The 72089-nt window shown below is 44.8% G+C and overlaps 2 protein-coding genes and 1 pseudogene across 5 annotated transcripts; 1 reads left to right on the forward strand and 2 right to left on the reverse strand.

Annotated features, from left to right (window-relative positions):
* The first annotated feature begins 340 nt into the window (after positions 1 to 340).
* LOC136458990 (GDSL esterase/lipase At4g10955-like) lies at positions 341 to 3266 on the forward strand (annotated as a pseudogene).
* A 5474-nt stretch (positions 3267 to 8740) lies between these two features.
* LOC136458991 (uncharacterized) lies at positions 8741 to 9410 on the reverse strand. Its single transcript, XM_066458892.1, has one exon. It carries the CDS (start codon positions 9348 to 9350, stop codon positions 8961 to 8963), a length of 390 nt encoding a protein of 129 aa, XP_066314989.1. The 5' UTR covers positions 9351 to 9410; the 3' UTR covers positions 8741 to 8960.
* Positions 9411 to 21691: 12281 nt separating this feature from the next.
* On the reverse strand, positions 21692 to 29821 carry LOC136458992 (tobamovirus multiplication protein 1-like). Of its 4 annotated transcripts, XM_066458893.1 has the most exons (13): positions 29523 to 29821; positions 28432 to 28482; positions 27179 to 27212; positions 26206 to 26292; positions 26024 to 26075; positions 25327 to 25501; positions 25050 to 25145; positions 24203 to 24263; positions 23786 to 23850; positions 23302 to 23376; positions 23132 to 23207; positions 22318 to 22481; positions 21692 to 22210 (listed from the first exon to the last, which is right to left on the reverse strand). In XM_066458893.1, the coding sequence occupies exons 1-13, from the start codon at positions 29649 to 29651 to the stop codon at positions 22187 to 22189; spliced, it is 1089 nt and encodes a 362-aa protein (XP_066314990.1). In that variant the 5' UTR covers positions 29652 to 29821; the 3' UTR covers positions 21692 to 22186. The 4 variants fall into 4 exon arrangements, 3 of the variants coding, with proteins under 3 accessions (XP_066314990.1, XP_066314991.1, XP_066314992.1); XR_010760116.1 differs by lacking the exon at positions 23786 to 23850; XM_066458894.1 differs by lacking the exon at positions 25050 to 25145.
* Between the last annotated feature and the right edge of the window lie 42268 nt (positions 29822 to 72089).

A 72089-nucleotide genomic window follows, 5' to 3' on the forward strand; every position in this document is an offset into this window, starting at 1 on the left:
TCATTCTAGCTCTGTACTGCTCCCTTCGATATAAATTATAAGACATTTTGACTTTTCTAAATATACATCGTGTCTAGATAGATACATAGTAAAAACATTGTATCTAGAAATACCAAAACGTCATGTACATATAGATATAGTATATATTTAGGAAAACCAAAATATTTTATAATTTAAAACTGAGGGAGTACTATTTTTCAATAAAAAAAGAAAATTCTTAAACCACGGCCGGAAATGAGAACGGAAAGGGAAAAGATCAACAACCTTTCAACGAGGAAGGGCATACTCATTGCCAACGCGCTCAAGCCACACAACCCCAGTTGCGGCTCCCCTTCCAAACATGACCGTTGGGGCGCTGTGCCGCTGTCCTCTTCCTGAGATCCCAAGTACCCCACCGCCGCGCTCTCCCACCTGGCACCCGAGAATCCTCGCGCTCGCGCACTCGACATTCCTCGCCCCCACGCCGTTTCGACCGTTGCCGACCCCCCCTTGCGCGCACGCGCTCTGCATCTCGCCATCCCCACCACGCGCCGCGAACACGGGCCCGGGCAGGGGCGGCGGCGTATGGCCTGCGCCACGACGATGCCGAACGACTTGCCCCCCGCACCAGCTCCAGCGGCGGGGGAGGTGAAGGCGCTTGGGGAGGACGAGGAGCTGGTGGTGGAGGTGGAGGGAGGAGGGTGCGGCGGAGGCGCCGTGGTGGTGGCCGCGGCGGAGGCGGAGGCGGAGGGTCACCCCTACGATTTCCACGTGTCCGGGCCGCGCAACCTGCCGCCGCCCAACTGGAAGGAGATAATCAGATCGAGCTGGTAAGCGATCGCGCTTCCCGTGTCTTTGAAATCATGTACTCCTACATTGTTTTCATTCCTGAATGAAGATTGGATGGCCGGATCCGGATGGCGGGTTATTTGTATATATGTGGTTTCGTTCAAGCTGCGGGCTTCTAGGTTTCAGTTGGATCAGGGGCCATCGCTTGGTCTTGCAGCTGGCACCTTTTTTTTCGGGCATTCCCTTGGTTTTTGATCGGGAGGGGATAAACGAATGCTGGCGCCGATTGCGCGATTCCCCTTCCCTGCTCGCGGTTGAATGAGAATGGAAGGTTCTTCAATCTGGCATGCGGCAAAATCGATTACCTTTTTCAGCTAGCGACATTGTGATTTTGCAGTATCCCGTTGCATGGTAGATGATCCAGAGATAAAACAGGGGATTGGGTAACATTTACTTTGAAGGAACCATCCATTGTGAATTTTACTAGTTTCTATGTAGTGTCTACATAACAAGTATAGAAACTATCCCAAGTGGCTGCACTTTTTACAGGGCCCAATAAATATTCTGGTGATTAGCCACCGTTTGCAGTCCAGCAAACAATTTTTCGAGAGTTGAGTTTTGTGGAATTTTTCCATTTTGTGCTTAGTGTGCAGTTTTTGGAGTAACAGAATTGTTTACTATTCCTGCAAGCAAGGTTAACTTATGGTTGATTGGAAGAAACAAAGGCACTGCTCCTGCCTTCTCTTGGAGGAAAACAGAAAACAAGAAAGCAGTGAGCAGTGGCTGAAGTTTTGCTGTAGCCTTCTTGGAGGAAATCAGAAAACAAGAAAGCAAGGAACAATGGTTCAAGTTTCCTGAAACTAACGTGTTCTGTGCGTGGGTCCATGGGGGTACAAAACACGTTTTCTGTGCACACGCTTTTATTGTATAACAGTCTGTGTCCAGCTATGGTTTCCATGGCAATTTACAGAATTCTTTCTGCTCTTACTTCACCATTAACTCTATGCGCAATTCCAGATATGGTTTCCATAGCAATTCCAGCTATGGTTTCCATGGCAAACCTTTTTGTCCATGCAATAGGCCTCAGTGGCCAAATGGGTTGTTTTTGAAAATTTAGTTGACGAGAGTTATTTTAAAATATTAATCAAAAATAAAATCTTGGTATGGGGAAGGCAGCTTCTGGCAAGCCTTATGTCAATGCCAAAGAATCCATTTGAAATCTGTACTAGACTTTATGCCATTGTATGATTTGTATCCCATAGGCCATGATGCACCTTTGCCCCCTAAACATTCTTTCTTGCTGTAATTGATTTGCAGGAAGGATCCAAATTACAAAAGGATGGTAATGGCCTGCTTCATTCAAGCAGTCTACCTGCTTGAACTGGACAGGCAGGACCAGAAAGGTCAAGAGGATGGCCTCGCTCCAAAATGGTGGAAACCCTTCAAGTACAAGGTCACACAGACATTGGTGGATGAGAGAGATGGTTCCATCTATGGCTCCATGCTGGAGTGGGATCGTTCTTCTGCCTTATCTGACTTTATCCTCATAAGACCAAGCGGGGCCCCAAGGGCTGTGTTAGCTCTCAGAGGAACCCTCCTGCAGAAGCCAACTATGAAGAGAGACCTGCAGGATGACCTTCGTTTCTTGGTATGGGAGAGCCTCAAAGGTTCAGTGAGATTTGTTGGTGCTTTAGCAGCACTAAAATCAGCAGTTGAGAAGTTTGGCAGCGCCAATGTTTGTGTTGCTGGGCACTCCTTGGGAGCTGGCTTTGCACTTGAAGTCTGCAAAGAGCTTGCCAAACAAGGAGTTTTTGTGGAGTGTCATCTTTTCAATCCACCTTCTGTTTCACTGGCCATGGGTGTAAGGAGCATGAGTGAGAAGGCCAGCTACCTGTGGAAGAAAGTCAAAGGAAGTCTGCCATTGAAGGAAGAAACAGCACCACCACTTGAGACTGCTAAGGCAGAGGCAAGTGACAAGAAGAGATTGCGCACCGAGAAGAAATGGGTGCCACATTTGTATGTCAACAAGAGTGATTACATCTGCTGCCACTACAACGCTCCCTCTTGCTCGTCCACAACAACAGATGGTGCTTCTGATGAACAGCAACAACAACGCAAGGCAAGTGAGATTGCTGGTGATGTGGTCGCAAAGCTCTTTGTGACATCAAAAGGCCCGCAGAAGTTCCTTGAGGCGCATGGGCTACAGCAATGGTGGTCAGATGGCATGGAGCTGCAGCTGGCTCTCTATGACAGCAAGCTCATAAACAGGCAGCTGAAATCCATCTACACAACAACAACAATGCCATCTCCTGCCAAGTCCTAGACACGGCTTAAGCCGTTGCATCGGTCATTAGAAATACTCTTTCTAATAATTGTGTGTTACTTTATCAACTGAGAATGTTGTATTACTCCAGTGGTGCCCGAAAACAGTCAAATAATTTGGTTAAAGGGACAATGTATGAACAGTTTCGGCGAAGGTGTGCTTGGATGTCTCACCGTGTTGCCTGGCCTCGCTCTATAAAGCTAGCCTCGCCAGCCGAGGCGAGCCGGATTGGCTCTCTTTAGCAAGGAGAAATATTGAAAGTAATGGATAACAAGACAGCAAGTAAAGGAACCAAACACCATGAACTTTGATCAACCAGGCAAAGTGAGCACCCGCGAGGAATCCAAACGTGCCGTCGAGGCAACAATATTTTTCTCTCACACCAAATTAGCCAGCAGTACTTCTGACTTATAATCCACGATCGTTTCATTATTTTCAACTCAAATGTTGGTTCTAGCATAGGCACATTCACTGTCAGATTTGGTTCTAGGTTTCTAGCTGTCATGACTGCACATGCTTAAATGTGGCCACCAATGTTCAAAAAAGACGCTAGGCGATGATCCATAACCTAGAGCCTAGGCGGGCCTAAGCGAGCCTAGGCATTTTTCTAGGTGTTTTAACTTTAATTAATACACATTCATATACTTAAATAAAATAAGAAATATGAGACATGTAGACATAAAGTTGGAAGAAAGGCCCATCAAAAGAGCCCAGCCCATCTTATCCATACTCCTCCCAGCCCCTTCCATCCTTTTCTTATAAAAAAAGAAAGAAAAGAAAAAGGCCCTTCCATCAGCATGAACCAGCTTATCCTTATCCATCCGCATCTCCTTCGAGCCGCAAACGCCCAACTCTGCCCTTCTCCGTCGCCGCCCGGCTCTGCTTCTTTCTCCACAGCGGCCAACCTCCTCCCTTCCGCAGCACGTGCCTGCACGCGCCTGCCGCCGCCGCCCGCACGCGTCCGAAGCTCCTCCTCTATCACCGGCGACCTCCGCCAGGTGCTCCTCCTCCCCCACTAGTGCCGCAGACGAGCTGGCGCCGCCTAGGGGTCCGCCTAGGCCAGGCGGGACCCCCGAGCCTCATGCCTAGTCGCGCCTAGGCGGACGCCTAATGTCGCCTTTTTGAACATTGGTGGCCACTAAAGTAGTGTGATCAGATTTTAATAGCGTTGGTACAGTGAACTGAAAATTTGTTAGCTTGCTCCTCGGTTTGTTTGAGTTAATACACCATGAAAAAATGAAGGTACATGAACTGAAAATAACTTGTGCAACTCTGTAACTGTAAGCTATATATGCCTATATGTAAGGTCCGAGCGTTTATAAGAATCTAAGCTCGGACAAATTGTTACTCGGTAGAACACTGGACTGGTAAATACAAACACAAATGCAAACACGCCCAGGAGAGCCAAACCCCCCCCCCCCCCCCCCCCCCCCCCCCCCCCCCGAAAAATAGAGGTACACAAACTGAAAATAACTTGTGCAACCCTGTAACTGTAAGCTATATATGCCTATTATATGTAAGGTTTGAGGGTTTATAAGAATGTAAGCTGCGTACAAACTGTTACTCGGTAGAACACTAGACAGGTAAATACAGGCATACAACACAACTGCAAACACACCCGGGAAAGAGAAAAAACTACTCCTTAGAACACACCTAAGAAAGCAAAAGGAAAAAACACAGCCAGGAAAGAAAAAAAAAACACTCCGTAGAACACACCGAAGAAAGCAAAAGGGAAAAAAAAGGACAAACGACTCCGTAGGGATCGAACCCAAAATATCGGTTCCGTAGACCAGCGGCTTATCCATTGGGCCACGGAGTCGTTGTGTGATGCTCGTCTGATTTTTTACTTGAAGCATGTAACTTTTTTATTAATGATAGATGGAACTTCAACTTTTAGTAGGTTTATTTATACCAATATATTTTATTTTTTTTCAAAAAAATCATACCCCGAAGATTTTTTTTTTAAAAAAGGATCTTCATTCATCCATACTCTAGTGGTCATGGTGTTGAGCTTCAGGTCAGCACATGCTCTCTTTGATGTTAAGCTGTCAGTGAGGGAGCTGCTTGCCGCTGGGACCACGCCATTTACCGCCGCCCGGTGACCGTGCTACAGCCTTGTGCCGCTGGACCTGGATTTATATGTGCGTTCGTTTCGTTCTCGTCCTTGCAACGACCATGACTCCATGAGGGGGAGGGTTGCGTCACCTTGCTGCGTTGCGGTGCTTTTACTAATCGTATTTGGTATAGCTTGACTTGTTTTCGACTCAGGACATAAATGCCGTTTTCCCCTCTCTACTAAGGCCCGTTTAGTTGCCAAAAAATTTTGCATAGTAACTATCACATCGAATCTTGCGGCACATGCATGAAGTACTAAATGTAGACGAAAAAAAAACTAATTACACAGTTGGTCGAGAAATCGCGAGACGAAACTTTTGAACCTAATTAGTCCATAATTAGACACTAATTACCAAATACAAACGAAATGCTACAGTGAGCCAAAATCCAAAAAAAAATTTTGATCTAAACGCACCCTAACTCGCGTATGTACTCCGCCGTTCCCTTTCTCTGCGAAGCTGAAGCTGCTGGTCACTGTCTTCAGTTCTTCACTCTCCAGAGTTAAGAGACTAATCAAGTAATCATTGCATTTTGATGTTACGTTACCATGGCCCATGGGTCAAGTGAATCAAAAGTTTGCAGCGATCATCGCAGGCTGCAGAGTGCTTTGGATCCAGCCTCGGCGCGCGTGCCGGCCGGTAGTTGCACCTGAAAATTCCCTCTGAAGCGACGGAAAATCTGCGGAGAGGCCAGCCCTGACGAGAAGGAAGCTTCTGCCTTTTGCGGCGGGAGAGGGCAACCGCCGCCCAACTGGGGAGGCCTCAAATCGCTCAGCTTTGCCTCGCTTTTGGTATGGAGCCCAGTCTTTAGCGGCTGAAACTTGTGTAGCACCTATCAACCTGCATATTACCAAAGGGAAAATTGGTCTCATAGCATTGAAAGATCACCGTATCCGAAAAATACCATCAAAACTTTGCCGCTCCGTAAAATACCACTGAAACAGCGCAACGTCACCTGGATATAGCATTCTGTCATGTTTGGAACAAACGCCGTCGCCTCCGTCGAGCTCCTCACCTCGGACCCTGCTGACGAGCACTCCAGCGCCGACGCCGTACGCCGCCGGAGCCGCGCTCGCGGCTCACCGAAGCCACCTCCGCCGGAGCTGCGCCGCACCAGCTCGCGATTCCGCCCGCAGCAGCGACGCCGGAGCTTGCCGCCATGGGCACCAGGGCCTGCCAGTGCCCGCGGCTGCCACCCTGCTTATACGTAGCACAGTGCCATGCATGCGCGTATGTATACGTTCAAGCTAACAAGTGCACCTCGACGTGCAGGCAAAGGAGCTAGCAAGCTAACAAGTATGTATACGTTCAATCAAAGAAGCTAGCAACCATTTGCACCGGCTTATACGTAGCACAGTGCCATGCATGCGCGTAAATGCGCCTCGACGTGTAAATGGAAAACAGCTAGCAGGTGCCAGTCATGATAAGTATGAAACTGGCTGTAGGACGCGTGCGTACGCCGGTCCATGGTTTGTATATTTCTGCAAAGGCGTACATCAACAGGATGGTGTAGCCTGGCGCGACTCGATCGGTACGTGATCTGGCCGGAATATCCTAAAACCCTCGGTATATACGGCTAGCATGTACGGGATTTCCAGGCGACGTATGTCTATCGGCTGCAAATCGTTGAGTCAGATAGATATATGTGCGTATATATCTTGTTCCTTCAAATTATTCAATAGCACTCCATCTTGCTAGGCCCGCATGTCATGCGCTGCATAGGAGAGATGCTAGTTGATCCCGGTGTTTGGATGGAATACAATCGCCATGTACACGTCCACGCAGCCAGCAAATATCTCAACTGGCCTTCTTGAAACTTGATCACGAAGGATAATTATCACGTGGAGATAAGTACGCAAGCTGCCAGCGCCGGATATCTCGCTCTGCTAACGAACTCCGGCGGCGCGTGCTTGTGGCCCAACAGGCCAGCTGCTACCCTAATTGCCTGCCTATATAAAGGAGCCTCAGGACCCCCTGGGAGAGGCTAATCGCACTTTCCACCCACAAAGCAACTAGCGCCGCCAGGCTCTCCTGCCGCAAGCGCGTATTCGCAACCCGCCAACACCGACGTCCGGCCGCGAGGGAGCCCATCGGCGATCAGGCGTCTTCATCCAGAAGGCCGCCCGTTCGTGGAAACTGGCAGGCCCTGGTGCCCATGGCGGCAAGCTCCGGCGTCTGGCTGCTGCGGCGCAGCTCCGGCGGAGGTGGCTTCGGTGAGCCGCGATCGCGGCTCCGGCGGCGTACGGCGTCGGCGCTGGAGTGCTCGTCAGCAGCGTCCGAGGCAAGGACACAGGCGCCGGGCGAGCTCCCTGGTACGAGGCCCTACGCCGCCGCCGGTGACTCCCTACACTGTCCTCATCCTCATCGGCTACTATTTCCAAACGGAGGCGACGGCGTTTGTTCCAAACGTGACAGAATGCTATATCCAGGTGATGTTGCGTTGTTTCAGTGGTATTTTACGGAGCGGCAAATTTTTGATGGTATTTTTCGGATACGGTGATCTTTCAATGCTATGAGACCAATTTTCCCATTACCAAATGGCCTTGCTCTTGCAGGAAGCAACCGCCGTGTAGTGTGTAGGGGCAAAGCCAATGAGGAGTTAGCGACAACGAATTAAGGAAGAACCCTATATACAAGACAACAAACAAAGAGCTTCCATCGGCATTCCATGGCTGTTAGGAACACAAGGATCGCAGGAAAAAAAATTGTGTAGACAATGTAATGATGAATTGTGACGACTTTCATCAAGCAAAAAGAAAGAAAGAAAATCTAGCGTTCCACTTCCAACACGCCCTGATTTGCCGGGAAGCATTTCAATGAGGCCTTATTTAGATTGCAAGTTTTTTTACTCTCTCTTCATCACATCAAATCTTTGGACACATGCATGGAGTAATAAATGTAGATAAAAAAATAACTAATTATACAGTTTGATTGTAAATTACGAGACGAATCTTTTGAGCCTAGTTAGGTCATGATTGGACAATAATTATCAAATACAAACAAAAATGCTACAGTATCAAATACTGATTTCTAACCTCAATCTAAACCAGGCCTGAATCTGAGAAATGTTGCCGGTACTTAACCAGGCAGGCACATTGAAAGAAAATAAATTTAATATGGCCCTACCTAAGATCAAGACCAATAAATTCCGTCCACTTTTGCCTTTTGTCCTGTATTGCATGGTCCTTCCATGAGTAGTTTGATCTGCACCACCCATTGGTCGTTTCCTTTTCTTTCTTTGGCAAGTTAGCGCTGACGATTAGTAACTGCCAGCCGATCAATCAAACAATAATATCCAGATGAGTTAACAGACCACTATCCTCGCGTTTCAGATTAGGCAGAAAAGATATATAGTGCCTGCATAATTGTTTCTCTGCCGTAATCTTGAATTCAGAAATCAAGGACATTTGAAAGATTGGGCAGAAAATGGCTCCGATCCCTACAATACCTGAATTCTGATTGAAATTTCTTACCAATGCTGCAATGCAAGAGATGAGATTCAGTCATTCAGGGATGGTACATTGCCCTATGTGCATTTGGCAAAACTCCACTCGTGTTATCTCGAAAGCTATGTACAAATTACTAAATATGTGTGGGGTATTGATGAGGCCATTACAACACCAATATCACCATCACCTGCAGGGAGGCGCTAGAAAGAGAAGGAAATAAAAGCTTGGAGAAAAACAATTAAAGAGAAACAAAAAAAAAAAAATCGGAAGGGGATCGACGAGGGGGAGAGAAGAACGTCGATCGGGTCAATTGCCGCTCGGCTTATCCGCCGCATTGGCGGCGGCGACGGGGGCGGCGAGCGCGGGGCTGCGCCCGTCGTCGAAGTTCTTGGCGTAGCTGGCAGCGTCGTAGCCGAACGTGATGGGCCTGCCCGTGGCCGCCGTCGGGGAGCTGCAGATGCACCTGGTCTCCTGCGCCAGCCGCCTGAGCAGCTTCCGCCACGCGCGTTGCCCGCACCACCCGACGTCGCGCGATAGGACGTGCTGGGCGCGGCGGACCACGGCGGCCGCGCCGCGGTGCTTGCCTGAACGCGGATACGGGGCAACAACGGAGGAAGGGGACGAGGAGGAGGCCATGCAGCCGGGCAGGTTGACGGAGTGGGGTGGCGCGGACAGGTCAGTGGTGCTCACGCCCATGGCTTGCTGCAGTGCCGCGAGGGAGACAGGGACAGGGGGAGTGTGGTTGCATAGACCGGCGGTTATATGGAATGTTTGAGATCTAGAATTATGGATTATGTATAATAATACTATCAAGCCGAGGAAATAGTAGATGTTTATGTGAGCTATAGGAGGCCACGTGGAAGAGTAAATGGTGGTTGTGCTGTGGTGGTTACAATACTTGCATAGGTGCATGTAAAGGGGAAGGCGTGGTTCACACTTTGAGATGAGAAAATAGGGGGTCTGCGAGCATGGGATCGAGAAATACAGGGTCCCTTTCGTCGCCCTCTCTCTCTTGGGTCTATTTGATCCCCTCTTCTAAAAAAAATTAGAGCACTTCTCAGTTTTTATAAGGTGGGCTAAACTTTAGAGCCAAATTAAAACCACATGTTGGAGACTTTAGCCACTAGCTTAGAGGTCTAAATTTTAGAGTGGATCCAAACATATCCTTAGATGTATAGTTGGCCGGAGAAAGCCCTGCTCGTAGACAATAGGTTGTGGCAGGGTCTGCCGCGCCACCGATCTTGGCGCGACAGTGACGCGCCATAGCCCACGGCGCGGCAGGAGCAGATAAATAACGCCCGCGAGACGCCCCCCTCCCGCCTGACTGTGAGCCGCCCGACCTCCCTGCCCGCAGCGCCGCCGCCGCTGCGCCCGCCGCGCCTGCACGCCAACCGTCGCATCTGCTGCGCCACGCACGCCGAAGTGACACGGGCGCCCTCACTCCAGTTCAACCCTCGCTGAGGTGAAATTTGGTGCATATTTCTTCATAATCAAAACCCCCGTACCTTCACTACCCCTTTATATTAATCGTTAGCCATTAGATCGAGAGATTCTTTTAAAATATACTTTAGCTGTTAATTTATCTTACATTGTATTATTATTAATATACTTTAATTGTTAATTTTCTTACAATGTATTATTAATTATAGCGAAAATAAATGTCTAATTAAAAGGCACGTGGAATATAAATCTGTTTATGTGTTTTTTGTATACTAGACATACATATATATATATATATATATATATATATATATATATATATATATATATATATAGCGACAAATTTGATTGGTTGAGTTTTTATGATTTAAATTGTTATATGCTTGTTTTCTTACATGAAAATATTAATCCAAATGATCATTTTACTCAAACATATATTGAAAGCACTATAACCTCTAAAATCATGCACAACATCGTCGATATCGTACTGCTATGAATCCATCGTAGCATTGTGCGAAAAAAGTAGACAACTTATATTTTTAGACATATTAGTATAGAGTATAAGACTGAGTATGACACACATGATAGTTTTCAATCAATTCATCTTATACTGGGCTACTCATCCCTAAGTTAAAATTATAATGAGCTACTCTAGTAGATAAAGACAAGCTATTGTAATAATTTAATAAGAAACACAAGTGGACAGCAGGTCCTTATATAGAAGTTGCTTCTTTTCCTAGTGAAGTTGTTTAATATGTCTGTTAATGTTACTTTGAATTTATATATGTGTTTTCATATTGTGTTCGTATTGCATAACAAGTAGTTCAAATTTTGTAATGCTACATAATATTAATTTAAATATTGTTAATTTGAATACTCTAACCCTTTGTTTATCAATTTGTAATAGGATGGTCCCTCACATACAGCACCCGTTGTACCTTCTTCTTGAGGTGGAGTACGACGACCAGTACCGAGCACACATCTTGAGTGACACCGATGCACAGGTGGCCTTGCCTCCTTTGCCGCACGCACATCAGGGCGCGCCAGTGGGATGAGCGTTACGCGCTGTATATACGGCGTGCCGGCTTGCTCGAGCTTGTCCGTGTTGTCAACTACGGTCTTCCACCCCTAGACCCAGCACTACTTACTACAGTTGTAGACAGGTGCGAGTGCCTTCTTTGTACGTAAACATTTTTATAACAAATTTGAGGCAACTAACAGTCGTTCTATTCTTATAACAGATGGAGGCCTGAGACCCACACGTTCCACCTACCTTGCGACGAGATGACCTTGACCATGCAGGACGTGAAGGCTATCTTTGGCCTTTGGTTGGGGGGAATTCCAGTGACAAGTATAGTTGACAACGATCACTAGAGGGAGCTGGTGGCTCAGTTCACTGGCTTTGTTCCACCGAACGACGAGGTTTTCAAAAAAAATAAGTGAGCAATTCAAGCCTATTTAATACTTGCATTGTTTTCCTGCAGCCATCAGGTCTCATTTTATTTGGTGAATTTCAGGAAAAATTTCGGTGTTTCGTCGTTCTAGATCACAGAGCACTTTGATTACTTGAAACCATAGGCTGATGAGGCTCAGATTGACAGGTTTGCTAGAGTGTGGCTTTGGCACTTCTTTGGTGCTTTCCTCTTTCCAGACGCCTCGGGCAACACCATCAGCTAGATCTTCCTTGACATACTACGTCAGCCGTGGAAGAACATAGCGGCTTACAGCTGGGGCAGCGCAGTTCTGGCATAGACGTATCGACAGCTATGCATTGCCTGTCGTCGTACCTCAGGGTATGCGAACCTTGGGGGTTGCTCCTACCTACTCCAAGTTTGGTGTTGGGAACGATGGCCCGTTGAGAGGCCCCTTAATACTGGTTTACCGGTAAGTATTTTGGTTCACTATATTCTTCAAGACAATTACATATGATGAAATTATTAATGGCTAACTCATTATCATATTCAATGCAGCAATGGAACGGATAGGATACACTCCTGTCGGTGTTTCGGACCGGGGGGTCCTCAACCAACCAGTGAATTTGAACTGTGTGCCCCTAATCTCAGATGGTGATGCAAAGAGGCACAAGATTTATACTAGTTCGGGCAATCGATGCCCTACGTCCAGTTTGAGAGATCGATCTTGTATTCCTTGCACCGAAGTGCTTATAGTAGGGGGTTACAAGCTAGGGGAGAGAGGGAGCTAATCCCAGGTCTCGGCAAGGTGTCGTGTGGGTCATCTGAGACGTTGCTCTCAAGCGGCTGGGATGTGTGCGTGTGTGTGTATGTTACAAGGTGTTCTTCCCCCCCTCTAAGTGGCCCAAGTCCTCTCCTTTTATAGTTGAAGGGAGGACGAGGACAGTACATGTGTTAACTATGCAGCATCGTGCAAATAGGGGCGGCATGTCCGAGCCCTGTGGCCTGTTCCTGTGGCGGCGTGGTCGTCGGAGTGGTCCGTCCTTATAGCACTAGGGCGGCGTGCCAGTCCCATCTGATCCTATGCGTCGTGAGAGCCTTGGGACTGCCTCAGAGTGGGCGCGGCGGTGGACGTGCAAGCCGCTGTGGACGGACTGTGCGCGAGGCCGAGGCTTGGTCGGTGCCGAGGCTGCACCATAGTGGGGGGTCTCGGTGGGTACAAACCCTGAGATAGTCGAGACCTTGGTGCATAGTGCCGAGGCCCTGAGTGGGCGGCTGATCTGGTGCGCCGGCTTGGAGGCGGTGATAACCCGGGCCGAGTTGTCCATGTCATGTTGTTTTCGAGGCAGGGATCGCGGGGCATAGTGCAGTGTGGGCGCTGATCGTGGGCACAGCGTCAGAACACAGTGGCCGGTAATCCCCGCCATGCCCTGTCCCAGCCGGTATGGCGTTGAAGCGACCTTAGGTCCCGTCGGCCATTCTGTGGCGTCGAGCCATCGTCCGGCTGAGATTGCGGGAGTGGTTGAAGTATTAATGAGACATGACGTGCTGTCGGGAAGACCGGCCGAGGCGGGGGCATCGGACTATGGATAAGCTGGTCTCGCGTGATACGGAGAATGAGGCCTCGCACGAGACGGAGAGCGGAGCCTCGCGCGAGACGGAGAATGCACCCCCTACCAAGGCCTTCCGTGGAGAGCCTCACGTGAGGCGGAGATTGTGTTCCCTGTCGAGGCCTCCCGTGGAGAGCCTCGCGCAAGGCGGAGATTACGTCAGGACATCGAGACCTCCTGCGCGAGGCTCAACGCGAGATGGAGGGCTCGGTGGGCCCGGTCATGGCGGGTGAGGGGCCCACGGCTTACCTTCTAGCTTTGTTTTCGATGGGACTTAAGCGACCCCTTTGATGTTCGTTCGGGGTACCCCGTTCTAAGGTACCCGACAGTAGCCCCCGAGCCTTTGGGGGAGTGCGTGCACTCTCCCTAAGGGTTTGCCGAGGCTTGGTTCATACCCGCTCCCGTAGGAATTGGGTTTTATTTTTTGAGGTTCCGGTGGGTGCGTGTAAGTGCACCCACCGGGTGTAGCCCCCAAGACCCTAGAGGAGTGGATTTACTCCTCTAGGGGCTTTTTTTCCTATTGAGTGAGGAGTTTATTGCGTTTGCCGGGCCTCTGAGTGCGAGTTCAGGTCATTGGGCTTCGACAAGGTTGTAGGAAGAGCCCCCGAGCCTCTGCACGAAGCGAGAGGACGATCAGGAGTTCCCCTGGCTTTTTGTACGACCCTCGGACCTCCCTGCCGGTCTCAGACACGATTTACGTCGTGGCAGAGGACGATGAGAAGGCCGAGGAGGAGGTGATGAAGCTTGGTGGAGGCGGCTGAGGCCCCTGGCATGTCGCTGGCCCGGCTGTTCAAAGAGGAGGTGGCTCCTCCTACGCCGTCTGTCGACACTGGTGACCTCGTATTCTGACCTGGGCCAAAGGGGTCATCTAATAGATTAGGACGTATATCATTGTACCATAACGTTTGTGGCCGTCGAGGCCTTTTTAGTACTTGTGTATATATGCATCTTAATCATTTTCTATTATGTTTCCCAGCCCTTGCTCTCTGCTCTGTTTCTGAACATATCACTTGTAAAAAACTTCCTCGGAGCCCAAGCTGCCCCTCTGGCAAAAGGTGGTGAGGGAGTTGCCATAGCCCAGAGGCATAGGCAGTCTCATGGCTCGGCCGACCTTTTGGCCTCGAGGCATACTTTCGGCCCTTAGGTTTTTTACAATTGATTTGTCAGAGTACGCGAGAGAGTTCGGCGTAGGAAATTTTTTGAAAAGACGACTAAAAAACGGTGCCCCTGTCTCATTTTTAGACAAGTCCTTTGCAAAAACTTCCTTGGAGCCTAAGCTGCCCCTCGGGTGAAAGGTGGTGAGGGAGTTGCTGTAGCCTAGAGGGGTAGGCTGTCTCACGGCTCAGCCGACCTTTTGGCCTCGTGGCAAACTTTTGGTCCTTAGGTTTTTGCAAGCGATTTGTCAGAGTTCGAGACAGAGTTTGGGATTTGGGGGGGAGGTTCCCCCCTAGCTCCCGAGGGAGGCTCGGTTCTGCAGAGGCAGAGTCAAGTTTCCCCCCCCCCAGCATTATCGTAACGCCAAACCCATACCGATGGGCTCGGGGGGTTCCTCGAAAATTTAGAACAATTAAAGAACACTTCTTTATTGTATTTCGAGGAAAATTGTATGACGCTTGGGAATTTAAGGGTAGAAGCGACGTATCTGTTCTATGTTCCAAGTGTTGGTGAGGATTTCGCCCTTCTCATAGGCTAGCTTGTAGGTTTTGTGCTTTAGTACTTGGGCGGGCCACCAACTTCCAAGTCATCGATGAGGTCACTGGCCTTCCTGGACTTGTCCTTGATGTTGTCCACGCCGACCTCGACGGTTCGCCTGATGTGCTCGCCCAAGACCTAGGTGGTGCACCACTGGTACGTGGCCCCTACATTTCTGAGACTGAATGGCATAGTCACATAGCAGTACATGTCGAATGGGGTGATGAAAGAAATCAGCTCCTCAGGAGGTGGCGAGGCAGAGCTTGATGGCAGGACGTCGCTCAGCGCCACCGACGTCTTTCCCCTGCCTAGGCTTAAGCTAGATAGGTCCCCAACCAGGGACTCTGTACCAACAGCCGGGCATGGGATGCCGACGGGGCGTCGCCGCATGCCACCGGCGTTTCGCCCATGTCCAGGCTCAGGCAAGTCAGGTCCCCAACCAGGGACCTTGTGCCAATAGCTGGACATGGGGTGCTGGCAGAACGCGGTGCGCCACCATGAGCTCGCGCGGTGTCGGGGTGGTCCTGCCCGCATTGCGCCTGGCGAGCATGACGAGAGCGGTGGCTTGGGAGCCGCCCGCGCCTGGGATGCTGGTGCGTGATGTCATCATCGGTTGACGGGGCTCTGGGTGGGAGGAGTACCATGTCGTACTTGTATCCTAGAGACATGAACTCTAGGCCCTCGAACCAAATCATTACGCTGAGATGTAGTAGTCGTATGGGGTCTGCCATCCGGAACTTGTTGGGATGATTAAGCTTACATGCAGTATACCCCTACCTAGCGCGCCAACTATCGGTGTTTTGGACCGGGGGGTCCTCAACCAACCAGTGAATTTGAACTACGTGCCCCTAATCCTGGATGGTGATGCAAAGAGGCACAAGATTTATACTAGTTCGGGCAATCGATGCCCTACGTCTAGTTTGAGAGATCGATCTTATATTCCTTGCACCGAAGTGCTTGTAGTAGGGGGTTACAAGCTAGGGGAGAGAGGGAGCTAATCTCAGGTCTCGACAAGGTGTCGTGTGGGCCGTCTGAGACGTTGCTCTCAGGCGGCTGGGATGTGTGCGTGTGTGTGTATGTTACAAGGTGTTCTTCCCCCCTCTAAGTGGCCTAAGTCCTCACCTTTTATAGTTGAAGGGAGGACGAGGACAGTACATGTGTTAACTATATGGCATCGTGCAAACAGGGGCGGCATGTTCGAGCCTTGTGGCCCGTTTCTGTGGCGGCGTGGTCGTCGGAGTGGTCCGTCCTTGGAGCACTAGGGCGGTATGCCAGTCCCATTCGATCCTATGCGTTGTGAGAGCCCTAGGACTGCCTCGGAGTGGGCGCGGCGGTGGACGTGCAAGCCGCTGTGGACGGACTGTGCACGAGGCCAAGGCTTGGTCGGTGCCAAGGCTACACCGTAGTGGGGGGTCTCGGTGGGTACAAACCCCGAGATAGTCGAGACCTTGGTGCACAGTGTCGAGGCCCCGAGTTGGCGACTGATCTGGTGCGCCGGCTTGGAGGCGGTGATAACCCGGGCCGAGTTGTCCATGTCGCGTTGTTTTCGAGGCGGGGATCGTGGGGCACAGTGCAGTGTGGGCACTGATCGTGGGCACAGCGTCAGAACACAGTGGCCGGTAATCCCCGCCGTGCCCTGTCCCAGCCGGTATGGCGTTGAAGCGACCTCAGGTCCCGTCGGCCATTCTGTGGCGTCGAGCCATTGTTCGGCTGAGATTGCGGGAGTGGTTGAAGTATTAATGAGACATGACGTGCTGTCGGGAAGACCGGCCGAGGCAGGGGCGTCGGACTATGGATAAGCTGGTCTCGCGTGATACAGAGAATGAGGCCTCACGCGAGATGGAGAGCGGAGCCTCGTGCGAGACGGAGAATACACCCCCTGCTGAGGCCTTCCATGGAGAGCCTCACGCGAGGCGGAGATTGTGTTCCCTACCGAGGACTCCCGTGGAGAGCCTCGCGCGAGGCGGAGATTGCGTCAGGACGCCGAGACCTCCTGCGCGAGGCTCAAGGCGAGGCGGAGGGCTCGGTGGGCCCAGTCGTGGCGGGTGAGGGGCCCATGGCTTACCTTCTAGCTTTGTTTTCGATGGGACTTAAGCGACCCCTTTGATGTTCGTTCGGGGTACCCCGTTCTAAGGTACCCGACAACTCCATATAGCTCTGTATGCCTAGACGGAAGCAGAGTTAGTTAGAGGGAATGCGAGGCGCAAGTACAGGGAGTACACGGACGGTCTCGACGTCCTAACACAGCACCAGGTTACGCTCTCTTTACTATCATACATGTGTCTTGTTTGATATACACTATATCACAACCTAACTCAATTACGAAATGTTCAGGTGCATTGGTGTCCATGGGATGCTCTGGAGCTCGAGTACTATCTCAGTCCTGTCACTAGGGATGAGTTAGACGAATATCGCTGCAATGTCCATCTTATTTTCTTCCACGTGGTCGAGATTCACTTGCCCATCAGGGTTTGCAGGCAGTTTGAAAGAATGACAGCTACCCACCACCGCTTTACTTCACCAACCAAGAATTGCACGGGTGCGTTATCAATTAATAACAAAGCTATAATTCAGAGGTGTGTGTGTGGTACAACTAACATCGTTTTGTTGCGGGTATGACCACAGGAAGAGGTACAAGACCAAGGATTGGCGCGTGACACACAACACGTACATCCACTTGTGGCAGAATAGGGAACGATAGCCGGTCCATGCGGGTCCCCCACATGACCAACACACCTTCGACGAGTACCTGCGGTGGCTTCATAGGTCTACGAGGACACATATCAAGCCCTCGTACACTGAGGAGGCGATTAACGAGGACTTAGAGGAAGATGTGATCGAAGATGTGTACGACGTTGCCACTAGGGAGGACACACAGCTATAGAGAGACCCGCTTCAAAGATACATGGTAAGATACTCGAATGATACAATTTGTTATCTATTTGGTATTAAGTATGTGTACTAAAACTGTCCAACCGCGTTTCTACACCCAGGCGACACAATTGTCAAGGATGTCCAACGAAGCAGCGTTTCGGCTTCACGAGTCTAGAGGGCAGGGGCCAGGTGTTCTCAAGGCTTTTATGGAGGTAAACATAAACTTGTCCGTTATGAAAATGTTTCTTTAGTGTATATGCGTTTGGGAAATGCACTAACTTTAATATCTATTTATGCAGAAGGTGAAGCGGAGCTATAGGAAGCTAGCTCAAAAGCTGAGCTGCATAGACACTCCTTGGGTGGAACCGGCAGTCCCAGCTCGATCGGGTGGCACGTCTTCTGGCTCTTTGAGGACATCAGTCGGCTCTTCTCAGCCGGTGACAGGTGCCACTTCCGTAGTGCGTACACCACAACATCATAGCGCTGGGAAGGACCCTACAAACGAGGACGACGACGATGACCCCCCGGGCTTCCACGGACAGCACGACTAGTGGGACGATTGGCCGCAGGACGAGATCGGCATGTCTCAGCTAGATGGTGCCCCGCTTGGTACCCAAAGAGCCTCACAGGTAGTAACAAAGGTAGTTTCTTTAAATACGTAGGCTCCATGAACTAACGATCATAAAGATTATAAGTAATCATGCATATCATATACTTGCAGGGTACGAGTCGTACGCACCAACAACGCGACCACACCGACTTGGCTACACTCCCAATGTGTTACCAACAAATTCGAAGAGACAGAGGCGTCCGAGGGATCCTTACACTTCTAGGTCTTAGTTTGTTAGGTCGAAGGAATATTGTCGTCCGAAACTTGCAGGCTTAGTTGGTTATGTCATGTCGAACTTATGTCGAACCAATAAAAATATTATGTGGCAGCTTATCAACTTGCGCACAGACTTTATTTATTTGCTTCATATTCGTTTCAATGCATCGCGGCAGCACTGCCGCGCGAGATTAACTAGCAACTAGTTCGAGAACCGGCAGTCCTGGCGTATCTCGCCGCTGGTGGCCGGCGTCTTGACCCCGATCCTCCCGAGCTTGGTCTTCGCCGCCACGAAATCGTCGAAGAAGGCATCCTGGTTGGACGCACAGTAGTCGACCGTGCTGCGCGACCTCATGTCGGACTAGCCTAGAGCACCTGCTCAGAGCCCACCGGCGAGGGGTCGAGGAAGGCGAAGGCGTTGGGGTCAGAGCTACAAGTGCTGTTCAGCTACGACGTGAAGCTGGGGTCCATGGTCGCGTCGCTATCGATCCTCACCGATAGCAGTCGATCTTCTGCATGCGTCCAGGTCCTGCCGCACTGTGGGCTATGGCGCGTCGCTGCTGCGCCAAGATCGGTGGCGCGGCAGACCCTGCCACGTCACCGGTCAGCGCTTTGGTCGTCGCCACATCAGCCTCCCGCCGCGCCACCATGCATGACGCGGCACAGGCGTTTCGCTGCGCCATGGCAATAGGCGCGGCCAAAAGTGTTAGTTTTGAAAAAAAAACAGTGTTAGATTTAAAATTAGTTTATAAAAAGTGTTAAAAATATAAAAAATCACCACGGCACGCTTGAACAGTGGCATACTTGAACAGTCAAGCATGTGACATTGTCCCCTGTGGCATGATAGACCTAGGCGCACCCTACGATGGTGTGCCCGAGTGGTCGCGGTCGACGACATTGCCAGTGGCGGCGTGACTGGCTCATCGGATGAGCCCGGCGGCGTCAATGCCCAAGTGGTTATGGCTGACGACATTGCTGGCATTGAAATGATTGACTCGGGTGAACCTAACAACGGTGTGCCCCGAGTGGTCGTGGTTGGTGCTGTTGCCGGTGGAGACATGCTTGAGTGGTCCAGCCAGGGACGATGGCGGCGATGTCGTGACTGACTGTAGTTATCGAAGTAGTATAGGATAAAATGTGAGGACAAAAAGATTAGTGGGCACTTATGCGGTATTCTGAATAAGATAAAATATACAAAGGCATATTTCCCTTTGTGAGATTGTTATGCACTTTGCCTACTAGATCACAGCCCCATGCCTGAGGAGCTAACATTAGGCTATGACCAGTGTAGCGTTGGGTTCATAGCATAACCCATTGTCGCGAGCAAAACTTATTACGCAAAACATGTGTCACAAAAGTAGGTAAATCATATTTTAAGTTTATTGTTTTCTCTTATTGATGATCGCTTTTTCCGTTGTTCATTGTTCATTGTGTGGCATTCGTTGTCGACTAGACCATAGTCTTGAAACCTAAGGGTTGGCCCGTAGAGTTTTGGTGTAAGCCGTCGTCGTGAACAAGCTTCACGCTTAGAACATAGAGAGAATTCCTTATTTGACACTGGAAAAATGAGTCGTTCCTTTCTTGGCCCTGAAATTTTCTTCGTTCCCTATTTGACACTCACTTCAACTTTCGTTCCTAATTTGACACTGCCGTCAAATCCGTTAGCTAACGGTGTTAACTGACCGTTAAAAAGACGTTTTTGCCCCTAGAAAAAAAACGGCGAAGCAAATTTGAGAGGAAAAAAAAACCTGCGCCCGCCTCTAATGCATGCGCCCAGCTACAAAAAAAAAAGGCGCAGGTTTTTTTTCCTCTCAAATTTGCTTCGCCGCTTTTTTTTCTAGGGGCAAAAACGTCTTTTTAACGGCCAGTTAACACCGTTAGCTAACAGATTTGACGGTAGTGTCAAATTAGGAACGAAAGTTGAAGTGAGTGTCAAATAGGGAACGAAGAAAATTTCAGGGCCAAGAAAGGAACGACTCATTTTTCCAGTGTCAAATAAGGAATTCTCTCTAGAACATATGTCATGGGGTACTTAAATCATAGAGGGAAAACCAACAAAGCACCAGAGTGCACCTGTTAGGTGTAGCCAACTTAACTGCTAAGGCGGTGCCAACTTAGTAGAAAGTTAAAGAATTATATACATGAAAAATCATTTCTACTCCCATGTGTATGTGTGTGTATACATAAAACAGTTATGGAAGTGACTTATCTGATATAAGGAGATGCTTGGCGACATTGTAAGTGGCAATGTACCCTAGTGATTGTCGAGAGACACCGAGTGACACCACAGTACAGCTAGGGACGTTGTGGGAACATCAAGTGTCGCCATAAACCATGACAGGATGCTGAGTGCTATGGCAAGCTACGGAGCACCACCGCGGGATGCCAATAGCGACGGTGTGGCCAAGTGATTGTCAAGAGGCACTGACACTACAATTTAGCCAGGAATGTTGTGGGAACATCGTGTGTCGCCATAGACCACGGAAGGGCACCTGAGTGCCACAGTGAGCTAGAGAGCACCAACACGGGATGTTGAGAGCGACATGTGCCCGTGATTGTCAAGAGGCACTAAGTGACACCACAATATAGCAGTATTGCAATTTGGCTTATGCTAATTTGTTGTGAGAAAAAATACTGTTCATTCGCTAAAAAGTCCTTATAAAGTGTGCTGCACAAGAGAGCCTGTCGGAACAGTGTCGCCTGGACCACGGCAGTACACCAAGAGCTACGACCAGCTGCGGAACACCACTGCGCCGAGTGACGCCACACGACACCAAGTCAATGTCGCGGGACAGCAAGTCACGGCCTCACGGGACGCTGAATGCTGTAGGACAGCAAGAGACGCTGTGAACATCGAGTCACGCGGCGGGTTCAAAGGGAGTACTAAATAATTTCTGTACTCCCTATATTCAAAATTATAATACATTTTTGTTTTTTAGATTTTTTTTACTATACATCTAGACACAGTATATATCTAAAGACATAAAAAAAAAACCATAAATCTAAAAGAGCCAAAACGCCTTATAATTTGAAATGGATGATCCAAATATGAACTGCTAAATAGCTTCCCATCGTATGTAACAATACTGATCTACGTATTCTCAATGTGAAGGGGATCTCTTCTGACTGCTGAGGAGTGAAGGAAGTAAAAATACATAACACAAAGCAGCAGGATTCGCCCATTTTACAGCTAGTCAGAGTATGTTACAATTTTCATTATAAAAAAAGGAGTATGTTACAATTTCTCAGTGACTCATAGTGTCTGCAGGTAATTAAGATCTGTTGAACACACGGCCCTTCTATGGTGAATTAGATGAAGCACTAAATAAAACAAGGTACATGTAACCAAAGGGAAGAGTATGGTAAATCTAAAAGGGGGCACTAACTGCCAAAGCTATTTACATTTGTTAATTCTTCAAACATTACCCCAACCTCAGTTCTAACGCATCAGCTCATAACGTGCACCTTTGGCCGAGAGCTTAGAAGTATGGTACAGCCACGACTAATTCCGTCACCTATCCAATGTTGCCTTCAAGTAGGAATTACAGATTCATCTTGTACCCAACAGTTATCACAATGCCAGCAGACGCCAGTGCGACCCAGACGTGTTGGTAAGTCCCAGGCTCCCAGCACACTAAGCAGAATAAAAAGTATCACTGTCGATGGTTTGTCTTCAGGTTAAATTGGGCTTGACTTGAGGGCCTACATAGAGAGATTTTTATATATCTAGCAGATCCTGATGCAGTGCCATCAGTGCTTGAGGAGCATATTCAGCCCTAGAATTGATAAGTTCACTTGAGCTGGTGTACCTTGTTTGAGGATGTGACAGCTGTCCTCCACTGTGGATCCTGCGTAGTTGATGGTCTTTCCCTGAACAAAGTAACCACCCTCGATTCTGTGGGCCTTTCAACTACCTGCCGATGAGGCATCTCTCTCATGATCCATAGCACAAATCCTGATGGCACTGACGAGCCTACAATCAATATACACCAATGATCCAGTAAATCAGCACAATTAGAACAGAGAAAACTCAAGAGGTAGTCTAGTCTAGATCTTTAATGTGCACTTGTGTTAAACTCATCTGTGAGGAATAAGCAGGTAAACAAGCTAACATACACCATGGTTTCTACTTTCTACTTTTCATTTAAAAGAATTCTTCATTGCACTTCGACATGCGCAGCGCAAGTGCACCGAGTACAAATTTTCTAGATCTATTCACAACAATAATTTGCACCTAGAGACCAAGCAGCATGTCATTTGCTTCGTAAAACTACAGCCTGGCAATAAGCTGCAAAGACATGGACAGAGATTCACATAAACCCAGACACACAAAGGAAAGTGAATTGTAATGTCCTTACAGAAAACTAGTGCCAACACCAAATCACATGAATGCTTGCAGGTGGTACTGTGGGAATATGGATGCAAGGAAAAAAGGCACACACCATCTGGTCTAGAAGCATATGCACATACGCCTGATGGCAAAATGCATAGAAAACAACGCTTAATACCAAAAACACCCACTTTTGAGTATAAATGGCAATGGAAACACAAATTGCATTAGTAAAAGACTGTAGATGAGACAACAGGTGTGCTATTTCTAGGCATAAAGGAAAATAAAGATACCTATGAAGTAATATATAAACAAAATAACAGCATTGTTGATGATGTCCACATCTGTCGAGTACCAATACAAAAGCACCTGCAACAAAAAATATGGAAAATTGTAAGTCACTTAAAAATGGACTAAGAACTCATGGATTTACATTGACTATATTGTAAAAAAATGAACTTACTGGAACATTGGTCACAAGTGCAAGTATAGCAGAAGACGAGAAACAAATCAGTGAGACAGCAGCTAAACTGGCAACCTGTACGAAAGGATTGTCAATTTGAATAGAGTAGCATGAGCATTCATGTTTTCATAATATTATATCTGTACGTTTTTCATGAGCTCCTGCCAATAAATAGCAAAGACGCTTCAACACATTTATGTTTTTTTCTTCAAGGGAAATCAATCGGCATAATGCTTTCCCCGTTGCAGAGATCATACAGAATAGAATTCCTTCAGCAATGCATGCTTTTTAAGTTATAACTATTCACGAAAGACTGATTGAAATCTAGGTTCAAACATTCACAAGAAAATTCTAAGTTTAAACATTTTTAAACAATACTCATATGTCAAAAATGAGACCCAAAGGAACAAAATGCTGTATTTTTATCTAAATTCAAAAGTACAAAATGCAAGCCACAATAAGAATGGTTCTGGGCCAGATATACCTTCCACTTTTCAGTGGATACAGTTTCAGAACGAACTTTGCTCATCTTCGAGAATAACACTGCACCTACATGACCATAGGACCAAAAAGAAAATCTGAGCAAAATAAAAGCTATAATACTGAAGCTTCACTCTCAAATTAATGATGTGCATGAGTGCAATGCAACTGTGGCTAGTGGTGGATGAATGGCAGATAATTTCGTAATTTTGTCAAGGAATAAGATAGAAACAAACAAGCATTTGCAACTAGAGTAAAACTTAAATCTACTAGGCTAACACACATGAATAAGTGGAATGCAACTTCCGTTCACAACAAGGGAGTGCATACAATTAGAAGGTGTATAATATTTAAAATTCCCGACTAATATATAGGACATAATAATGGCATACCATACACATCAACAATATTGAATGCTTACCGTAACATGCCAGAGCACCACCAAGAACAATAACTACTACTGAAAATACATCCAAATAAACCTGCAAAATAAAATGTTGGTTGACATCTGTATCTGTAAAGCAATAAATTTGCAAACGAAAAAGCTAATGAAAAATCATTACTTGAATTCGTGACAATTGTAAAGTTATAAACAAGCGCATAGCAAAAATGTGTGTATACTTGACAAAGATAAGATACACAAGTCAACATTCATTTCCCAGAAAATATAGAGGACAGTGTTGAATAGAGATCCCATAGTTATAGGCTTATAGCATGAATGCATGATAAATATTACAAAGAACATTTAGGCATTCTCAGTTTTATTCTGAAGAATATCTCATTATTGCCTGCATTCCCCAGAAGCGCGTAGGTTTATTAATGCATTAGTTTGAAAAGAAAATTGAAATTTTGCTCTGTGCCTTCTTAATTTAATAAAATGCCATCCAGAAGTCCAAAGAAATTTGGCCAAAAATGTCATGATACAACGTGCAGACAACAGCATAAAGGTGCAGTTTGGGCTCTACAATAGATATTTCCCAATGAAGTAATGATACAGAAAAGTTTCAAAATTCTTCTGAGATGCATACGCTAACAATTCTTGAGTTGACTAAAAAGCAGAAAATCAAGACGCAACATGAACAGAGGTGTGAATGCATGGGCAGATAGGCAATAGAACAAGAAATACTCCCTCTGTTCCAAATTACAAGACGTTTTGGCTTTTTAGATACGCAGCTTTTCTTTCTTCTATGCAGTACAACAATATGAACGTTGACTAAAGATATCTGATATAAACCCAGCACAATGTGATGTGGTTAAATTCTTTGTACCCTTTTCAGTAGAGAAGAATCAATAGGATTTTCTCCTCTGCCAACCCATATGAGGATTGCAAAGGCGAACATAACAACAAATGACAGTACAAGCACCTGCAGGGAAAAATGTATAGCTAAGAATTAGCTTTGGTAAATCTAGAAGCACCAAATGATTAAAGACAACAAACAAAATTTTCTCCATGAAACTAAGGCATGCATAAATAAGTAGCGAACCAAGTAAAAGGTAGATCTGAGGTATGCAATCAGTAACTCATAATGATGGGGGGAAACTTGCCAAAATCACAATTTTTTGCCGGCTTCCAAGTTGTATTCCTGGGCAACACCTCTGACGGATATTAACAGGACGAATGCCAGGTTTCACTTTTGTTCTGTCTAGTAAAGCTTCATGGTGACTCTGACTCCTTCCGTCTTCTTCGTCTTCATCATTTGTCTGATGACACAGGTCAACCCTGTAAGATCATGATTTTGAGAAATATAAAGCTAACTAGCTAAATAAAAAGGCATTTACAAGTCAAGAGAAACCCCCAAAATTGATAACCAACCCATCATAGCAAAGTTTTGACCATTGAGAGAAAGCAAGGAAAACCTAAAAGGGTCTGAGGCTCTGAGCTATATTATAAGCATAGCAGCCTCTGTTTCAAAGGTGTCGCAGCACACCTTGGAGGTACACTGTTTTGTTTTGTTTTTCTTTCAGATGGTTCAGCTGGAAAGCACATAGGGCAAGCTTCAGCAATAAAAGATACTGACTAGACAGGGGCAACTAGGAGGGAACAGGGAAGCGAGGATTAAAGTGGTACATATTACAACAGTCCTACGCTTCCACCTTTCGAAGAGACACATCAACATAGAGCATGCATGCACTGGGACCCCAAAGGTCATCTTTATGATTTGCACCTTCAATCTTAACAAAGCTACACGCATATCAATTAATCATGCATACTAGATACTAAAATAAATGTTCAGCAAATTACCAGAATGACAGTAGCAACAGGAAAGAGGCAAGAAGCAATATCTGTGGACTAGCTGCACAATAATGAGAAAGGATAATTCTTAGACATGATCAGGGAATAATGGACAAGAAAAGAACTTGTAACAGAAGAGAACAATGAAAGAACTACAGTAAATGTAAATCCATACTCTCTGGACAACATACCCATGAGAACAAATCCACATCCATGTACCCAGCAAATCCATCTCTGACAAGTAGCAATGATGGTAGACACGAAATACACTAGGAACACTATCACAGGAAAAAAGAAAATTACTTGAGTTAGTAGTGACGATGGTATACATGAAAATATGCCAGGAACACTGACATAAGATAAAAAGGGGGGAAGTGTTTGTATTTGTTCTGCTTCATTTCTAGATCTACTATGAGTACTTCATATTGAAAATTTGTTACTGAAAACGCTCTGTGGGAACTAGAAACTGTGACAACTCTACTCAAGGACACTCTGAGTGACTGCAAGTAGTAGGATGTATAAAATAAACCGTGTTTGTCTAAGAAGTTAAAAGTCAGTTCAAATACAATTCAACGTTGATTGAGAGTCATCGATAATCAGGTTATTTTGCATGTACCACACCTACTTAAAGAAAGGTATAAAAAAGCTGCAAGATACATGAGAAAGGCAAAAAAAAAAGTGGAAATTAGCATACATTCGATACTAGGTTCTACATAGCTATGTTCTTATGCACATATTTCCTGAATGTTGTAGCAGTTACATTCCGTTAAAAAAAAGGGTACTTCTATTGTAACTTGATAGCCTAGCCTAGTAATTGAATGGCATTAACCAAAACTTGAATAGTAATTAACCAAACAAAGACAATCACTAAATATGAGTACGCAGAAATTCCCAATGTACAACAAAAGGGCATACCCAGTGCAGAGAGCTCCCGCTCTGTGCGGGGTCTGGGGAAGGGTGTTAGTGGCAAGCCTTACCCTCGCCTGTGCAATGCGAGGAGACCGCGACTCGAACCCGGGACCTTCTAGTCACAGGCGGTAAGACTGTACCGCTTGCACCAGGCCCGCCCTTCCCCCAGTGTACAACAAAGGCAAACAATAAAGAAACCTTAGGTACAAAAGATGAGAGAAACAAAAGAGTTTATCAGACTAATGTGTGTCTCACCTATGTTTGATAGGCCAATCATTAAATGGAATATCTGCAAGAGATTAGGCATATATCATTTAAGGATATGGCAACCGAACTCATAGGTCAAAGGGAAACAAATGGCAAGAAATGATTTAGCATGATTTATATCATAATAATTTAACTACAACCCAAGTATTGATGTAAATATGCCATATTGCAAGGAACTTTTTGGTTGTGGCTTTCAAAGCAGACTTGAACTATACAATGTTACTGTCAGTTGATAGCATAAAGCGATAATGCGATATTCACATCATTATACTTTAACTGTGACATGCTTATAGGTCAGCGTTGCTAAAAAAAAGGGCGTATCCAGTGCAGAGAGCTCCCGCTCTGTGCGGGGTCTGGGGAAGGGTGTCAGTGGCAAGTCTTACCCTCGCCTGTGCAATGCGAGGAGACCGTGATTCGAACCCAGGACCTTCCGGTCACAGGCGGTAAGACTCTACCGCTTGCACCAGGCCCGCCCTTTTGGTCAGCGTTACTAAACCTAAAATACCTTTTGGTTAACATTTCCAAAATTTAGTCTCCATAATGCAGAGAACAGTTGGACTTAAATGAAACTAAACCTCTTGCTATGGGATAAAAGAGGCTAATGGAAATTTGATTTCAAAGCTAATAACATCAAATGATTCACCTAAGCCACATCCAAAGTTCAAGGGACAAATAAGAACCTATCTGTGTTGATAGAGACATTATTCGGTACAACTGCAGCTTAAAACAGCATACCAGAAAGATGGGCAGATAGGGAAACAATGGGTATGTTTGGATCATTGGTGCAGGGGCGAAGGATAGATAAGACTAACTTGGGCCATGGCCACCCGTAGGTTCTTAAATTTTTCTTATTGAAGATACAATAATCTAAGATTCATGCATCATTAGTGGCCCCCTAATTCATTGATGGCCCACCTTATGATGTTGTTCAAGCTCTGCATTGGCGCGTCTTGCCTAGCTAGGCCAGGTCAAACTAGCTCATATTGGAAAAGCCTCCAAAAGCAAGGATTCTTGTTTGGTTGCTTAGAGCTGCAGCATGCCAAAGCACAAGATCTTTCATATAACAACTCATTTGTAGACGATGGAGAACCAATTCGGTTCGCCTGGCTGAGCAAGCCGTTTCTTGCCGATGTAGGCTAGCTAGTCTTCAACCAATACCAAATGCATGTCTTTGCTAGGCAAGGCTAGGCTACACATTGCCTGAGATGCAAACACACCCAGCACTCAGAAACTTTGGATACCTTTTGCCGAGTCCATCCTTGTAGCTGGTTGTGCCTGTGAATCCTTGCTAGCTGCATGTTACAAACAAAGTGATCGTCAATAACTTATTTGAGAGGAAGATATTAAATAAACAATTTAAGTTGATGTGCATGGCAACTGGTCAAAAATAGCAATCACTATACATGCATTGATACATAGAGTAATGCTGGGTACGGTGTGTGCAGAATGTGTGCAGAATAGTACACATTTCAACAGAAAAAAGCTCCCACATCCAGTAACACCAAAGCAAAACTCTGGTGGGCAAGTATCATGTCGGAATCTCTAGATGAACAAAACCTCTTACTGAAACAAGCAAAATTATCAGGAAACTAGCATAGATGCCACGTGCTCATCCAGTCATCCACTACTTATCCCAATCCACCATCCAACACATCCACATCATCAATGTTTTCAAGTCGTCCGATTAATCGCGATTACTTGTCCTAATCGGTTCCTAGTGTTCGATTAGGAGGTCCGACTTGATTAGCTCGACTAGAAAGCTGGTCGTCCGATTAGTCGACGAGAAATCGCGATTAGTCGTCCGACTGGACAGGGACGACCAGTTTGGTTACTCTGTTTTTGGGCCTGTTTAACTGGGCGGACATGTGGGCTACTGGGCTTGCAGTTTGGCCTGTTAGGGCATGTTGCTAATTATGGTCTTCTTTGGTATTTTAGGCTTCCAGCAGCAAGCCAGCAAAGAAATGAAGTTTGGGACACGAATATGGACCTCTGGACATGGCAGAAAAGAGAAGAAAACAACTCCCACAAGTAAGTCACCAGCTAAACACTAATGTAGTCTTGATGCTTGCTTTATTGTGTATGCTATATAGTATATATAGGTATATATATAGTAGGTATATATGTCCTGATATATAGGACGACCAGGGGTCGACTAGGCTCGACTAATCGGCCTGGTCGACGACTAATCACGATTAGTCTCTTGGTCGGTTCTATGGCAGACTAGGTTCTACTGGACGACTTGAAAACATTGCACATCATTCCTCTACTTCGTAGCTCCGCCATTAATTTCAAGGGGAACGAAAACACGTGGCATCAGATCGAATCAACCCACCTGCACGAAGGCCGCGGTCGCAATGGCACCGTCCAGGACAGCCAGCGCGCCCTCAGCCGCTACAATCGGCAGGGGCAGGCAGCCCCCGCCATCCCCGGCGGCGGCAGGGAAGGGCCCGTAGCGGCCCATGCCGGCGGGCGGGCGAGGGGCAGCAGCGAGGAGGAGGATTAGGGGCCGGACAGGCGTCGCATCTCGCGGCCAGTCGGGAGGCCCGGAGAGGTAGGGTTTGATGCAGCCTCCGGGCGGGAGCGGAAGCGGAGGCCGTAGGAGAGGGCGGGGGCGGGGGCGGGGGCGGGGGCGGAGCCGCGGAGGCCGAGGCTGGGAATTGACTAGAGACGGGAGACTGGGCATTTGGGCAGACAACACCTGTTGGATTGGAAACTATTGGAAAGAGCGAGACGACGGCTCGATCTGGTGGGGACTGTACACGGGCTCACAATACCGTCACGCCAGCAAGCATGGAGCTGTCACTCCTCGTACTCATGTTTTGTGTGCCGCACCGCATCAATCTCTCTCTTATCTCTCGACTATGGTTTTTTTATTAAACCTCTCGTCTAGTAAAGTTACAGTATCTACTTACACATCCATACAAAACCACATGATATAACATGTAACTACACATGGAGAAGAAGATTGTATCTTTTTAGAGATTATCGAAACCATCGTAAATCCATAGATGACGAGAGCATCACATTTTCTCAGTGGCTCCGTGCGGGAGAGGTGGTAGACTTCTATTTTAGAGCAAGTTTCAATGAGATGCGAGCTATGCTAGAAATCGAATCTAAGCCTGTGACCACGGCCACCGCTAGCCGCACAAACTTTAGTTCAATCTCCTCTCTCAGCTATGTAGATCAGTCTCTCTTAGCTATTTAGATCAGTAGATATGACATATCGGTCTCTCAACTATGTAGATTTTAAAATATATTAAACTGTAATAAAAACAACTCCGAGGTATGAACCAAGAACGAATATACACTTAAGACCAATAGGTCCATGGCCTAGGCATGGCCCAAAACCTCTTTTATACACCTTGTAAAATCTCTATGGCCCATCCACGCTACTATTCATGTTCCTAGTCCACGTGTCATTATATAGATGGTAGGAGAGAAAATATCCAACCACTACCTTGAGCGCTTCCTCGACTCTTCCCGTCCTCCACTTCTTTGTTTCTCTGGTTTCCTTTGTCTCTCTTATAACCTCTTCATGATGTCTAGTGGAGCCGCTGTTGTGACGTGCCCTAGGGCTGGTTGCCGTCAACTATGCCACCGAAAACAAGGTGTTGGTGGCCTCACTTGCATCATCGCTGCCACCATTACATGCCCTAGGACTAGCTTGTTGGTCCGATTTGGTAGTTGCTTGTTCGATTCGGTACACTTATAGTTCGAGCTCATAAGTGTATCTTTTTTTTTGTGGAATGTACCTTGATTTGTTTATTGCAGGTACTTGATTTGGTGTACTCGGCTAGTCAGTCAATATGAGATTCAAGTATGTGCATGCATTCTTCTAAGTTAGGATTCGAGATGTTCACTTGTATAAACATCTATAAGGATATGATATACATGCACGTGTTAATTTGGTAGGTACTTGTGAGCGGATTTTTACATGTTTTTGAAAAAACCCTCTTAATTTATTTGATGGGCATTTATTACCCTCTCCATTCTAAATTATAAAATATTAGAATATTTTAAGTACATAGTTTTTACTATACACTTAGATATATTTACTACATCTAGATATAGTAAAATCAATGTGCAATAGAATTTAAATCGTGCGGAGGGAGTGCTGGTGCTCCCCCAAAGGCCCAAACCCGTCTTCATGCAGGGGAAACGGGCATCGAATAAGCAGACATTGGTTTGGTTCACGGTTCACCACACCACACGCGCTGCGGCGCTGGGGCCTCTAAACCGGACGAAGCAGTGTCCTCCAAAATTCCCCGAACCAAATCACTCTCACCGTCTCAGCAGCAACCAGCACACATTTCTCTTTGGCAGATCGAAGGAAGGAGAAGATGGGTGGCGGCATGGAGGTGCACAAAAACCGGTGGATCGAAGATTGGAACGCCGGCCGCGAGAACCTCGAGTTCAACTTCCGCTGGACCCGCCGCAGCCTCGCCGTCGTCGGCCTCTTCGGCCTCGCTGTCCCCATCCTCGTCTACAAGGGCATCGTCCGCGAATTCGTAATCCACTATAGCCCTTATTGCCGTTCCGCTGTCCCTTTCTCCTTTGCCCAAACCCTAAGATCGATTTTCTGTTTGTGCCTGCTGGGTTGGATGCAGCATATGCAGGACGAGGATGCCGGCCGGCCGTACAGGAAGTTCCTGTAAGCGGCGTCCCGGGCTGCAGGAGACGTCGATCCCTCGACCGGGCTGCGAGGAGGGGAGTTTCCATTCGGTTTGTGCCGGTACTGTTTGTCTGAATCTGATGGAGCATTTTGGAATGCTGAACTGTTGTGTTGGATCCAAATGAATAAGGTGTAATGACTCGTCTCTTCAATTACTGAAATTCGACATGTTTGAATTGATTTGGTCACTTTTTATGGTAAAATAGCAGCGTTATCATGTACTGTTTATTACTTTATGCGAGCGATGTTATAGGATATTCATGGAGTGGAAGTTCAGTTATTCAGTTTACTCCTGGATTGGAGTGTGCGGTTTGCTTTGTTTTGCCTTCCTTAGATGTTATATTGCAAATATAGTGGCAGGATAACCTCAGATTCAAACTAAATATGTTGTAAATGTTCGGTAGCAGTGTCAAGTTAGATCATGATGTAGCAGTGTCAAGTTAGATTATGATAGTGCCTTGGCGGTTTTGGCTGATGCTTAAGTTCATCATTACCTAGATGAAGATCTGGCTTTGTTTGCCAAAATGGGTTGGCAGATTCACAGGGTTTGTGACTTGTCTCTCAAGGGGCAGCAGTTTCATCCATTAATTGAGATTAGTTGGATAGCAGGAGATATGTTGAAAAGGATAATTCTTTGAAGTCAATAGAACCTAAGATTTATAGTTTTGAGCAGATTGGTGCTGTGCATGTCATGTCTGCAATTGTGCTTTGCTGCTCAAAACCGTTGTGGTTTGGTACTTAGGTTCTCAACAGCCCTAAATTGATAAATCTTGAGTACAATATAATTGCTAGGCAGTGTACTTGAAATCTGAATTTTTTCATCTCTTTTTTGCTCATTAGTTACAATGCCCTTTATTTTTGGCTTCAAACCCATTGCTTTGCACTCTTGACATGTCATGTACTTGTGTGTGATTAAATACGTTCAGACTTGTTCGCGCAGTATTATAGCTAGTTGGATCTGGCATCTTATTTGCAGCATCTCACTTGTTTCTCAACCGTTGTAATCATACTCTGGCCACTGCAACGATGCTGCATGACATTTCTTGGGTGTTTTCATTAGTTGTTTTGCGAATGAGATTTTTTTTCCTTTACACCTATCTGGAATCAGTAGTGTAGAAGTGTTGTTTAGGCCCCGTTTGGTGGACCTCTGGCTAGCTCCTCCATGCACTGTAGCAAGAAGACATTTTTATCTCTTTTATCAAAATGAACTAGGAGCCGGTGAAGCCACTATTTTTTTGCTTCATCAGCATCGGTTTCATGCACCGTGGCAAGGAGTCAGAGCCATGCCAAACAAAGCCTAAAAGATATGTTTAGGCTTTATAAGTTGTTTAAAGCTCAGTCACTCATTGAAACTGGTATATGTAATATTAGATGGTTTTTGGTATCCTATCAACGTACCTTTGTTACGCTTTTCCGATGGAAACATACTGTATGTTTGTTAACCTCTATAGGTTTGCTATGATACGGTGATTTGGATTTGGATCTTGATCCATAGAAATTATCTGAGCCTAGTCACTTCCAGCAACAAGCTGGAGTTTTGTAGTTTTTAAGCACATTCTGACCATTATTTCCGTCTAATATGGAACTGTTCATCAATATATGGGTGCTCTCGCTGCAGCTGTTTGCAGCTGCAAAACAAACAAACTGAGCTGTACTGTAGTTATGACTGCAAGCAGCTGCAGGCGCAGCAAAAAATATCACAACTGATCAGGCTGACCATTTTCTATTACTTTCCTTAATTACATGGGTTTCCCTTGCATTTGTTTTCTTGGATTTGCTGAAACTGGGTATAACCTTGTTTCATTTCTTGCCACCAGAGTACATGGATTACCTTTTGGCGTTTGTCGTCAAGCTTGACTTTGGTGAAGCTTTTGTGCCAAAGCACATCCAGTGCCACTAGTGTGCTAGTAACCTAGTGACTACGACTTGGCCTTCCAGTTAAATGATGACTATTTTGGACCATAACATATTATTCCAGTTTTTTCAAGTGTGGATCTGGAAGTTTTTTTTTTTCATTACTTATAAGTAGCTATCATTTAACTACTCTTGCTTAAGGTAGCTTCTTACATCACCTGGCATTTTGTTATTGATTTCTGAAACCAATTTAAGAAACAAAACTACTTATCTGATTTGCTGCACACAGTTGCATGTGCTTTTGAGCAGATAATTGTTCATCAGCATCATAACACAGCACTAAGAACTACCACGTGTCAGTTTCTATTTTTGTCTAAGCTATGTTTATTAGTATTAGTTTATAATTGGCCAATTTAGGCAGCTTCTTAAATTTTCATCGACAGTTATAATGAAATTATTGCCAATTTTGGATCAAGAAGAAAGCATGATCTCAGACTAGTACAATCTGTGTAAGATCAGTTAGACTTTCATGTTATTGCGTGTTACTCATGTTATTTCCGGTCCAGAAAAACATGTTTAGGATAAAAAAAACAAGAAGGAAGGATTCGACAGAGATGACTCCAATATTTGTACCCACAACTTTGGATCAAGAAGGAAGGATTCGACAGACATGTCTTCGGGCCTGTTTGCTTTGAACCCTCCCAGGCAGAGCTCACGCCAGGCAGAGATCCTGATCCCAGGACGCCTGGGAGAAGCTCCTGCGCCAGGCAACTTTGCCAGACCACAAAGCAAGCAGGCCCTTCACCTTACCTGGCTCACTTCCACCTCCATCACCATCACCTTCACCTCATGGTGCAAACATCATCTTCAGTCCCAACTACTTCAACCCTTCCTCTTCAGCTTGTCTAATAGGCACATGGATTGGATCAAAATTGCTTTGATTACATTAAGGCTTTGTTCGCTTCTCTTATAATCCGTTTTTTTTAGCTTGTTTTTCCAGCTGGAACAATATTTTTCTCTCACGACAAATCAGCCGGAACAATGTTTCGGCTTGTTTTTTCAGTGAAGCGAACGAGGCCTAAAAGGGGTTTGAATTGAACGAATCAATTCTGAAAAGAATCTGACAACGCTGAGGCTTGATTCAACATGGCAGCTAGCTTGCTGTAGAACTGATGCTAGGAAATTCAAAATTGAGCTTGATCGATGTGGAGCTGTTTTGTTGGAACATCTATTGAACTTAGCTTTGCTGATATGCAGCCTCCTCTTGAAACATTAGCGTTCACCGCCTCTCCATTCTCAAACTTTACTCTGTTTTGCACCTCACGCCTGCCAGGCTGCCATACGTGTGGTTTTTGTTCAATTGTTCTTTTATGTCACGTGGTGGGAAGTTCAAGCTACAGCCGACGACCTGGTAGATGGTAGTGCAAGTGGGGTGATAAAAGAGGAATCCTATCAAAGGCCTGTTCGCTTGAATTTATCCGTCGGCTTATCAGAATCTACAGTATTTTTCTCACAACAAAACAGCTTCAGTTGACTTATCAGCCGACTTTAATACTAGCCGACTTTATCGGGCCTGTTTGCTTTCATTGGATTTTGTTACTTGATCTTCCAGAATTTTCAATAGTATTGAGGAATAATATGAAATATCTGCATAATATTCAGTACTACTGTACTAGTGCTTCGTTATCCTATTCCCAGTGTTAGAAGTGAATATAAACGAACAAGATTTGGGAGAATTGTTGCTTTCATTGATCTTGGAAATATATTTATATAAGTGGAGAGTTGTCACGAAGAGACACGACTGTTCCAAAAAAACATGTCCTTTAGAACTAAAATTAACTGTCTAATCATATCCACTAATCATATGCTTGATGGATGAGATCACTCGTGAAGAGACGTCTGTTCGTCTGTAGACGTCCGTTCGTGTATAGGTGTTATTTCACAACACTCTCCCTTGATCGAATCTTTCTTAAGATCAATGCAGCTGTAAGCTGAAATTCCTCGAAAAAACCCTATGGAAAAAATCTGAGGAATATATGATATGCCATAAAAACTTCTTTAAACTTTATTGGAAAATAAGGAGAAAATAGCATATTTATTTGTGATTTAAATAAACCACTATGTTATTGGTATCCCATTAAAAACCTCAATGAGGAAAAATATTGGAGATGCGACATAAAGATAACTCCCTAAAACCTTTCAGGAAAAATATGAGGCGCAATATAAAGTGATATGCCGCTAAAACTCCTGTAAAAATCCAGTGAAAAATTAGGAGAAAATGCGATGACATATTATTGATATTGCCTTTTGGATAACTCACATGAAAAACCTTTTTAGGGAAAAACCATGAATGAGTTGTGAGGGCAATATGTGTGAAAGGATCAAGATGCCCAAGAGGGAGGGTGAATTGGGCTAATTCTAAATTTCTTTGCAATAATTAAATCATACGGTTAGCCCAATTAACCCTTTGTGCCTAGAAAGTGTTTTCAATGTTCTACCGCACAAAAAGTCTTGCAACCTAAGTTCTAATCCTACTCTAACATGACAATTCTATGAATGTAAAGACAAGTATTGAATTGCTCAAAGTAAATGCTCAAAGTAAAGAAAGAAGCAGGAATGCGACGATGTTTTGCTGAGGTATCGGAGAGTTGCCACTCCCCACTAGTTCTCGTTGGAGCACCCGCATAAGGGTGTAGCTCCCCCTTGATCCGTGCAAGGATCAAGTGCTCTCTACGGGTTGATTCTTTAACACTCCGTCATGGTGAATCACCCACAACCTCTCACAACTTGAGTTGGGTCATCCACAAGCTCCGCCGGATGATCACCAAACTCTCAATCACCACCAAACCGTCTAGGTGATGGCGATCACCAAGAGTAACAAGCACGAACTCTCACTTGACCATGGCAAGCCTAATGAGAAGGGTGGATGCACACTTTGCTACTCTTGATCTCACTAATGAGGGCTCTCTTTGGGATTCTCAAATCTCAATCACCTCACTAGGACCTTGCTCTTCTTGGCACTCACAAAGGTGTTTCTCAGCTGTTGGAATGAGCAAAAGTACCTCCACACATAAATGGAGGAAGTATTTATAACATGGGATGAAAAATGAACCGTTATGTGCCTCTGCGGGGTGACTAGATGCTTCAGTCATGTTGACCAGACGCTCCGGTCAGTTCACCCCGAACTCCAGTGATCAAGTGGTGATCGGACACTGGACAGCGTCTGGTCGTGATTTACCCTCTTTGAAACCTTACTAGAGTCGACCGGACGTTGACCCTCAGCGCCCAGTCACTCACCTCTCAGCGTTCGGTCACTTTCAGACGACTTCACCTTGATCAAATGAACTACCCGGACTCTACGCTAGCGTCCGGTCACATCAAAGCCAGTGTCCGGTCAGTATTTGACCATCCATTCACTTCTAACTCTCGATCATACGTGAATGAAGTTTGCTCCAATGGATCTAAGGGCTATTTTGGAGCTACCTAGTGCTAGATTTAGCAAGTGTGCACCACACCTAACTCACTAGACTCACCTAGGTCAAGCTACCCGTCCATACCCCCCTTAATAGTACGGCCAAAAAAAAACAAAGTCCTAAACTACTCTAAGTGTCTCTTCAACATCAAACGACACTTAGAACTAGTCCATCCTTAACTTTGTTGTTCATTCTTTGAAAACCAAAACGTTTTCTATCGTAGGGGCATGACCACTATGATTGCCCAATCGATCTCCATTACCGTGACCTAACTTAATTGCCTCTGCAAAACACACGTTAGTCACAGTAATCACGTATTATCATTAATCACCAAAATCCAACTAGGGGCCTAGATGCTTTTAATCTCTCCCTTTTTGGTGATTGATGACAATACCACCTCGAGTATGTGAAAGAGTTGATGTTTTTAACATGCTTGGTTCATATAAGCTTTAGATAATAAGAACAAAAGAGTTAGACAAGCTTATATGACCCAAGCCAACATGATGTACTCAAAAGATATAAAATAAGCATGAGTACAAGTAATAAAGCTCATTTGCATCGGAGTAAAACACAGAAGCAAAGCAAATGAGCATAAAACAAGTGATATGACATATAAATAATTCAAAGTAGAGAGCACACATGTCATATATCATGATCACGTAGATATCACTATCACATAAATATAGTTTGATACATAAAAATAAATACACGAATGCATAATAGTGTATCACACATAAAGAGCCAAATATAATAGATAAGCTAAAAGATAAACTAAGCTCCCCTAGATATGCCACTTCCCCTAAAACTGACATACTCGATCCCTCTTCCCCTTTGACGTCAAACACCAAAACCTAAGGGTCGGTCAGCGGGACTGCAGCGAACAAGTCGGGCGCTGTGGTACGAAGAGCGAGCTAAAACTGTGTGCCATCATCATCTGACCCTGAGCTCTGAGCTATCTGACCCTCTGTAGCTGAAAGCGATGCTGAAACGGTCTGGGTCGGATCAGGGACTGGAGCGGCCATAGACTGTGTAGGTATCACTAAAATAGACGGCTCTAATGATGCAATAGAAGAAGGAAGTGTCTCTATAGTCCCGATAATAGGTGCAACTATAGAAGGACCTAGGACATGCAAATATGGCGGAGTAGACTGCCCTGTTAAGTCACTAAAAGTTGCTCCAAGACTCCTGGAGACTGAGGTATCTGACACTATCAGCGAGGAAGTCTGAGTCGATGTGAAGCCCGTCTGAAGAGGTATGAACTACGGGGCTAACACTAACGAGGCAAACCACTGGGACACTTGCTCTATAGGTGAAGCAAACTATGCTGGTGGTTGTCCCTGGCTTTGAAGCCCACTAGGCTGTAAAGCTGGAGTCATAGAAGTGGTGGCAGGCTGACCAAGCTGGGGTGAAGGCTGTGGCAGTGGAACACCAATAGCTGTCACAACATGCTGCATAAAACCCAAGTAGCTACTGCTACATGAGGAGCTGCTGCTGATGCATGGCCTGCTACTACTGCTGTATGGCCTACTGCTATCGCTGAAACTCATCCTGCCAAGTCTGAAACTGTGCAAAAGTAGCGGCGGTCTCCTGAGCCTGGCGAGCCTGATCCTGCCTCATCCTCTCAAGTATGGCAATTAGAGCGGAGTCTATCTGCGGTGCTGGTGGAGCTAAACTGGAGCTACCGGCCTCATGGTCATGTCGTCGAGGAGGCATCTAAGGGATTTTGTGGTAGTCCTCATCTGAGTTGTCGTTGGGGTCAGTCTCAACTATCCCCTCCTACTGAGCATCAAGCTCCTCCTCCTCTATAGCTGCTATGCCCCTAATAGTATCATCCTGCTAGGCTGCAGTCTCTAGCACCTCTGGACAATAGTACGGCTAGCTAGATGCACTTGGTGTACTATAGCAGATCATCTGAGTCAGATTGTATGCAGAGAATTCTGTAGTGGCACCACTGTACTCTGCTAGCATCTCAGATGGCCTCACTGTAACTGCCCTATGAATAAGAAATATGATCCAATGAGCATAGGGCAACTAACAATGACCTATGAACCCCTCAGCAACAGTATCCTCCATCTCTGGTAGAAGGAGATCCCAAATATCAAACATAGTCTGCTGCATTAGAGTTTAGAAGCCATAGCTGTATGCGAGTCGAGCCCTCGCGATACCCCATCCTCGAAAGCAGTGTCCTCCTCATAATAGCATCAAGTACTTTAGCAGTAGGAGTAAGATCACTAGGTGTCCTGCTCGACCCCTCGCCAAAAGGCTCTGTGAAGCACTGGCGGACTAGATCTGTAGGGGGCACAAGACTGCCATGAGGGTGTCTGGGAGACGCTGTCTATCCATAGCAAACCTCATGTAGCCGGACGGGCTCCACCTAAAGCCTGAGAATCTCTCTGACCCTAGTGCTCGTCAGCCTATAATCTCTGCCTCTGAATACAAAGTGTATAAATCTGTGCTGTGGGTCAATCAAGAGTGAAGCATAGAACTGACGGACCTAAGATGGAACATATAAGCCTATCTGTCCAAGTAAATCTGTGAGCCCTGGCAGGTAAGATAGGTAAGGGTGAATATGCTCTCCAGCTGCCGCTACAATGGCCTCAATGTTGCACACCCTCTGAGATCTGAATACTGCCCCACTATTAAGATATGCATTATAAAAATCTTCCCACAGAGGTGTGTAGAAACCCTCTGAAGCACGCTCATCCCGTCTTGGTGGAAACCACTACACAAAGTCCATAAATCTGAGCTGCTAAACCTGCTTGGCCGTGGCGGCCCTCAAATCCAAGTGGGTCACTGGAGGCGGACCCTGTGGTCTAGGCGATGGACGTGAACCCCTCTGCTATGTCTGTGACCTCGGAGTGACTAGAGCATGGGTACGACCAGAGCGACGAAGTTGTGGCTGAGGTGCCTGCTCTGTCTCCTTGGCCTGCTCTTCCTCCTGAGTCTGCTCTGCTAGCTATGGGTCCTGTTATGACTCCCCCTGAGGTTGACTATCATCCAAGACAACTCGTCATCCTGCAACCTTGACAGTCCCAGTTGGACCACCATGACGGCGCTCAACCTGCTCTAGTGCAGCCCTCGTAGATGGAGAGAGCTGATCTGCAATCTGGACTCCACTCCTAGCACCTCCTACCTCTGCACGCTCTACTGCTGCTGCAATTATGGCTACTCTAGCTATATCTACATCTGGATACTTTTGCTTTTTTGTTGCAAGCTTCTTTGTCGCCTTGCCTTTTGAATCTATAGGCAAGCGAGGCGGGGGTCTCGGATCCTCATCACCGGGACCTCCTCCGACATTCTTGACACGAGCCATCTGATGAAGCTAAAAGGAACAACTGTCCTGATAAGAATCAACTATCAACTATCACTTCCGAGGCTTGGCCTCGATCCGTACTCGTGAGCTTGGCCCCAAGTTGACTAACTACTACAAATAGGACCTCAACAGTATCTACTCGCTGTATGATAGAATAGAGGGTATACAAATAATTTTAATTATTCATCTAGAGATACGAAACCCTAAGAAAGCAAGCAATTAGGTGTGAAATTAGAACTGATGGCTTGCTACCTAACGAACCGGTGATCTGAAAAGAAGAGGAACGATAATTGGGGAACCACTAGGGGGCAATACGAGGCTAGGGTTTCGGCGAAGTGCGGTGACCGAGCAATGCAATGTAGGGCAGTGGATTAGGCACGGCATGGGCCTAGACAGCGCGGCACTGGTGGCGGCGTAGACAGGGCGTGACGTTGGTGGCGGCGTAGGCAGGGTGTGGCGGTGGCGGCGCACGGTGCGGGCAGCGGCGGCATGGCAGGGCGTGGCGGTGCGGCTGTGGGTAGGGGAGGCACGAGCGGCGACGTGGGGGAAGATGCAAAATAGGGATACGCGCGTGGAGATTTATAGTGGCCCCTACGAAGTAGAAAAGGAAACAGAGAAAAGAGTTTGATTCTCGCATGTTTTCTACTGATCGGACGCTCCAGTGGCAGCGACCGGACGCTGCCACCCAGCGTCTGGTCGATTCTAGAGAGGTCCAAATCTCCTGGAATTGCAGACGCGTCCGGTGAACCCCAATCGGACGCAGCTAGAGTCCGGTGCAAGCTACCTTCATCGTTTTCGATCAACCGGACGCTGGATCGCCATCTGATCGGACGCTGGGAAAACACTATTTTAGCATCCGGTCACTCTTTCTTAGCGACAGTTCACCTCCTGTGAACTGACTGGACGCTAGACTTCAGAGTCCGGTGCAGCGTCCGGTCACTCTTTTTCCAACAAATCTTTAAAGTCCTTCGTGCTGCCTGTTCACAATCAAGTCCTAACTCCAATAAGATCCAAATAAACACTAATCAGGACTGATGTGAGTGACCTCTCTCAAACCCTCAATTTTTTTAAAATATTTTGCCTTAGGCTATAATTCTTTTTAAGAAAATAGATAATAAGAGGACAATTGAAGATAAGTGACAAAGCAACATTCATGCATATGCAATGCAATACTTGAAAGTAAATCTAGTTGCTTGTCAGGTTTGTCTAAGGTTAAGCTTCTTCACACGCTTTATAGCAGTTATCTTAACCATGTTAGACAAGCCCTATATGCATTACCATAAAGAGTAAACATGTTGTATATTACAATGCAATGCAAGGGACAACACAGACTCATTTTTAGTGAAGTTACTAAAAGCAAGAACATTGAGCTCATTCCGCAATCGACAAAAAGTCATCTCATCTAGCGGTTTAGTGAAGATATCCGCCAATTGATCCTCGGTCCTTACACCTTCTAGTGAAATATCATTCTTTGCAATATGGTCTCTAAGAAAGTGATGACGGATATCTATGTGCTTGGTGCGAGAGTGTTGAACCGGATTATTTATAAGTTTTACCGCACTTTTATTGTCGCACAAAAGAGGTACTTTTTCTAGAACTACACCATAGTCTAGCAAAGTTTGTTTCATATAAAATATTTATACACAACAAGCACCCATGGCAATATATTCTGCTTCGATGGTAGACAAAGTCATACTATTTTGTTTCTTAGAGGACCAAGACACAAGTGATCTACCAAGCAAATGGCACCCTCCGGATGTGTTTTTTCTATCAACTTTGCAACCGGCATAATCCGAATTGGAATAGCCAACTAATTCAAATATAGCTCCTTTGGGATACCAAAGACTAATGCTTGGTGTGTGCTTAAGATACCTAAGGATTCTTTTAACGACAATCAAATGAGTTTCCTTAGGATTAGCTTAAAATCTAGTACACATACACACACTAAACATAATGGCAGGCCTAGATACGGTTAAATATAACAAGCTACCAATCATAGAGCAGTAAAGAGTTTGATCAACCATGTTACCTCCCTCATCTAGGTCGAGATGTCTATTAGTTGGCATTGGTGTCTTGATTGACTTATATTTATTCATCTTGAATCTCTTGAGAAGATCATTTATATATTTCTCTTGAGAGATAAAAATCCCTTCTCTCATTTGCTTGACTTGGAAACCAAGAAAGAATATAAGCTCTCCAATCATTGACATCTCGAACTCCTTTGACATCATTTCACCAAACTCTTTGCAAGAATCTTCATTTGATGATCAAAGATGATATCATCAACATACACTTGACAAATGAAGATGTGTCCATCAAGCTTCTTAGTAAATAGTGTGGTATCGACCTTCCCAATAGTGAAGCCTTTCTCAATGAAGAAGTCCCAAAGGCGCTCATACCAAGCTCTTGGGGCTTGCTTAAACCCATATAATGCCTTGGACAACCTATAAACATGATTAGGATATCTAGAGTCTTCAAACCTAGAAGGTTGATCAACATAGACTAGTTCATTAATAAAGCGATTTAAAAATGCACTTTTCACATCTATTTGATATAATTTCATTTCATGATGTGATGCATATGCAAGGAGGATACGAATGGCTTCTAGTCTTGCATCCGGTGCAAAGGTCTCTCCAAAATCCAAACCTTCAACTTGAGAGAACCCCTTTGCAACTAGTCTTGTCTTGTTCCTCACAACAACGTCTTGATCATCTTGCTTGTTGCGGAATACCCACTTTGTTCCAATAACTCTTGCACCTTTTGGCCGCTCTTCAAGAGTCCAAACTTCATTGCGGGTGAAGTTGTTCAACTCTTCATGCATGGCATTTATCCAATCCGGATCTTGAAGAGCTTCTTCAATCTTAGTAGGCTCATAGCAAGAGACAAAAAAATGATGAGTAATAAATAAAGTAAGTTTTTGTGAGCGAGTCATTACACCCTTTGATGGACTCCTATGATGAGATTTTGTGGGTGATCTTGTAGTAGAGGTGTATTTCTTCTATTGACCACTTGAGGAGGAGGTTGTGGAGCATCAACATCTTGTGCTTGTACCACCATTTGATCATGGGAGACATGAGTATCTTTATTTTCTACTCTCCCATCTTTATCACCATCTTGTGGCACACTTGATGAAGGTGGATCAATCACTTGTACATCATCTTCATTATCTTTAGGCTTGATGTCTCCAACTAGAATGTTTTTCATAGCCTCCCTCAATGGTTCATCACCTACATCATCAAGATTCTCATGTGCTCCTTGGGAGCCGTTAGATTCATCAAATTCCATATCATATGTTTCTTCAACCAAGCTGGTGGCATGATTAAATACTCTATATGCTTTGGACTTTGATGAGTAACCAACAAGGAAACCAATATCACAACGCCTTTGGAACTTCCCTAGGTGTTGTCGCTTCTTGTTGATGTAGCATTTGCAACCAAACATCCTAAAGAATGAGACATCTGACATCTTCCTATTGAGCAACTCATAAAGTGTCTTGCTAAAAAACTTTTGAAGGAATAGGCGGTTTGATGCATAGCATGTGGTGTTGATAGCTTCCGCCCATAGAGCTTCAGGGGTGTTGTACTCATCTAGCATTATTCTTATAAGAGTGATCAATGTCCAATTCTTTCTCTTAACTACACCATTTTGTTGAGGAGTATATGTTGCGGAGACCTCATGCTTGATCCCAACTTCATCACAATTGGCTTCTATGTTTGTATTGTCAAATTCCTTTCCATTGTCACTTCTAATCTTCTTGAGCTTTACTTCGAATTCATTTTGTGCTCTCTTAGCAAACTTCTTGAAGCAAGATGCAACTTCGGATTTGTCATGAAGGAAGAATACCCATATATACCTTGAATAGTCATCAACAATCATAAGACAATAAAAATTTCCTCCCAAACTTTTATATATTGTTGGTCCAAATAAATCCATATGAAGGAGTTCTAGCACTCTTGTGGTTGGCATGAAAGCTTTTGTTGGATGAGTATTTGCAACTTGCTTGCTGGCTTGACATGCACTACAAAGCTTGTCCTTCTCAAACTTCACATCATTCAACCCTCTCACCAAATCATTCTTCATTAGCTTTTTGAGTGAGCTCATCCCAATATGAGCAAGTCTTCTATGCCATAACCACCCAAGTGTTGTTTTGGTGAATAGGCAAGTCTTCAAATTTGCATCTTCGGAGGTGAAGTCTACTAGATATAGGTTATTGTATCTAAATCCTTTGAATATCACTTGATCATCATCCTTCTTAGATACAACAACTTATTTCTCGGTGAACAAGCATTGGAAGCTAAGATCACACAATTGTCCAACGGATAGCAAGTTGAAACTCAATGAAGCAACATATAGCACATTTGAGATAGAATGATCATTTGATATTACCACTTTTGCCCAATCCTTTAACCTTGCCCTTTAAATTATCTCCAAAAGTGATTCTTTCTTGTCCATCTACTTCTTCATCTAGTGAGGTGAACATATGAGGATCACCGGTCATATGTTGTGTGCAACCACTATCAATAATCCAATAACTTCCACCAGTTTTGTAGTTCACCTACACACAAGAGATCAACCTTTAGGAGCCCAAACTTGTTGAGGGCCCTTCACCTTCTCAACAAGTGACTTTGTAACCTAAATTTTCTTAGGCCTATTCTTGTTGGGAGGTCTAAGAACATGACTTTCATTTTCCCACTAGAATTCTTTCTAAGCATGTAGTGAGCATTGAAGGCAAAAGGTCTAGCATGCTTGGGCAAGGGTTGTGGTGGTGGAGTTTGGCACTCATGGGCAAAGTGACCTTCTTATCCACACTCAAAACATCTCTTTGGCTTTAGCTTTGACTTGTGTTGTTGTTGAGCTTGAGCCTTCTTCTCTTGGTTTGCTGAATATCCAATGCCACTTCTATCCATCTTCATAATGGTGTTCATAAGTAGCTCACTTTATAGATGCTTGCCTCTTGTGAACTTGCTCAATCTAATCTTAAGATGCTCTCTCTCCAATTTGAGCTTCTTGTTTTCTTCCTTGAGAGCATCATTGTTTTTCTCTTCCTTGAGCTTCTTGTTCTCTTCTTTTAGATTCTCATTCTCAAGCATCAAATCACCATCATGATCAAGAGTTTCTAGCACAATAGTGTTGTGGCTTTTGATTTTTTCAAGATCTTTCTTAAGCTTTTCATTGTCATTCTTGAGCTTGATAAACTCATCATAATCACCCGGTTAAACACATCTTTGCAAAGGCCTCTAAAGATGGAGTTTCAAGCCTTTACATTCCATTTTTCATAATTCACCTCATCGCCTTGTAGGTGTGTAGCATTCTGAGGTTTTGGAAAGCCTTGTGAGGTGGCTCTAAATATTGCAACATCTAGAGCTTCTAAGTACGTCTCCATGCAAATTTTTCAATATAGAAAATCATCCCCCTCAAAGATAGGAGGAGGTCCATCCCTGTGAGACATCTTTCACTAGGCGGTTAAGCCTAAATACGTGAGCACGAGGCTCTGATACCAATTGAAAGGATCAAGATGCCCAAGAGGGGGGTGAATTGGGCTAATTCTAAATTTCTTTGCAATAATTAAATTATACGGTTAGCCCAATTAACCCCTTGTGCCTAGAAAATATTTCTAATGTTCTACCACACAAAAAGTCTTGCAACCTAAGTTCCAATCCTACTCTAGCATGACAATTCTATGAGTGTAAAGACAAGTATTGAATTGCTTAAAGTAAATGCTCAAAGTAAAGAGAGAAGGAGGAACGCGATGATGTTTTGCCGAGGTATCAGAGAGTCGCCACTTCCCACTAGTCCTTGTTGGAGCACCCACACAAGGATGTAGCTCCCTCTTGATCTACGCAAGGATCAAGTGCTCTCTACGGGTTGATTCTTTGATACTCCATCGCGGTGAATCACCCACAACCGCTCACAACTTGAGTTGGGTCATCCACAAGCTCCGCTGGATGATCACCAAACTCTCAATCACCACCAAGCCATCTAGGTGATGGTGATCACCAAGAGTAACAAGCATGAACTCTCACTTGAGCATGACAAGCCTAATGAGAAGGGTGGATGCACACATTGCTACTCTTGATCACACTAATGAGGGCTCTCTTTGGGATTCTCAAATCTCAATCCCCTCACTAGGACCTTGCTTTTCTTGGCACTCATAAAGGTGTTTCTCAGTTGTTGGAATGAACAAAAGTACCCCCACATATGAATGGATGAAGTATTTATAACATGGGCTGAAAAATGAACCATTATGTGCCTCTGCGGGGTGACTGGACGCTCCGGCCATGTTGACCGGATGCTCCGGTCAGTTCACCCTGAACTCCAGTGATCAAGTGGTGACCGAATGCTAGACAGCGTCCGGTCAGCACTGACCAGACATGTACGGTCGTGATTTTCCTTCGCTGGAACCTTACTAGAGTCGACCAGATGATGGCCCTCAGCGTCCAGTTACTCACCTCTTAGCGTCTGATCACTTCCAAACGACTTCATCTTGATCAAATGAACTAACTAGACTCTACGCCAGCATCCGATCACACCGAAGCCAGCGTCCGGTAAGTATTTGACCCTCTATTCACTTCCAACTCTTGATCATACATGAATAAAGTTTGCTCCAATAGATCTAAGGGCTATTTTGGAGCTATCTAGTGCTAGATTTAGCAAGTGTGCACCACACCTAACTCACTAGACTCACCTAGGTCAAGCTACCCATCCATACCCCCCTTAATAGTATGACCAAAGGAAAAACAAAGTCCTAAACTACTCTAAGTGTCTCTTCAACACCAAATGACACTTAGAACTAGTCCATCCTTAACCTTGTCGTCCATCCTTTGAAAACCGAAATGATTTCCATCGTAGGGGCATGACCACCATGATTGCCCAATCGATCTCCATTATCGTGACCTAACTTAATTGCCTCTACAAAACACATGTTAGTCACAGTAATCATGTATTGTCATTAATCACCGAAACTCAACTAGGGGCCTAGATACTTTCAATGTGTCTTTGATATTTTCCATAAAAAAACCCTGTTGGGAAAAATAGAAAATATGACACATGCTTATGTTAATATTACCTCATTAAAAACTTTAACAAGAAACCTTATGAGTAAAACTTGTGAAAGAAAAGAGTATAATATGACACTGGTATAGGTCAGCATCTAGGAGATGTCTCCCCCTAATTCTTGCAAATTTCAACGTCGTCGCATACCAATCTTATATAGAAAATTTTTAAACAAAGAAGTTGGTAAGGACTTAGTAAATAGTTCAGCGAGATTATCGCATGCGGTGATTTGCAAGATGTTTATTTCTCCACTTTCTTGTAACTTATGGGGATAAAACAGCTTAGGGGCAATGTCCTTAGTGACATTACTCTTTATGTAACATGTTTGCATCTATGTAACATAAGCAAAATTATCTTCATAGATAATTGTAGGTGATTTAATTGAACCAATACCACATGCCTGTTGTATGTGGTTAATCATTCTGTGAAGTCATATACATTCATGTGATGCCTCGTATAGAGCAATAATTTCAGAATGTTTAGTAGAGGTCATCGTAAGAGTCTGTTTAGAAGACTTCATGAAATAGCAGTATCTCCATGTAAGAATACAAATCTAGTTTGGGATGGGGACTAGATAAGTAACCAGCATCCATGTATCCAATCATATTGGGATCATGATTTCTCTTAAAGAATAAACCAAGATCCTTTGTGCCACTAAGATATCTGAGGATATGCTTCGCTCCCGTCTAATGACGGTGAGTTGGATTTACACTATGTGTAACTAGTATGTTCACTGTAAATGCGATATCAGGCCTAGTGCAATTTGCAAGATACATAAGTGCTCTATTGACACTAAGATATGGAACCTTGGTCCCAATATCTTTTCTCCAATATTTCGTAGTCTAAATGGATCTTTCTCTATTTCTAAAGAACAAACAACCATCGAGGTTTTGTTATGATATGATTTATCTATACTGAATTTCTCCAATATTTTCTAGATATAGGCTGATTGATACACTAAAATCCTTGAGGGACGGTGCTCAAGTTGTAAGCCTAGGCAATATTTGGTCTTACCCAAATCCTCCATCTCGAATCCACATGATGGAAATTGTATCTCAAATGATTGCATAATTATTTCTGTATCATGAAGATATCAAAATAACCAATATACGCAATCATGCTTAATTATACACAATGTATGTTGCGATTTATATTTGGATTCAGAATATGAAGTCCATTGGGACTTATACGTTCAAATCTATCAAATTCATTTGATATGCCAATTATTGAATTTGGAAAACTTCATTTTCACACATACCATGGGATATGTTATGCTGAGTCTCTGTGTAAAACCATATGCTACAAGCTCTCATTGTTCACCACCTTGCTTCTGAAAAGAAACTCTGTGAGGGAAGATATTACTGTGGTAATACTTCTCATCATTGAACAAGAGTAGTCTCCTTAATTACCACCTTTTAGTTTGACCAAATTTGAGTATGAAGACACTCTGCCTAGGACTTTTGGTCTGGATCCAATAAGGTAAAAAAACAATCTTTGAGGAGTATATGCCACGATAATTTGTAGTCTTTAAATGATTGATTCGGTTCTTGAAATCAATATAGCATGTGAAAATGTTAACCCTTTTGGACTCTGAGTCATTTCCCATATGGAGTCAGGGTGTTCCAATGTTCTAGGATCAGAATTTAGGTGCACCATTGATCCGAGTGGATTTTGATCTGGGTTTTGAATGCTCATCCATTTTGGGTGTCTACCAACTTGAGGTTGGCTTGGATTTACTGATTTGGAGATATTGTCCTCGGTATCCTCGGACGATTACTTGGAGCATTATCCTTAGGAGCGGCTGTACTTCTTCCCCTCTTCTTTGGAAGTGGGAGTTGAATGGTTTTAATTGGTACCTCCATACTTTCGGACGCATTATAAGTAGGATAAGAGGATTTTGTGACACCCTTATTATCAGTAAATGTTTGTGGCATATTCTTTGCAATATGATGCAAATATAAGACATTCTAAACGATTAGGTTTAGAATTTTTTGGTACGTGGATGTGAGGATTGCTCTTTTGATTCCTGGCATTCTTAATATGGTATAAATCTTCTCCTAACGCCTGAAATTATCCTCAAATGTGATCAACATATGGGCAATTTATAAATCCCCTGTAGAGTTACCTCTTGGGATCTCTAATGCCCATTGGTATGTTGGGGTGGTGATATGGGTATGTGAAAACATACTCGATGTGCAGATGGGAAATGTTTGGTTGCGGCCAAAGTTTGATGTACATACTGCAATTGAGGGAGTTGTATAAGTGCAGCTTGATGAATTTGAATTAACGATGCGGTGTGTAAGGCCGCATTAAAATAGCTTAGTTCTAGTAAATTACAATTCTATTTTAATATGTCATGCAATTTGATTCTCAATAAGAGACTCAATAAAACTATTATTGGTATGGACATAAGGTACTTGATATATAGTACCTAAAAACCAAACTGTTTCATATAAAATGGATTTGATCCCGCATCTAGGATAATTTGCTCTAAATTGAAGATTTCGAGCAATGAGTTTGGTATAGTGATGGTTCTCATGACTAAGAGACACACCTGGGACTATATTATGGATGCATAAATGTGCATTACATAATATCTTTATGGTCCATAAAATGGTAAATAGAGTCACATGTATGTTCTTGAATTTCTTCAAGAAATATAGTGGCTCATATTGATGCTATGACCAATAGAATTGGCAATAATTCTCAAGTTATCCCTATAGTTGAATAACTAAGACAAATATGCCAAGTCTTGTTGACATCAAGAGAGAGAATTATTTATACGCGACATTGGATATAGGTTATGTATATGTAGTCAAATCCAACTGAGGATGTTTTGTTTAAGTATTGCCATGTCCGTTGTTAAGAGAAAAATACTCCTCTTAGTTGTCGTCTTGGGGTTTCCATATAAAAGCCACATTAACGGATATCTCTATAATTTTAATTGGGTACATTTTAGAATTAGAATACAAGAATGAATTCATGATTATTATTTAAGTACCAATAGAGAGTATGATAGTAGGACAATCAAAGCCCACTATCATGACATCGCGTCAAGCGATTAACAAAATATTTCCTTGTCTCTATGTAAGAGTTTAGGAATATTTTGCTTCCCTATGTATAGAGTTTGTGATGCAACTATCCACTAAGCAAAATTCCTCTTTGCATTTGGATTGACTCCCGTATAGATCTATATATAGCATGAAGAATATAATGACATTCTTTGTAAATATATAGACTACATACAAGTTAATTAATGGAATATCAAATGTGATGGCACATTATTGTGATATTCAATTAAAATTGATGATAACATTTTATATTACAACACCAAAATGGGATGAAGATACTAGATATCTTTATAAATGAAAGACAAATTTGGTATTCAAAATGGATCAAACGAAGTAAATTCGATGATCATGCTCTTGATGCTCATAAGACCCACTTATTAATTAAGTGTTTGGTTGATACTTGGTTTTTTCATGAAACATGTTGTGAACAACTAGCCTTCCTAGTGGTGTCAGGTTGAAGATAGAAGCATGCTTCATATCTTTATTGTTGAGCCAGATATTTATGTTCAATGGATTTGTAATACCGATCAATTAAATGTTTCAAGGTATGACATTTCCAAGCTGTGTGGCTGTAACATACATAATTGGGACAAAATATGGTTCTGTCACATTTAGGAAATGCCTTGACCCTAAAGAATGCACGGGGCTGGTACTTCTTTTTGCGTTAAATCTTACCATTAAAGTTCTATGGATGTCATTACTACATGGCATCGAACTTGTAATGATTCTAAAAATGCAATGTACTTCAGATGATAGAGCATCACTATAATGCTAATGATGATTCCTTGATAAGAGTTTATCATACACTTAGACCTGAAGTAATGTAGGAATTAATCTAGAATACATTTGGTAAGTTGTGTGCTTTCGTGAAAACGCAATGTTGGGGGATATTTTGGAACAACATAATTATATTCTCAAGTGGACTTAAGATCCTAGAGATAAAGTTGTGGCCATTCATAGTTGGCATTGGGCAGAATGACTGCCTTGTGTTATTCGTATCACTCATTGAAAGCTAGCCATATAGTGTTTCGATTTGCACCTATTGAGATACACATACGTGTGACCTAGATGTATATGGTGCTTTATTTAAATAAAACTCCGTATTTAAATTGATCATAAGTGGTGATGCTCTCTTATGAGGAGCATCAAATATTGCCATGAATCCATAGAACATCAAGTTTAACATTACGTCCATTGACCATGTTAGTTAATGGTGACCATCAAGAGCAAGAGATCAAACTCTTTGCTGGCTATTATTCTAACAAGGTTTAAATCATAGATTTTCTGAATTTACGCTAAGGGTAAATTTAAAATTGCTATGGTGATGCTGTATTAATTAATACAAAATAAATAGGAGACAAGATCTATCTCACTAATAGTGTAAACCTCATTTATGCTAACACATTAGAGGTAGTCATCATAAAGATATAGACCTCTAATAATATAGACATAGTCTGTTGAACAGTAGATGCCAAGTGGTGTATGTAATTTGTATAAACACATTTTAAGGTAATCATCAAAATATTGATGTAGACCTTAGTTAATCCATAAACGAATTGGGTACGCACGTTGAGGATAGTCACTAAGTTGTGGACTTAGTGTAGATCCTGCAGTAGCAACTATGGTGCTACCTAGTGTATGGCCAATAGGAATGCTTATTAATGGTAGTTATCTTGTGAAAAGATGTAGATCGTATGTTCCAATTTGTGATGTTGGGTACGCACATTGAGGATAGTCACTAAAAATTTAGTGTAGATCCCATAGTAGCAACTATGGCACTACCTTGTGTATGGCCAACATACAATGTGGAACATTTGTGTTATATAAATAATGAGGTAATACACTTAACTGATTTTGCATTAAAAAATGTAAGCGCTATAAGCTTTAAATAAAGCATAAATGGGCTTAACATAAAATGAAAACTACAAATAACAAAGTAGTTGCAATGAAAACGTCATGATAATAATATTATATGTTTATTGGGTTGTTAATTTGAACGAACACTTTGAATAATGTAAATATAACAATACATGTTTATTGGGTTTGCTAATAGAGCAAACTCTTTGAACATAACTAGAAACTTTCAGAATGGAATGTATGAATTTAGTGTGATAAACTCATCTGCAGTGTACATATTATGATGCAATTTTTTATGACGCATGGTCTTAAAAATATTTATTTACATGAGGTAAATATTGTGCATCATAATTCATTTTAAACACATTGGTCTAAAATGGGTATTTACATGGAGTAAATATTGTACATAGTATTTATGTTAAAACTGATCATTAAAACATAAATCTGGAAGATAATAGATAATCTACTTGGACTATCTTATAACTTGCAGAAAATAAGGGGATTTTCTACAATTTGGACAACCTTATCCATCCAAGCCCACAGACAGCCGAACGGTTTCCAATCGCTCAGACGATTGTCGGGCGTCGGGAAGGCTAGCCATCGTCGGTGAGTGAGGCGAGCAGGCACTACCGCTAGCTGGTGAGCACGGGCGCACCATGTGGGCCCTATTGGGAGCCTCGCACATAGCCCTACCTTGGAAGGCCTCCTATGTAGACGCGTAGGAGCCACCACCAATGGGAGCAGTCGGCCGCAAGGGCTGGGCACGGGGGCCGCCAGCCGCTGTGAGCGCAAAGTCGCTGGCCGCGGGGCGTGGACATGGGCACGGGCACGGGCGCAGAGGCCATGCTCAACAGGGAAGGATGCACGTTGCGACGTACAATGGTGGAGGGGCACGCATCAAAGGTAAGATAAGAACATGGCAAATTCAAGAAAACCACATCTGTGCTTACATTGCTGTGTTCAGATGCAATTTCTTGTGTTCTTCAGAGGAAAATGCCAGAATCGACATCTGTGTCGTCTTTAGTGTTCTTGTCTTTGATGGAAACCTTCTTGTCTCCATGACGTTGCCTCGACATCTTTGCCATTGAATTATATATTGTTTCTGTCGGAGTTCATCGTCCATATTGCTCTAGATTCTCAAGGAAACTAGTGGCCTCCCATCCTTCTCTTGAAGACGCTGCGGCCATGGAGGACAAAAAACAATGTCATCAGTCATCACGGCAAGGCAAAAGACATGTTCATGTTCATCCAATTCTGCCCCCCAGTGATAGCGTGCGATGATGGTTTAGAGGCATGCGCGTCTCTGTCATTCGTAGAGCAAAATGCTGATAACATGTTAGAAGTGAATGTAAATGAACAAGATTTGGGAGAACTGTTGCTTTCATTGATCTTAGAAATATATTTATACAAGTGGAGGGGTGTCACGAAGGGACACGGCTGTTCCCAAAAGACATGCCCTTTGGAACTAAAATTAACTGTCTAATCCTATCCACTAATCCTATGCTTGATGGATGAGATCACTCGTGAAGAGACATATGTTCGTCAGTAGATGTCCGTTCGTGTATAGGTGTCGTTTCACAACACCCAGATCCCAACTTGTTTGTACAATAGGCAGTTTTGTTGTGAGTTCATTTTAGGAAAGCAAAAAAAAAGGTTCGTGATTTGGTTGCCAAGGTAACAAGTCATAGAAAATGTCATCCGAGCCTAGAACCATGTTGTCTCTAGCACATGAAATTTTGCAGACACGGGACTTGCAGGTCCATCTGGTACATCACTGGTGGACCTATGAGGCCAACAGATGGGGTCGGTCAACAAAATGTTTGATGGTCCATCATCATGTATTCATACTAGACGTTGCGGGGTGCTGCCTGCTGGTTGCTTATTTCCTTGGCGTCTCTATTTTTTTAACTTGGAGTCTCCAATCGTGCGCGATCGATGCATCTAACCTAGCAATAGCAAATGGATCGAAGGTGATTCTATTGTGAGGTCAGCACATAAACATCCCTGTCGAATCATGTTGGGACCAATAGTAGGGTATCCAGAGAGGAGGAGCTAACAACCATTGAATGCTGACTCATCCGCATAATCAAGAGCATGACTATACTGCTTACTAGGTCACTCCTTGTCTGTCCACCGGGATCATGGGCCCCGCCCCAGCTAACTTTGCCTCGCCCGACGTCGGGGGGCTGGCTCCACCTCGCTCAACATCCGAGGGGGACTCCACGTGCCTGACGTCTAAGGGCAGACTCTGCCTCACCTGATGTCTAAGGGTAGGCTCCGTCTCGCCCGACGTCCGGGGGTCAGCTCTGCCTCGTCTGACCCCTGGGGGCTAGCTCCACCTCGCCTGATGTCTGAGGGTAGATTCTGCCTCACTCAACATCCAAGGGCAGGCTCCATCTCACCTAATGTCTAGGGGCTGGTTCCACCTTGCCCGATGTCTGAGGGCATACTCCACCTCGCTCGGCCCTCGAGGGATGGCTCTGTCTCACCCGACATCTGAGGGCAGACTCCGCCTCGCCCGATGTTCGGGGGCTAGCTCCACCTCACCCAACGTCTAAGGGCAGGGTCTGCCTCGCTCGACCCCCAGGGGCTGGCTCTGCCTCGCCCGATGTCTGAGGGTAGGCTCCGTCTTGCCTGACGTCTACACGCTACTCCTTCATAACTACGCTCACAGATAAGGCAAGACACTCAAAGTCAACCGCAAAATCAAGGACCGTACCCTATGCACCTGCATGAAAGTACCGCTAGGATATGACAAGATGGGTGCTTTAAAGCCCTTTCAGACATGTCAGAGCTTGAATAGTGTTGTGGGCACCAACATTTGTCTTACAATATTGTGGGCGCCGCCATTTGCCCTGGCATGGATCCTGATGGAAGAAAACGACAACCACTATGGTCCAGGAGGAGACTCACATCCTTTATAGTGACAGACGTGTGGTCACTGCGCTGTCCGTCCTCATAGGGTCATGGATCAATACCCTAGTCCATCGCATCACCCGTTAGGGTGGGATGGGACGTGACCACTTGCTGATCAAGCCAGAGCACAGCATCATCAGCGGATAGATGCCTAGCATGGAGCAATCCCTGGCACCGTCTACCGTATCAGCAGGGCTCGCTCAGAGGAAAAGGAAGACCTAGCACCTTCGAACTAGAAGTAGGGACATTCTGCCAAACCAGTATAAACCTTATTTCCTTTAGCACACCATCCGGGTCCAATGCGCAATAATATAAATTTACTCATTGGTGTTTACTCGAAACATCGACAGTTGGCGCTCTAGGTAGGGCACCTTTGCGCGTTCCGACATTAACATCAGGCCACAGAGGGCTAGCCACAATATCAATTGGGTCCCAGGAGCACACGTGAGCTTCGGGGACCTAGACTTCATCGTCACTGAAAGGATCAAGATGCCCAAGAGGGGGTGAATTGGGCTAATTCTAAAATTCTTTGCAATAATTAAACCCTACCTTTAGTCCACTTCACCCCTTATGCCTAGAATATGATTCTAATGATCTACCGTATAAAAGTTTAGCACCCTAAGTTCCAATCCTACTCTAGCATGGTAATTCTAAGAATGTAAAGATAAGAATTGAATTGCTCAATTATAAATGCTCAAAGTAAAGAGAGGAGAAGGAACATGGTGATGTTTTGTTGAGGTATCAGAGAGTCACCACTCCCCACTAGTCCTCGTTGGAGCATCCACATAAGGGTGTAGCTCCCCCTTTATCCACACAAGGATCAAGTGCTCTCTATGGACTAATTCTTTGACACTCCATCACGGTGAATCGCCCACAACCACTCACAACTTGAGTTGGGTCATCCACAAGCTCCGTCGGATGATCACCAAACTCCCAATTACCACCAAGCCATCTAGGTGATGGCGATCACCAAGAGTAACAAGCATGAACTCTCACTTGACCACAACAAGCCTAATGAGAAGGGTAGATGCACACTTGCTACTCTCCTTGCACTAATGAGGCCTTAATCTAGGATTCTCAAATGTCAATTACCTGACTAGGCTCTTTCTCTCCAAAGCACTCTCAAGGGTGTTTCTCAGCTGATCAAATAGGCAAGAGACCTCTCTTGGATGAATAGAGGAAGTATTTATACCCCCTCATTTAAAACGAACCATTAGGAGGTTGTGTTAGTGTTCTATGGGGTGACCGACCGCTCCGGTCAGTTATCCCTACCATAGAGCCATTAAGTTGTGACCGGACTCTGACCCATGTTCGGTCATCACTGATCGGACATGTCCGGTCATGAAAATTGCTCTCTAGACCCTTACTAATGTTGATCGGACGCTGGCGCCCAGAGTCTGGTCACTTTGCTATTTAGTGTCCGGTCAGTAACCGAAACCTGACCATCGTCCAGTCGTCACTGACCAGACGTGTCTGATTAGGATTCTCCCTTTCTAGAACCTTACTAGAGTTGCCTGGACTCTGGCACCCAGTGTCTGGTCACTTTTCACTCAGCGTCCGGTCGCAACCAGACAATTTTTGCTTGATCAAATGAACCGACCGAACTCTACTTCTAGCGTTCAGTCGCAACCGAACCAGCATCCGATCAACATTTGACCCTCCATTCACTTCCAACTCGAAATCATATGTGAATGAAGTTTGCTCCAATTGATCTTAGGGCTACTTCGGAGCTACCTAATGCTAGATTTGACAAGTGTACACCACACCTAACCCACTAGACTCACCTAGGTCAAGCTACTAGTTCATACCCCCCTTAATAGTACGGCCAAAGGAAAAATAAAGTCCTAAACTACTCTAAGTGTCTCTTCAACACCAAACAACACTTAGAACTAGTCTATCATTAACCTTGTCATCCATCCTTTGAAAACTGAAATGATTTCCATCATAGGGGCACGACAACCATGATTGCCCAATCAATTACCATTACCATGACCTAACTTAATTGCCTCTGCAAAACACACGTTAGTCATAGTAATCACATATTATCATTAATCACTAAAACCAAACTAGGGGCCTAGATGCTTTCAGTCATGGTGGGAGGAGAGTTGGTGTTGGCTCACACCGCCATCCAACCTCTCCCTTCCATCGACCTCAACTTTGGGAGGCTTGAGCGCCAGCTCGGTATCTTCCTAGGACCCCAGCCGTCTAGGGAAGACCTGCGCCGCCTTGCCTTATCTAACGCCAACATCATGGCGTCACTTGCTAGAGGGGAACCCCTCTCTCTAGAACACCTCATATGGAGCGCCCCAACAGCGCTTCCATTCGGTCTCTGCAATGCTATGGCGACCATTCGCCACCTTGTGGCACAACACATGTTCCCACCTCCCACAAACAATGAATTTGTGGGGGTGATCGAACATGTCACAGAATCTTTCCATGACCTCCTGGCAGAGGAGCCAGAATCACTCTCTAGCTCTGACTCTAGCAGGAGAAGCCATCATCCCTCCCATGAATGTTTCATGATGGGTGTCCCCGAGGGACACATCGAGAGCATTCGTGAGGAGGAGGATACCCCGGTGAACAACCTCGGCGACGAGGCCGATGGGGAGACATCGGCCCCACCTCGCATGCGGATGGAGCAACTAAAAGCTTGACACCGAGAGATAGAGGAAGTGCGGCTCCAGCTCGAGCAGGAATGCATAGAGCTCGATCAAGAAATCAAGCGCCATGGAGACGATGGGCGCACATGTGCTATGGCCCATGACGTGAACTGAAGGATCATCGCCGATGATGAAGCCCTTCCTTACTTCGCCCGTGCGAGCCAGAACATTGCTGCCATGGTGGCCTTGCTCCATGGCCTTCCAGAGGCCGCGACGCCTAAGGATCATCGGGCCTACCACAAGATTCGCACGCTACTCGAGTGTGCGGTGGCATAGCAGGCCGAAAGTTTGTTATCTTGGCAACGCAAGCTCAACACCAGCCAGCGCACGCCCTTAGAGCACCCCAATAGGGACGCGTCGGTCCACCAGGACCCACAAGGAAGTAGGCAGCGCACCACGCTACTAGTGCGTCAGCATCTTAGCCACCACCATGATGCATGCAACACACTCAATGCCCGTAGACATGCCTACGATGACCCAAGAGAGGGAGCCAGATGCGGCTATCACCCTCATCATGGCGGATGCTATGCCAGTGGCGAGGACCGAAGCTTAGGTCCTTAGGCCTTTGGCTGTCACATCCTCAACATTGCTTTCCCATCGAGGTATCGACCACCGACCAATATCCCAAAATACTCTGGGGAAACAAACCCTAGACTATGGCTCGAAGACTATTGGCTTACCTACCAAGCCGGTGGTGTGGATAATGATGACTTCATTATCCGCAACCTTCCACTATTTTTGACCGATTCAGCATGAGCGTGGTTGGAACACCTGCCGTCCAACAGAATCCAGAGTTGGGTGGATCTAAAGAAGATCTTTATGGGGAACTTCTAGGGCATATACAAGCACTCTAGGAACCCATAGGACCTCAAGAACTACCAATAGAAGGCCGGTGAAACCCTCTGTGGGTACATTCGGTGCTTCTCTCGGTAGTGCAACATACTTCCTAACATCGTCGATGCTGATGTTATTGGAGCTTTCCTGTCTAGGACCACCTGTGAGTCTCTAGTTCATAAGCTAGGATGCAAGGGCCCATGAACCACCAAGGAACTCCTAGACATCACCACTAGCCATGCCTCTAGAGAAGAAGCGGTCAGAGCGATCTCCGATCATCTCAAAGGCAAGGCAAGGTGGGACAAGGATACCGATGAGGGCGCCTCCAATCGTTCTACCAAAAGAAAGAATAAGAAGCAATGGTGCGAGGGCTCGCTCATGGCCACCGCTGACCACAAGGGTGGTTGGAAGCCCACGGAGGGCACTCCAAACCATTTCAAAAAATTACTCGAGGGGCCATGCCCGAACCATGCCTTCTCGGTCAAGCATCTGTTCAAGGACTACAACCTCATGAGGCGGTTCTTATCCAGAGGCTCCAACAAAGGAGAGCATGGGATGGACCTAGACCCCACCACAGACAACACCGAGGGGAAGGATGGTGGCTTTCCAACACCAGACAGTTGCCTCATGATCTTTGGAGGATCGGCGACCTACGACTCTAAACACAGTTAGAAGGTCACACACCGCAAGGTCTATACTACTAAACTAGCCACACCTATGTTTCTTCAGTGGTCAGAGACCGACCACCTAGAGAGCGTCCCATGTCTAGGGAGATATCCGCTCATGGTTGACCTAATCATTGGCATGAACTAGCTCACCAAAATACTGATGGCTAGAGGCAGCAGCGTCAACATCATGTATGCCAAGACGCTCGACGAAATGGGCATTGACCGGACACGCATCCGCCCAATTGGAGCACCATTCCACAACATCATGCCTAGAAAGCAGGCCATGCCACTAGGGTAGATCGATCTACTCATTACCTTCGGGGATCCATCCAATTATAGGACAAAAACCCTCACCTTCGAGGTGGTTAGGTTCCCTAGAACCTACCATGCCATCCTAGGACGCCCATGCTATGCAAAGTTCATGGCCATCCCTAACTATGCCTACCTCAAGCTAAAGATATCGGGCCCCGATGGGGTCATCACCATCAGCACCTCCTTCTAGCATGCCTATGAGTGTGAGGTCGAGTGCTGCGATCACGCTGCAACAATCGTCACCTCCTGAGAGCTCGCCGCCATCAATAAGGAGGTCACCGAAGAAGCACTCAACCCTAAGAAGTCGATTGGGTCTTTCGAGCCCGTGGAGAGCTCTAAAGAGGTCCTCATAGATCTCGACAGCCCTGACGACAAGGTGGTGCACATTAGCACCACGCTTTCCTCTAAATATGAAAACGTGCTCATCGACTTCCTCCGTGCCAACAAAGACAACGTTGTGTGGAAACCCTTGGACATGCCAGGCATCCTAAGGGAAGTCATCGAGCACACCTTGAAGATCCATTTAGGCTCCAAGCCGGTCACCATGTTGTGCCCCGAGCCCTAGTCAGAAACATGTTCCGATAGGGCTTCTACTGGCCTACCGCAGTAGCCGATGCCGAGCAAATCGTACGCACCTATGAAGGGTGCTAGTACTATGCTTGGTAGACTCACCTACCAGCCCAAGCACTCCAGACAATCCCCATCACCTTGTCATTCGTAGTCTAGGGACTCAATCTGGTTGGACCACTCAAGAAGGCACCCAGGGGCTACACCCACTTGCTTGTCACCAGTGATAAGTTTACAAAATGGATAGAAGCTTGGCCGATCTACGCAATCAAATCCGAGTAGGCCATGCTATTCTTCCTCGACATCGTCCATCGCTTTGGAGTCCCAAATTCCATCATCATGGACAACAACACACAGTTCATTGGGAAGAAGTTCCTCCGATTCTATGATGAACATCACATCTACGTCAACTGGGCCTCCATAGCACACCCCCGAATGAACGAGCAGGTGGAACGCACAAACGGCATGGTCCTACAAGGCCTCAAACCTAGGATCTTCAACCGGTTGAACAAATTCGGTGCACGCTGGGTCGCCGAACTTCCTTTGGTACTCTAGAGCCTAAGGACAACCCCTAGTCGAGCCACTGGCTACATGCCCTTCTTTATGGTCTATGGTTCTGAGGCCATCCTCCCGTCCGACCTCGACTATGGAGCACCAAGGATCCAAGCATACGATGAATAGGGAGACAAGGCATCTCACGAGGACACCATGGACCAGCTGGACGAAGCTCATGATGTCGCCCTCCTCCGCTCGGCTAAGTACCAATAGGTGTTGTGATAGTACCATAGCCGAGAAGTGTGGGGCCGAGCCTTCAATGTCGGGGGCCGAGTCCTCTGCCTCGTACAGCGCAATAAGGACAACCACAAGCTCTCTCCACCATGGGAGGGACCGTATGTCATCATGGAGGTGCTTCGGCTAGGTGCCTACAAGCTAAAAACCATCAACGATGAGGTCTTAAACAATGCCTAGAACATCGAGCAGCTACGTCGCTTTTACCCCTAATCAATGCACACTTTTTACTTATCAGTTTCATTATCAAAACTCTCTAATCCTTCGTGACATCCGATCCTAGCAAAACGCTAGGGGGTCGGGCCTCACTCGGGGGCTGATATAAGTACATTTATCCTGCAAAAATTTTCTATGCCTTCCCTCTTTACAATTAAGTCTGAGGAGCTAGGTTTTTAGGAACAATCTTTGAGTAAAACTAGGGGGACTGCGAGAAACCTACGCCCCAGCGGCTATGGTGCTTTTGCTCACTAGCATGATCATAGCTAGCTTACCTGCACTCCGAGCTTTTATGACCTTAAACGGTGGAAAGGTAATGGGGATGAGGTTCCCGATCTTCCATTAGGTTCAAGATAAATAACGATTTGTTTGGTTCCCGATCTTCCGTCAGGTTCAAGATAAATAACGATTTGTTCAGAGAGCGACACACCGATCCGGCTTCAGATCACAAAGACCCAAACCTTGCAACCCTAGCACCATGTCTCCTTTGGTTATCAACCATGTCACAATTCAGTTGACCTCACCAAGAAGGCTAATCCCTACTGCAAATCGAAGAACACAAGCAAGAACAAGATAAAACGCAACTCAATTGAAGTGACAATTGCAGATGAATGATTAAGTATTCGAAGTTGGGGTCTTGCAAACCGATAACGGCGACTGTTCAATGACAGATTGATCTAAAACAAAACCCTCAAAACCTAATGTAGGTGGTGGCTACTGATTATATAGCCTAAGGGATGTCCAAGGATCCCTCTTCACGTCCTAAAGGTGTCCCAACACGTTACAAGGCCCAACGGCCCAAAAGACGACGACGCAGCGCCGTGACAGATTCTGGATGTCAAATTTTTTCGATGATTCCCATTGATTCTGATGGAATTTTGATGTGGGACCACTTCCATTGGTTTCCTTATGAAATTATCTTTCCATCCATATGTGGATCATCAAAAACGGAGTTCGGATGCGTCCTGGGCATCTATTTTATTGCAGACTGGTCCTGACGGCCGAGGCAGACTCGAACTCAGATTGAACTGGGCCTCTGCCTTGGCTTGGACGTCCTTGCTGGCCTCCTAAGGTGGTGGCCAAGGAGGAGGACGTCCAAGGCCATCTCTTAGGCGTTCTCCATCTTCTTGGGGCATGCTCCAACTTGGGTCTGGGTCCCAAGGATGTCTAACAAGCCTATGACGACAGTGTAGCTCCTGCCAGAAATAGCAACAGAATATATTGGTGATTTGGAGGCCTTGCCGATGTGATATTGAGATGGAACCAGATCTAATTGAAAGCTTATCAAACAAGCTTTCCATCAAGTGCTCATTGACCTCAATCGCACTTCGGATGGATGAGTTATGGCCTTCCTAATGAGGCACTATCAGGCTACCGACGAACCGAAAGTTCAACTTTGATGAACTTCCATTATGAAACACATTTGAACCTACAATCAAATAGTGACATGTACATGTGGAACCAAGTGAATTATAACCAAAGCCACTATGCAAATGTAGGAACGAGCACACCTTATAATCATTGTTCGTATCCAAAGGTGCCATGTCCTCATCATCCTCCCCTTCTTGACAACAAACCGTCCTCGATTTGAGCTTAGCGGGTGGACAAGTTGTCGATAGTAGCCAACATTGCTCCCCTTCTTGAAATTTAACCTGTTGCCTCATTACAAAACTTGGGGATTTTGACATGACAACATTATCGCTATTGGTGCCCTCTAGTTGATCATATTTTTGCACAATGAAAGGAGATTTCAGAGTTGAACAAATATAGACACGATGCACCATATACTCTCCTTTACAATTATATTTGCCAATAAAGTGATATGTACATCTAGATAACCATGGCAATCCAGCACAATTAAATTTCTCCTCCAAACTACTCAGAGCACATAGTGTCTCAAACTCAATATACCCCAAAGTATTTAGAGAAGACAACAATTTTAGTTCATCTTGTTCAGTGGCAATTGGAAGCAATTGTTTATTTTTAGCACAAGTATTTGGTTCCAAAACACAAGAATCATTCTCATTCACTGGTTGTGGCACATTAATAATCATATCACTATCACACAACTCTTCTCTATTGCAAAGATCAGTAGAACATTCGCCATGTGTCAAAGGTAAATCAATAGAAGATTTTAGTATAGAATTATTAGCATCATTGGTGGAAAAAATCAGCACATCAAGACATCTCTTACCTGATACATTTACCTGTTCTTTCTCAGTCACCTTGTCCTCTTTTTGGGATACATGCTGCAAAATATTAGTTCCAACAAGAGGCAAAGCACTATCTTCATTTTGTAAAAATTTAGATTTATATGACGGTATTGTAACATTTGAAATAGCCCATTCTTTTCTTAAAGGCTCATTTTTTCTTCTCTCTGCTCTCATGAGATCTTCTCTTAAAATTTTAGTAGCAGTCATAGGTATAAAAGTAATTTTTCTACCATTATATCTGAGCAAATATTTATTAGTAGTTGTGTTGTGCAAAACATTATTTTCAGATATCCATGGCTTGCCTAGCAATAATTGACATGCTTGCATAGGTACTATGTCAAATTCTACGCTGTCCTTATAAAGACCAATTGAAAACTCAATACGAGCAATTTCAGTTACCTTTATCTTATCCCAAGAATTTACCCATTGCATGTAATATGGATGTGGATGTGGCTGTGTGGTTAGACCAAGCTTCTCAACCATCTCTAAGCTTGCAAGGTTGTTGCAAGTCTCACCATCAATCATAACACGACAACATCGTTCCTTCACAACAAAGTATGTTTGGAACAAGTTGTTGAACTGGTTTTGCTCTGCCTTCTCCATTTGAGAATTGAGCACGCGCTGTGCAAACTCTATAGTACATGCGGGAGGTGACGGTGATGACATTGTTGTAGCAGCGGAGGAGGAAGGTTGTGTGCACGCTCTAGTGACCGCTTTTGCAATTATTTCATCCATCCTTGTAGTCAGTCAGTCCATGATGTCCTGCATTTCACACTTAAAAAGAAACTCATTGTTTGGCATTGTTAGCAATCAAAATAAATGCCCTATCAACTATTTATTGATCAGTGGAATCACACTCTCACACGTCTTACCAAGTTCTTACAAGGTTCTTACCAACGTAAATCAGTGGACGGTACAACCGGTGGCTGGTTCGAGATACCTGTGAGGGTGTGACACCAAGATTGCAAGGGTCTTTTTCTGTACATATCTGAAGTATATGTGGAACTTGGGAGGCACGCAAAAGAACAAATATGTATGTGGCACACAAGTCAGTGACAGACATCAATATTGAATAAATGTCCAGAGCACTTGTCCTAGTTGCTGGCCTATACATGTTTCTATCACCAGTTGTGATAAACAAGAGAGGAAACAAGGATGAAAGGAAACAAGTATTAAAGGTAGCAACGGATATGAACAAGGCAAAAGATACCACAAACAATAGAGCTATTGAGTGTTCCTTATGTGCTCCTTTTCGATATCTTCTATTCTCTTTTACTATTTTTTCTTTTATTTTTTATCCAATCTTTTTTTTTCTTGCTTGTGCTCTTTTGATATTTTTTTCTCAGCAAGGAGCACACAAGAATAAACCACAAAAAATTTGAGCTCAATTGAATAAAAGATGTGGCCTATAGAAAATTAGGACTGTGCTCTAAAAAGAATACCAAAACTTGTGGGCCCAGAAACTCAATTTTTCTAATCAAATCTCGCAAATCTAATTTTTGCGAACCCAGCAACGCTAGGATGAAATAGATCTAAAATTTTCTGGCATTCTCCGTAGATATAAAATTTGTCCCGTTCCAAGTTCGGATGCAAAAGTTATGACTGTTTTAAGAAAGCTGCTCGAATCAGGGATTTAGTGGACACAAGATGCAAACCGATGGTGATACAGAATAGCGGCGGGTGGTGGTATCAACACAAACTAGAAAAGAACACAATCTAAACCAACAACAAGACTTTGACCTAGGATACAAACTCAACAAAGCGGACTCTGAAACTAAATCATGCAAAGGCTATGGCGCGGATGGTTATAGGATAGGAAATAAATATGGCATTGGACTATGGGATAAAAGCAAAAACACTCGAACTAAGGGTAAAATGTGAACTTGATGGTATACATGAAGCTCTGATTACCACTTAATGGGGACGAGGTTCCCGATCTTCTGTTAGGTTCAAGATAAACAACGATTTGTTCGGAGAGCGACACACCGATCCGGCTTTAGATCACAAAGACCCAAACCCTGCAACCTTAGCACCATGTCTCCTCTGGTTATCAACCATGTCACAATTCGGTTGACCTCACCAAGAAGGCTAATCCCTACTACAAATCGAAGAACACAAGCAAGAACAAGATAAAACGCAACTCAATTGAAGTGACAATTGCAGATGAATGATTAAGCATTCGGAGTTGGGGTCTTGCAAACCGATAACAGCGATTGTTCAATGATAGATTGATCTAAAACAAAACCCTCAAAACCTAATGTAGGTAGTGGCTACTAATTATATAGCCTAAGGGACATCCAAGGATCCCTTTTCACGTCCTAAAGGTGTCCCAACATGTTACAAGGCCCAACGGCCCAAAAGACGACGACGTAGCGCCGTGATAGATTCTGGATGTTAAATTTTTTTGACGATTCCCATTGATTCTTATGGAATTTTGATGTAGGACCACTTCCATTGGTTTCCTTATGAAATTATATTTCCATCCATATGTGGATCATCAAAAACGGAGTTCGGATGTGTCTTGGGCGTCTGTTTTATTGCAGACTGGTCCTAACAGCCGAGGTAAACTCGAACTCAGATTGGACTGGGCCTCTGCCTTGACTTGGACGTCCTTGCTGGCCTCCTAAGGTGGTGGCCAAGGAGGAGGACATCCAAGGCCATCTCTTAGGTGTTCTCCATCTTCTTGGGGCATGCTCCAACTTGGGCCTGGGTCCCAAGGATGTATAACAAGCCCATGACGACAGTGTAGCTCCTGCTAGAAATAGTAACAGAATATATTGGTGATTTGGAGGCCTTGCTGATGTGATATTGAGATGAAACTAGATCTATTTGAAAGATTATCAAACAAGCTTTCCATCAAGTGCTCATTGACCTCGATCGCACTCCGGATGGATGAGTTATGACCTTCCCAATGAGGCACTATCGGGCTGCCGACGAACCGAAAGTTCAACTTTGATGAACTTCCATTGTGAATCACATTTGAACCTACAATCAAATAGTGACATGTACATGTGGAACCAAGTGAATTATAACCAAAGCCACTATGCAAATGTAGGAATGAGCACACCTTATAATCATTGTTTGTATCCGAAGGTGCCATGTCCTCATCAGAAGGGTTGGGATGCACTAAACCTCTTTTACAAAAAGAGGGAGAAGAGCTAAAAAATTGTTTGCTATAATGAAGGGCTCATCCATTTTTTCACAAATTCAATGCTTGGTTTATTTACCTAACTAAATTCTTGCATGGAATGTCCTCATCCTCTATTTCTGTAGGGAAATCTTGTCTCAACAGGTAACGCGAGTTGATCATACAGCTTGACCACTAACAAGAAACGGATAAGGAGCAAGCAGGGTCATGCTCATATCAGGGGGGGCTTTCTGAACCCACCACACTTACCATCAAGGTAAAATGGGTGCCCAGGTCGATCGGATGGCTCAAGACTACTGCCGAAAGATAAGCATTCTCACTTGCTTACTTTATGTATTAATTTCATTACCGAGCTTTCGACCCCTGCGACGGTATAGGGTTAGGAATTGCTCAGGGGCTAGCGAGGGTGTCTATTCGCTAGACATTCTCTTTGCCTGGCCCCTCCTTACATTTAAAAAACTAAAGGCACGGTGTGTGGGCACAAACCTTAAGTAGGCCTAGTCAGACCGTGAGGACCCTATGTCCCAATGGCTATGACATTTTGGTCCACCAGCATGATCAGAGTCCTTGTCTCCGCACTCTGAACCTTAACCTCCACCTTCTCAGGATGGACTTGGAGGGGCCTACCTATAGAATCTCCATCAAGGAGAGGCTATTAGGTCACCCAAATCAATCAAACAGCTTGGGCCGCTGCCGAATGACAGATACGGAGGAATGGGAGTCTCATGCAGTTTACGCCAGACATCGAACCCAAACCCCGCACGGACATATCTGGTAAAGAGCTCCTAGAACCCATCAATCGTGCCATCGAGGTAACATTATCGACCCCCGTTTTTTCTTAAACTATGATCATTTATACATTCATCCATTCAATCATCTCGTACATCCAAGCATTGCACATGCGATTGTCGCATCACAATACTTCGCATCGCGTCACGAAGTAGTAGTCATCTCATTCAAAATGAACGGCGATCGACCGAGGTTCGAAGGCCGGCCCACGAAGGGCTCGAGGCCACCTCATGTCAAACAGAGCTAGGGGAGAAAAACTAAGATGAGCCCTAGTGGCCATACCCAACCCCGCTTAGGAGCGGATAGGGACATCTCGACCCTTCTCGTTCGATTCTAACCTCGAGCCAAACCCATAGAATCTCCAATCGAGGAGAGGCCAATGGGCCACCCGAGCCTATCGAACGGCTTGGGCATCTGCTAGGAGGCAGGTTAAGAAGTAGTGGAATACCACATGAGGGCTCTGTCGACCCTATCAGCGGATGATGGACCTAGATTCCACTCGAACATACCTATTAGCGAGCTCACTGAGCGTGACAGTTGAGCTGTCGAGGCAAATGTCATTAGCTTAGCCCCTCCGATTGTGGAAACTAAGGATGGGGTGATGCATGAAACATAGCCAACCCCTTTAGAACCCCATGGGGCTTGGTGGCTCAAGCCACCTGATCCAAGATCGAGAGACCGAGGTTTGAAGGCCACCCGCAAAGGAACCAAGGCCACCTTGCGTTAAACAGATCTAGGGGAGAAAACATAGATGAGCCCTAGCGGTCTTCGCCCATCTCGCCTAGAAGCGAACAAGGTCATCTCAACCTTCTTGTTTGACCCAAACCTCCAGCCGAGCCCATAGACTCCCCATTGAGGGGGAATCTTTTGGAAGGTGGGTTAAGAAGCAATAGAATGCCCCCCAAGGGCTTTGCTGATCCCATTACAAGCAATGGAATGAAATTCCATTCGAACATGCCCATCAGCAAGCTCGTCGAGCGCATCACCTGAGCCGTCAAGGCAAATGACGTTAACTCAACCCCTCCTATTGCAGAAACTATGGATGGGGCGACAATCATGAAAAATGAGCCGACCCTTGACCAAATCCCCACCATGCATAGGGGCTCAAGGAAGGAGACCTAACGCACGGTCGTAGAATGATAGCTAAGATCCTAGGGAAAGGGTATGTGCAAATACGAGAGATGCATTCTCCTAGGTTTTGTTGTCCTTCCCTCAATTTTTAGTGACATCCGACACCGGCAGCGGTAAAGGGGTCAGACCTCACTTGGGGTTGACGAAGGTATAAGTATACCTTTTCTAAAATAGTCACTGTGTCAGACCTCTTCTTCACACTAAGGCTAGTGGCAAGGTTTGTGAAAATGAATAATTGGTCATGTCTGGCTGGACTACAAAACACCTATGCCTCGGTGGCTACGATGTCTTCACTCACTAGCATGGTCAAAGTTCTCCCCTTACACCTCGGGCCCTACGGTCTTAATGAATGAAAGGGTCAGAATACGTGAGCCTTCTCTTTTCGCATACAAAAAGGGAAGGAAACAAATTAAATCAAACAAAATAAAATAACGAAGTTACAAAATTGTTCTTATAATATGAAAGGATTAGCAATTGTCTAGAGTACAATGACGCTTATCCAAGATCACCCAACCTAGCTGACTAACTATCCCCTCTAGGAGAGAACTATCTCTTCAACTTTGTCCGCCAGGTTCCACGCGATAGGAGCCACCTCCTTCTCTATTTCATCTAGCTCGAAGGCTTCGTAGCTAGGCACGAAGCCGAGGCTTATTGTCTCCAAGTGAAAGGTCCTAATATGGCTAGAGGGGGGTGAATAGCCTATTTAAAAATCTACAAATCAACTAGAGTAATTTGATTAGTATGACAAATAGTGTAATGCAAACTTGCTCTAGCTCTATAAGGGTTGTAAGCCACTTATCCAACAATTCTAGTTGCAATGATTACTTAGGCACACAAACTTGCTACTCTAAAGAGCTCAACTAGATGAATGTAAACAATAAAGCAAGCTCTCAATTCTAATTACACTAAAGAGCTTGTATCAACTAGTTTGCAAGAATGTAATCAAGTAAGTAGGGTGATTATACCGCCGTGTAGGGGATGAACCAATCACAAGATGAAGATCAAGCCAATCACCGGGAGAATGCAAATGCCAAGAGACAATCGATTTTCTCCCGAGGTTCACGTGCTTGCCAACACGCTACGTCCCTATTGTGTCGACCAACACTTGGTGGTTCGGCGGCTAAGAGGTGTTTCACAAACCTCATCCACACGATAGGACACCACAAGAACCGACCCACAAGTGAGGTAACTCAATGACACGAGCAATTTACTAGAGTTACCTTTCGGCACTCTGCCGGGGAAGGTACAACTCCCCTTACAATCACTGGAGATGGCCATGAACAATCACCAATGTCGTAGAACCGACCAATTTATAAGAATACAAGTACAATGGCAGCCCGCAAGCGGTCGCACTGTCATACTTGAACCCATATAAACCCGGTAGTCCGTCGAGTACCACGACGGGTCTCGATAAATGATTTACAACAACCAAGATCAAACAGGATTCAACATACATGCCACATATTACATAAAGTTTGTAGATACATTTCATCATCAGAGTACGAATAAAAGTTATTACAAATTGAGTTTGATAGATAAAGTGGAAGCAATTATGTTTGAAAATAAAGTTTCCAACATAGTTTAATACAGTGCCAAGTCGGATCACGGTCCACAAAAGCAAGGATGGGAATTAATAAAGAAGCCTGCCCAAGGCTTACTCCTCATCCACGATGGGATAGAAGCAACTCTTGCAATAACCATGATACACAGTGCCATCTGCAACAATGGGAAATAAAACCCTAAGTACGAGAAGGTACTCAGCTAGACTTACCCATCATGCACCAGAAATAAAATGACTCCAAGGATTATGCAAGGCTGTATAAGTGGACGTAACTTGACAACATTTTGCGTAAAAGCAAATTGAATCATGGTACGGTTACAAATTCTTTACCAGGTTGATTATAACTATCCATTTCTAGATTAGCAACTATCCTGTGCCAAACATGTGGTATATCATTTAGAAGCATACAATAGTAACCATAGCAGGTATTGTAATTCCATATTCATCCGAACCATCATGTTTCATAACACAATTGCTACGATGTTGGGACTAGCCAAGTTTCTCACTATCCAGGAGAGACGACGATTCGAATCGATTTCAACCAGCTGGGAATTTATTCCTAACATAAACCTAGGTCTACCAGCCACGATAGCCTTAGGTCACCTTTGGTACAACTCAGATACACATTTTGTGGGTCCGTACCATGCCGCATAATCTAGAACACCAGATGCTAGGATGCTCAGGCCAAGCCTGCCCTTGGGCTCAGTCTGATCGTTTCTCGAAAGGAGCGCACAACAGAACGGGTCTCGGCCTGAGTTGAATTACTCGGCTTCATGATCGGAATGAGTTATCCGGCCAGCTAAGTGAGAGGCATGCGTTCAATCTTGTTAGAAGCGCCAACAATGGTACAGTCCTTAATTGACACAGACGGGGATAAATCCACACCCAAGACCTCCACATCTTGTTGCTTCTCTATCGACTTCCCGTCCGGTCTCGATTTACTTTTACCCCATGGTTCTGTTCCACGATAGCAGATATAGCCAACCGTGCTCCGGTATCCACCTACATCTCACAGGTGACAGGACATCACCCGACTTCTACCGGTCTAAGCATGGCTAAGCATATATTCGATCCTGGACCTATACCGGTTAAATGTGTAATATCTGGACAAGGAATTATATGCATCAAGTGGTTCCATTCAACTCTTATAACCTAATGCATCAATCATAAGTACTTAAGTAAACATTTGTAAATTACAAGGAGACTTTTAATGCTTCGAGGCTTGCCTCGCAGAAAGGAAGTAGGGCGGTGGTCAGGACACTCCGGAAGCTCTTTAGGGTTCTGCTCCACGCCTTCGGGAGCTACGGCTTGTGGATTCTCCTGCTGGTCCCCTTCCTCTCCTTCTTCAAATTCCAGCAACATTATCTCTTCCTCTGATCCTAGATGCATGAGTATATGGCATAAGTATTATGAATGCATATATGTTAACAAGTGCATCATGTTTATTGAGTAGGTGCATATCTCTTCTCGATTATTTAATCATCTACTTTCACAATGCATTGATTATGCCGCAAAATAGTAGCTAATTGTTTCACTCATAATTGGAGTTCTACTAATCCAAATATAGTGATCTTAGACTTTCTGGAAAGCTTATCAAATTCTCTACAACTTTGTTATTAACCATTTTTACAATACACCTCATTTTCAACATGCAACTCATCAAACTCCAGAATCTATCTGAAAACTATTCAATATGCAATACAAAGTAACAATACTTCTACTTCATGTAATCATTCAAAATTTGACAACATAAAATCTACCAACAGTTTAAGCATACCAAATATATTTAAGATAATACAATG

The sequence above is a fragment of the Miscanthus floridulus genome, chromosome 6, assembly GCF_019320115.1.
Source record: "Miscanthus floridulus cultivar M001 chromosome 6, ASM1932011v1, whole genome shotgun sequence".
Taxonomy (NCBI): domain Eukaryota; kingdom Viridiplantae; phylum Streptophyta; class Magnoliopsida; order Poales; family Poaceae; genus Miscanthus; species Miscanthus floridulus.

Excerpts from the sequence above, each read along its gene's own strand:
- LOC136458991 (XM_066458892.1), bottom strand. The coding sequence starts at position 9,350 with ATGGGCGTGAGCACCACTGACCTGTCCGCGCCACCCCACTCCGTCAAC.
- LOC136458992 (XM_066458893.1), bottom strand. The coding sequence starts at position 29,651 with ATGGGCCGCTACGGGCCCTTCCCTGCCGCCGCCGGGGATGGCGGGGGC. Across the intron at positions 26,076-26,205 it reads ATGTGGATTTGTTCTCATGG|CTAGTCCACAGATATTGCTT; the intron begins GTATGTTGTCCA and ends ATTATTGTGCAG. Across the intron at positions 22,211-22,317 it reads CTGTCACATCCTCAAACAAG|GCCCTCAAGTCAAGCCCAAT; the intron begins GTACACCAGCTC and ends CTCTCTATGTAG.